This window comes from Schistocerca americana, chromosome 5, assembly GCF_021461395.2.
Source record: "Schistocerca americana isolate TAMUIC-IGC-003095 chromosome 5, iqSchAmer2.1, whole genome shotgun sequence".
In the NCBI taxonomy this organism is placed as follows: Eukaryota; Metazoa; Arthropoda; class Insecta; order Orthoptera; family Acrididae; genus Schistocerca; species Schistocerca americana.
The window spans coordinates 577,506,916-577,579,004 of NC_060123.1; the positions used below are offsets into that span (position 1 = coordinate 577,506,916).

General features: G+C 40.2%; 2 protein-coding genes across 2 annotated transcripts; one reads left to right on the plus strand and one right to left on the minus strand.

Moving 5' to 3' along the window:
• Positions 1-9,492: 9,492 nt before the first annotated feature.
• Positions 9,493-21,708, minus strand: LOC124615285 (60S ribosomal protein L12). The gene is made up of 6 exons (XM_047143051.1): positions 21,532-21,708; positions 21,378-21,451; positions 16,974-17,154; positions 13,836-13,954; positions 13,610-13,701; positions 9,493-9,525 (listed from the first exon to the last, which is right to left on the minus strand). Exons 1-5 carry the CDS (start codon positions 21,566-21,568, stop codon positions 13,615-13,617), a joined length of 498 nt encoding a protein of 165 aa, XP_046999007.1. The 5' UTR covers positions 21,569-21,708; the 3' UTR covers positions 9,493-9,525; positions 13,610-13,614.
• Positions 21,709-21,763: 55 nt separating this feature from the next.
• On the plus strand, positions 21,764-59,515 carry LOC124615284 (NADH dehydrogenase [ubiquinone] iron-sulfur protein 4, mitochondrial). Its single transcript, XM_047143050.1, has 4 exons — positions 21,764-21,912; positions 35,630-35,795; positions 53,348-53,523; positions 59,132-59,515. Exons 1-4 carry the CDS (start codon positions 21,854-21,856, stop codon positions 59,307-59,309), a joined length of 579 nt encoding a protein of 192 aa, XP_046999006.1. The 5' UTR covers positions 21,764-21,853; the 3' UTR covers positions 59,310-59,515.
• The last annotated feature ends 12,574 nt before the right edge of the window (positions 59,516-72,089 follow it).

Here is a 72,089-nt window from a genome sequence, read left to right on the forward strand (position 1 = left end):
AAGTGAACGGATTCAGTCAGAGGAGTCAAATTATAAAAGAATGAACATTAAACACACACAGTATAAGCATAAAAGGTGAGACCAAATCTAAAAACTGGAATATGAGGGGCAGTCATGGGGTCACAGACTGAAGAATGAAAAAAAGAGTCCCAATCACAACCAACCCACCCCTGCTCCAAGACGAAAGGAGAACCTTATATCTGGAAATAAAATCCACTTTCAAGGAGGAAACTGAAGACCATGTCTACCACCCGTGGATCGTCTGCTAATATTAAATTTAAGGAAGCAGGAAGACTATACTTAGCACCAAGGGTTGGAAGAAGGGGACATGCCACCAATATGTAAGATATTATTGGTCTGGTGCCACAACCACATTGTGGGGGTGGGTCGTTGCGTAGGAGGAAACAATAAGTGAGCCGGGTACGGCCAATGTGTAAACGACATAAAGCAGTTGACTCCTTCCGAGAGGGGCGGACAGAAGTGCCCCAAACTTTAGTAGACTCCTTGATTGTGTGGAGTTTACTACTATGAGCAGTAGTGCTCCAGATGGCATTCCACTGTTGGGCAAAGGGAGATTTGACAGATCCACAGCTGGAATCGTGAAGGGAAAAAAGGGGGGGGGGGGGGGGGAGTATCTGCTTCTCTAGCCAAATGGTCAGCCATTTCATTCCCTGGGATTCCCATGACTCGGAATCCAGAGAAAGACGACTGAACATGCGGCACAGTCAAGGGCAGAGAGAAGGTCATGGAGGGCAGAGACCTAGGGGTGACGACAGTAGCATCGATCAATAGCCTGAAGGCTGTTCATGTAGTCGGAACAAATTAAAACACTATGGAGAGATGCCTGAGAAACAAAAAGGAGGTCCCTGTAAATGGCTAGAAGCTCTGCTGTAAATACACTACACCAGGCTGTTCCAGCTCGTCGGCTCCGTGGTGAGCCGCGGAGCGCTCTCTGCTCCAGGGAGCCGTGTCGCTCACTGTGACCAGTCAAGTGGGCCGCCACGTGGCACGGTTGGCTGAGGCAGGTGGCAAGGCAAGCGTTTTGATGTACCAGCTGCGTCTTACAAGATCGACAATCTCATACTCTTAGCTGCTAAGATGTGGTGTCATGCTACACCAGGAAATACGATGTTCAGGAAATAAATAAGAAACAACTGTTTTACAAGAAACGATAGTTCCTTACTTTTTAACTGTTTTCATTGCTGAGAAAAGCTGCTCACAACAATATGTAGATACAAACGTGCACATGATTTGAGCGGCATTGTTGTGACACTTGGGAAATGTTTTTTTCTGGAATGAACGATACCATCGTGACAAATCCAACGTGTTGTAGTACCTCTCTTTCAACAAAGTTGAATTTTGCAAATGAATAATCTCCAATTGAAGTGACGACGACAAGTCATCGGGGGAAACTGAAAACTGAGTGCTTAATACCTTAAGTTCTGTTTCCAAACTAGTGGGGTCTCTGAATCGTGTCTCAAACGACGTGATGAGCTGCTTTAACGTTGCTTGGTAATCGCCGAAAGTAGTACCTTCAGGTAGTTTTAAAGAAGCAAGACCATTGAAGAACATTAAATGTCCATTACTCATCTGCCTCTCAAATAAATGTAACTTTTCCATGAACGCTTTGATCTGGTCGTGCATGTCAATGACCTGCAATGACAGATTTAAATTATTCGGACGCATAGTTATGTCAGCTAGGAATGCCAGGTCTGATATCCATTTTATATCTTTCAGACAAAAAAGGTATATTTCCTCACGAATGGCAAAGAAAACATCAAGAGCTTTTCCTCGACTCAGCCCACGAACAGTACTGTGGTAAGGTATATCCCCATACTCCGCTCCTATATCTTTCAGGAATCCTTTGAATTGGCGATGATTCATACCGTGACACCGCTAAAATTCACACACTTCACGACATCTTTCATTACTCCACCTAGCTCTACTGTTTCAGCACACAGTGCCTCTTGGTGAATAAAATAAGAGTCAAAATGTCTTTCCCGAATTAGTCCCTGAGTTTATTGTCAAACGAGAAGCAAAACCTTTGTGACGCCCTATCATTTGTGATGCACCGTCTGTCGCTACAGAATGGAGCTTATCCCACGGCAAATTCATATTGTCCACTGATTCACAAACAGCTTCAAAAATGTCACGTCCTGTTGGGGTGTAATCGAGTGGTACCACATCCAACAGTTCTTCAGTTACTTGCAGCACCATGCACAAAGACTGTAAGCTGAGCACAGTCCGACGTGTCGGTGCTTTCGTCAAGCGCTAGCTAAAATGCAACACAGCTCTCCGCCTTTAATCTGAGCTGTGTCTAAATCTGCTGCCATGTCCAGGATTCGACGAGACATTGTTTACTTCGACAGGCAAACCCCTTCAATTGCCTGCACCTCACTTGCAAACAAACTGCTACCATGCACGATTTTACAAGGGGTCCCACCGAAAACAGCTTGCCACTCGTCGCAATGATGTGAGCGACCCTGTAGCTTGCTCGAATTGCAGATTCCGTAGTGTTTTTTCCGCTCTCATTCACCCGAATATTATAAACACATTACAGAACACTAACTATGTTGCATGTTTTGATACCCTGCGTATTACAAAACCGTTTATCATCTTACGTCTACTGGTGTGTCGTTCTTAAGCCTGGCTACCAGTTCTCCGTGTGCAACGCCTTCTACCTGATCGTAGTACGCTGCGTGAAGACGTGTATAATATTGTTGTTTATTGTACCTCTTCGCAAAATTGAATACTTTATGACATACAAGACACTGAGGACGACCATCCCTCTCAATGAATAGAAAAATATCCTCCAATAGAGGTACAGGGCTCCCGCGGCTAGTCATAGCTGTCATGAATACGGATTATTGCGGCTGCATGCGGCCAGGGGGCAGTGAGTTCGCTTTCCCCCTCCACGCGGGCTCCGAGCTGTCGCAGTGAGCGCTCCGGCTCCCTGGAGCTCGGTTGGAACAGCCTGCACTACACGATCTTGGCAACAAATGGTACTATCAGTAGTTTTAGAACCATCCTGGAATTCTGCAAGGATAGCACATACAAGACACCAGTTAACCATAGCAGCAACAGAGACCTTAGGACCCTGGAAGAGAGTGGTCCTAAATTTTGGTCTAGGCACCATCCAAGGGGGAGGGGGGAGGGGTACGGGAGGAAAGACAACAGGCGCAGTCCAGTGACTGCAGACGGAGATACCGGCAGAGGGTAGAGAGACGCACGCCGACTGGCAATCGCACCTATTGGCAGGTGTTAGGAGGGAGACATCCCTCATTGGCAAAGAGCACAGGGTATACAGGATGGTCAGGGAATTGGCTAATGGTGACTGTGTAAGAAACAAGGAGTTGGCTCTGTCGGATGTGTAGAGGGGGAATCCCTGCTTCTGTGAGGAGACTACCAACAGGACTAGTGCGATAGGCACCAATAGCCAAACACACCCCACAATGATGGATAAGGTCAAGGAGTTTCAAAGTGGAAGGAAATGCTGAGCCATAAACCTGAGTACCATAATTGAGTCTGGACAAAACGAGAGCATGGTAAAGATGTAGAAGAGTGGAACAGTCTGCACCCCAATGTGTGTGGGCCAGGAGGCGGAGAGCATTAAGCTCCGCATGCATATAGTCTTTAGGTGACAAATGTGGGGCAGCCATGTCAGCTTGTCAAAAATAAGGCCCAAGAAATGGGACTGTGTTACAACATCAACGAGCTGGTTGCCTACATGAAGTTCTGGATCAGCGTGTACTGTGGGTCGACAACAAAAATGCGTTACCCGCATTTTGAAGGAGGAAAACTGCAAGCCATGGGCAGTGGCCCACACAGGGGCCTGTTGGATGGCGCCTTGGAGCTGGCGCTCAGCAGACGCCATCGAGTGGGAGCTGCATCAGACGCAAAAATCTGTCAACATACAACACTGGGGTAACCAGAGGCCCAGCAGAGGCAATGAGGAAGAGCGTGACACTTTAGCACGGAATGCTGTGGGATACCATTCTCCTGACTCTGAAGGGTGCTGAGTAAAGTGCAAACTCGAACCCGGAAGAGCCGGTAAGATAAAAATTTGAAGGGGACCACGGAAGCCCCAGTCGTGGAGGGTAACTAAAACGTGATGAGGCCAAGCCATGTCATACGCCTTATGTAGGTCAAAGAACACTGCAACAAGGTGCTGGCGGTGAGTAAAAGCCTGTCATATAGCTGATTCCAATTGGAGTAAATTGTCAGTTGGAGATCGCCCTGCCCGGAAACCACACTGATATGATGACAAAAGGCCCTGAGATTTGAGTAACCAATGTAATCTGGAGTTTACCATCCTTTCAAGCAGATTACAAAGCACATTTGTAAGGCAAATAAGCTGGTAGCTGTCAAAGAGACGTTAGGAGTTTCCCGAGCTTAAGGATGGGGATAACTATACTGTCTCGCCATTGTGACGGAAAAGCACCCATGAGCCAGATATGATTGAAGACCCTGAGGAGCCGTTGTCTCTGGGGAACGTCCAAGTGTTGAATCATCTTGAATGGAGTCTCGCCCTGTGGCTGTGTCTCGTGAAGAGCTAAAGGTCTGCACCAATTCCCATTCAGTGAAAGGAGCATTATAGGGCTCTACATGGTGCGGGATGAAATGGAGGGGGTCTGTTCAACTTTCTGCTGGGGAAAGGCAGGAGGACGATTCAGTCACGATGTGTGTCTCAAGGTGTTCTGCGAGGACCAATGGATCAATGCACAGAGCTCCTTGGATGTTCAGACCCTGGACAGTTGACTGTTGCTGGCACCTCAGAACACTACGGACCTTTGACCAAACCAGTGATAGAGAGGCGTATGTTCCCAGAGAGGAAACATAGCACTTCCACCATTCCTTTTTATTCCGTTTAATAATGTAACGAGCCCTAGCACGAAGACACTTAAAAGTGAAGAGGTTGGTCTGGGAGGGGTGTCGCTTAAATTGCTGTAGCACCCGTCAGCAGTCCTGGATGACTGCGACGTCCTTGGTCCTCCACAGTACTGGCCGATGACTACGGGGCCCTGTGGATAGGGGGGACTGCAGTGCCAGCAGCATGAAGAAGAGCGGCAGAGATGTCTTGCAAGACATAAATGGAATTCCAGAGGAACATATCAAAGCAGACATGTATAAAGGCCAATTGGCTCTGTGGAATGCCCACCTTGGTAGCCTGTCTGCCTGGTGGCAGCAGGGGAACGATAGTGTCACTGCGAATTGATCACTGTCACAAAGGTCATCATGGGATGACCAATGTAGGGAAGCCACAAGGGCAGGGGAGGAGATCACAAGATCGATAGCAGAGAAGGTACCATGAGCGGCACTAAAGTGGGTAGGGGAACCATCTTTGAGGAGAGTCAGTTCAAAGTCAGTGATAAGTTGGTCGATTACGATACCTTGAGCCGTGGATGTAACACTCCCCCACAGTGGATGGTGGGCATTGAAATCTCCAAGGAGAAGAAACAGGGGAGGGAGTTACTGAAGTAAGGTAGATAGTGCAATATAAGCAAGTGGCCTACCTGAAGGGAGGAAGACATTGAAAATGGTGATTGCCAGAGTCGTTTGCACTCTAACTGCTATCACTTCCATGGTGGTATGTAGGGGGATCCAGTCACTAAGGACATTGGAGCAAACCAAAGTGCTGACACCACCAGATGCTATCCCAGGGCCAGCACGGTTTCGGCAGAACGCCCGATAACCATGTAAAGTGGGAGGGTTGTCATCACGGAAATGCATTTCTTGGAGAACAAGACAGAAATGCAGAATAAGAGGAGACAAGACGTTGCGTTTCAGGTATCCATTGCAGTTCCACTGGATGATCATGTGGTGCGAGTCCAAGATACGCATGAAGGAGCCAAGGTGGTCAGATCACTTGGGCAGTACTTGTCACCGACAAGGATGGGATGACATCCATAAATAAGATGTCAGACTGAGGTTGCAAGAGGGGAGTAGGCACTTCCGAGGGCACCGGAGATGCCTTCTCTTGGGATTTATGTTTCTTCTTCTTCTCTTTCTGAGGTGGAGGAGGACAGGACTCGGGGAGTACAGGCGTCTGCAAGATCGGGAACCGAAAGAGCGGGGCCCATAGATGGTGCGCCTCATGGTGGTAACAGTCTTCTGGCCTGAGACGCTCGGGAGAAGGTTCCCAATCACCAGCAGATACCAAAGAAGGGGGCACTTCTTTGGCCAGGGTGGGGGCGACTCCCTGATGGGAGGTCGTGGGAATGGCAGGGTAGGTGGATGGCAGAGTGGGGCAGGGCTGGGGTAAGGACGAGGGGGTGGGGGGAGGAGGAGGAAAGGAAGTAACAAAGGCAAAAGTTGAAGACAGTGACACTGGATGGAGTCTCCATTCTTTTGGCAAGCATCAGTGAAAGATAGACAATCCAGGGACTTATATTCTTGGATCTTCTTTTCTCTGTTATAAGTCGGGCAATCCGGTGAGCGAGGGGAGTGGCGGTGAGCACAATTAACATACACAGGCAGCCCAACACAAGGGGTTCTCTTATGGACCGGGTGCCCACAGCCACCACACAAATGGTCCACCATACAGCGGGAAGACATATGCCCAAAAGGTAAGCACCGAAAGCACTGCATAGGTGGAGGGATATACGGCTTCACATCCCATCTGTAGCACATAATCTTGACCTCAGAGGGTAACTCCCCCTCGAAAGCCAGGATGAAGGTGCCAGTATTGGTATGGTTATCTTTGCGACCCTTCTGCACATGCCGAACAAAATGAACGCCACGCCGGTCCAGATTAGCTCAGAGTTCCTCATCAGTTTGCAGGGAATTTTGAAGTGGAGGTCAACCTAAAGTGGGGATTGAAACACCAAAAGTGTGAAAACCGGCAAAAGAAACAAAATTGCAACCAATACAGGAAACCAGGGGTATAACCAGGTTGACAAAGCAAAACACCGAGAGAGGGGAAGGTGGCCACAGTGAAGGAGTGGGGATAGGGATGGTGGGGGCGGAGAGAAGGAAAAGCAGCTAGGGAATGAAGAGCTGCAATAGTTTGCGGCCCTGTGTGCGCCACACACAAACTCTCAAAAGAACCGTGAGCCCCCTAGGAGAGACAATTAGAATAGGAAGCTTTAATTCAAATGCAACTTCTGAATGTTTGCTACCAAGCAGAATTAGACACTGACAAGGTAATCCAATAATTCTGACAATATCACATTTAATAAACAGCTAATGCACATTTCAGTTCATTAGGTCCTGCAATTGAAACCTGACAAGCCTTAGCACAGAGAGACAAGTGACTGTATGTGAACTACGCACGTATTTCTTTCTACAAGTGAAGAGTAACTTTCAAATGGTTTATAATCTGTAAGAAAGCTTTCAATGTGCCTGTCTGCTGATCAATGCCTCCTCTACATGGTTAAAATATTGATAGAATTAGGCATCATACCACAGTTTCTTATATCCTATATGGGAATGCCTCTCCTCCATAAGAGCCCAAGACCAAGTATAAACTACACCTAATATTTCATAACTACAAACACGCACTTCTGATTTCAAGAACTAGATTCCTGTATGTAAATGAGCAAGCAAATATTACTCCATACAAAGACAATGTGTGTGTTTTAGCCAAGTGGAGTTATATTCTTGCTCTACCTACTGCTTCAGATTTGGTTTTTCTGTGAAAATACGTTTACCATTAACTGCTATCAATGGCAGACACTTCCCTAAAATATGCTACTTCACAAGAGCAACATTCAAAGACATTAAATTACATATTTTAAGGAATGTAGGAAACTTTTAACATGGCCGATAGATGCGCAATTGGCACAGCAAGTGTGGGTAAAGCGATGGTGTTGGGGGTGCCAGCAGACACTAGAGGAAATGCTGAGCACTGTAAGGGAAGCACTGTTCTAAACGGAATCCTATGCTCGCAGTTTTTGTAAGCATTTAGTGCAGCCCCTCCACAACCACACCTGCACGGTATCCATTCAAAAAGATCTAGTCACATCTGCTTTGTTAGTATACAGAAAGAATTCCACTGAAAATGCAACAATTTATTTTTTCTTGACTTTTTAAATCATTTGTAACTTTCAGAGAAGCAACAGGAGTGGCAAATTTTAAGTAAAATCTACATTTTTTACTGCCATGTTAAAATTTGCTTCTCTTGCCAAAAACACAACGGAGTTTACACAATGTCGTTTCACTACAACGGGCAAACAGAATTGCAAGATACACCTGAAACAGGTTTCTTAAGTGAGGAACTGAGGAAAAGTTAAGATCAATAGATTATGAAACAGCACATGCTCAGTACAAAAATGTGTAATGTCTTCACACTAACGCTGTTGGAAATACCCACAACATATTTCATTTCACCAGATATTGAGGCCCTCAAAAAATAAATTCCTTCAAGAAAGTTTGTTATTCCATTAACATTGTAGATAATCAAGTTACGCATAATAACTGTAAGGCAAATACCGTCCTCTTTGTGTACTATCATTTGCCAAAATCTCATTTCAACATCTCAAAGCCTTTATGAAATGAGGAATGTTGTGGATATTACATTTTATCACTGATGCACATGACTGCAACATATCAACTTTCTAAACTTGTTACCAGGAGGATCTCCAACAAAGTCTATACTGCACATCAACCCCTGCATCTTGCACAGACTCTACAATGAATGCCAGTGTTTATATTTAGTGCCCCTCCCCCGAACTGAACTTTAACCTTTGTATGTATTTCCTGCTCAGTATGTATGAAATCTAATGGATTTTTATCACATTTGATTACATCTTGCTTGGTTACAATAAAATTGAACGTAACAGAAAGATACCATCACAAATTTTCATTTCACACAGCGAAAATGTCTATGCATGTTGTGGCTCCACAACTTTTACAGGCTTAAGTATTCCAGTATAAATAGAATTGCGAACACTGCAGAAAACTAAAAAAAACGATTAGGACAAAGAACATTTAATTTTGAAGTAGGAAAGTAAGAAAAGGAGGAAAGTTTAGCATCCATCAAATTTTATATAAAGAGGGAATGAATGAAAGTGCCGGGAACCTTCTAGAAAATCAACTTCAAAGCATCTTCTTTCAGCAATTTAGGAAATCCGCAAATGTAGATGACTGGTGAAGAAATTAATTTGTTATTTATAAGAATACAAGTCCACAATCTTGGTCTTTCACACAGAGGGAAGTTACTATGAGTGAATGGATATGCTGGTAATAAAAATTCTGATGTATGTCTGATGCAGTGTTTGGTACCTTTTTTGCACCATCTTTAGCAGTTTTGTACTATTTCCCCTTTGCAGAGAGGATATATTCTCTAGTACCACCTGGCAAGTTTTCTGTGTTATCTACACCACATGTTACATTAGTAATTCAGTCCAATGCACCACTTTCATTACAATTTACACAGATTAAATTCACGTTATCCTATCTGTAGGTTGGCACTTAGAATTTATCAAAGTTTGCTTGGAACAAATATGGGTACAAAATTAAAAGGACAGGCAAATGAAAAGAAAAATGCAATTATAGCAGAAAATGTAATTTTATTCCATCACTGACCTGGAAAGGAAAGAAAAATACATGAAAGATACAATGGTACTGAAGAAATAAATATCTATATGGGTGTACATGACAAGTTCACAAGTTATTAAAAGGTTAAGTTAATGTGATTTGTTATTGGGGTTGTCTCCCCAATGGCAGTTGGTACCCACATTATGTCTCTCTTAACATGCCAGAACATTTCTAAGAAAGCTCCAAATTATCAGCTTTTCCAACAAGTGTGCGCAGTACGAGAATGCACACTAAGAATAAATCTTGAAGCTGTTTTCTAATTATTCACTGCTCTACTCAAGTCTGGGTGTGAACAGTCACCAGCTGCTACAGACTGTAACAGCATGCATATTACTTTTTTCTGAAGGAAAATGTAGCTCCATTACTTTAATTTTTTCACATTGGTGTACAGCACAAAAATAAACACACACTATCAAGAGAGAAAGTGGGAGGATGGGATGCCAACCCCGACCTTGTGTTAGCTGCTGAGTACAGAGCTCTGGAAAATATATATGAACTGTAAACTTAAAATATAACAAAACAAAATATAACTATTCAAAACTAGATATACCACAGAATACTGGCAATTAGAACTTCTCCAGGCACCAGCCACAAAACAGATCCATTTTGCAATCAGATTTTCATATCCACAATTACATAAATAACACTCAACACTTATTTCATGTTTTGTAATTAACTGAAAGGTATAGCAGGAAAAACAATCAAAGTCCATCTTTGGTGAAATTTGAAATTCTTGTACCACTGGATTCTATGTAAATATTACTACATACCAACAGATAAATAGAAAAAACAATATGTAGGCCATAAGGAATCAACATAGAGAAAAGTTTCCAGGACAAAAATTCATCTGTGTGAAAAAAAAAGACCACATTTATTTTAATGAGAGTAATTTTTTACTACTTCAGGAAAATTTGTTTTAAATGTGGGTTTGCTTGGTTTTTTTTTTTTAATTTGTGGCAACCAATGCATTGTTTGGGCTTACATTTTTCACTGATAGCAAACTGCACTGTTGTTCAATGAAGTTTATTTGACTTATGTGTACTGGTGCAATTTACATTTTGGCATGGAATCAAGTGATGAAAATGTTACAGCAGCTCAACAAAGTGGAGCAAAGGAAAAACCAAAACATATGGCTTCATGATGCAAGTACATGCATAAGAACACTGTCATGTTCCTGGTGAAGACTGGAAATGCAGAAACAGTGCTTCACAAAAATTTCAAAACATGAATCCAATTTAATTTACTTGGAAATAATATTCAGAATGCACACTTGTATTCACTAATTTTAATTTTACCTGTGAAATGAAGACCACAGAAACCAGAGGCTAGTAATCTTCTTCTATAGCCTTTATGATACATCTTAACTATATTTGCCTAAAGAATTAATCATTAAAATACTGCATAAAATGTACAGCCGTTTCCAAAGTTTCCCACTTTGTATAGATTTTTTGTGAACATGTATCCAACGAAATATAATATTACTTTTGGGTAGCGCATATCAGACAACTGTGGGTGCCTCATATCAGACAATTGCTCTGCACGTGAATTCAAAGCAAAAAAGCCATCTCTTCTGGCAAGAAAACAATGATAGGTGCAGTGCAGAAGTAGGCAAAGAAATTAAGCAGCTAGAAGCTCTATTACGTAAGAAGACTGAAGTCTTTATCAACAAAAATGTGGAGACAAAATTAAAGACAAAGGAAACATGCAGAGATTTCACTGAAAATCTTGCAGTGCTTAGTATTATCCCTAATGATCTACACTAGAAGCAACAACTGTCTTTACACGTTTGATGTTCATGTTCTCACCTTCAGAGAAGTGTAATTTTTTACCTATGATGAGAACATACCCAAAATGGGAACTGATGAAGAAAGTTGCATCAATGTTGTTTCACTTGACCCAGCCAGAATATAAAAAATGTCATTATTCACATCATCCATATTATGATTCGTAGAAACAACAATGTGAATCTAAGTAAACAGTGCTAATAAAGGGCACAGTTACATGCAATTTGACAAACATTTGGGTTTAATAAATCAATAAGTCTACTTTGAAACAACCAGAAATTGGAATGGGCACATCAAAAGGTGCCACACAAAACCTAGGCCTTTTTCAAGAAAAGTTCAAATTATGGTCTTCATTTCTTGGTAAAGAATACAGAAAGACCAATTGAGACATCGCAAGTAAGAGTAACTGCAGTTATTGTGCCACATAAATTGGTCCTTGGGAGTCCTATGTTGTTAAAGTGCAGGCAGTGACTTGCCAAAACCTTCATATTAAAGTTTAATTCCACTCTCCATGAGAAAATAAGATGACCTACAATCCTTTAAGAAATTCTTTTCTAAGGAGCTCTAGTTTGAAAGATTACCCACACTGACGAGTAATTTGATGTAGAATTTATATTAACCTCATTGTCTCTCATTGGTATTACTGAATAATATCCCACAAATATTGCTTACATTTTTCTGAGGCAAGCAGTTATGTAATACATTCTAGGAAGTCGTCTATTTTTGTGAACATGTGTACTTCCACTTTCATTGTTAATAAACAAAGACTAACTCACACTACTAATTTCAAAAGAAGGATCTGTGGGTCGACAGAAGCGTCCGATCCAACGCGTCGGCTTTGACCCGTGACGTAAGGGTGTTGTCGTGTGTGTGACGTCATGACGGCGCGGAGTCTGGTTTGAGTGTGGCTGTCTCCAGTTCTGTTTTATCTTATTTTATTTACTTTTCTGATCTGTTCGTTCTATCTCGTGAGGTTTTTTTCCCCAAGACAACAAACACTAATCAGCTACTGAAGCATCTTTATCTTCTATGGGTTGCAGGGGTTACGACCCCTGGGGAGGTGGGTGGGTATTCATGCATGGCTGTCTTCACTTACACGTTGTAGCTACGCAAGGCGTCTAAATTTGTTTATATTTAGTTTGTCCCCCACCCAAAACACCCAATTTCCCGCGCTTGTCCCGTTAGTGTCATTAGGCTTCTTGTAGAAAGTGTGTGTGTGTGTGTGTGTTTTTCTTTCCGCCATATTTGTGACGTCATGGGTCAAAGCAGACGGGTGGGATCGGACACTTCCGCATTTCCGGATCTGTTAAGAAGAACCTTGAGAACCCGTTTTAGGAAAAAAGGTGTTTCGTATGTCTCACACACTTAACCTTCTGTTTTTCTTTAAACTTCAAATTAAATTACTGTAAAATATAAAGAAGTGGACTTTGGATTGTTTTCCATTGTTCTCTTCAACTTTAATACACAATCACCAAAATTACACACCAAGATTTTTAAAAAGATTCTGTTCGTGATAAATTTTTGAGGGCCGATAATGGCAGGCTACTGAAATATTACTACCAGTTACAATCAATCATTAAGACATTTATGTATGGTGTTAATGAACTTATCATTTTACACACACACACACACACACACACACACACACTTTCTTTTCAGCTTCTGGCCACATAACCTAGTGCTCCTTGCCTTTGTTACAAAAAATAGACACTACGAAGATTACACTGCTTAAATGATAAGTGTACCAAATAATTTGTACAAAAATCTAATTCGTGGACCAACGAACATGTCCAATAAGTTGCCCACTTGAATATGAAGACAAAAAGCTCTATTATCTTCACGAAAGTGTATCACAATATATATATACCCACTAATCTAATAGCCACAGAGGGAACTTCACTTTTCAGAAAATCTGTAATAACTACCTTAACTGCATCAATTACACTTGCCAATGCTACGTAATGAATGACTATAGCTGCTAAGGTGTTAACACTGCAAGTGTATCTCTCAAAATATGCTTAGAAATCATGCTGTCAGTCTATCCAATGACTGAAAAAGTATTCTTGTTTTCTTCCAAAGGATATTAATTGTTCGAAATTTTATCAAACAATACTGATGTATAACTACTGTCCTAGATTAAGTAATGTAGTAAATTTCTACAAGTGCACCTTGTATAAACACGAGAAACTTTGGTGACAGAAGATATTTTATTAACAAAAAACATATTTTCATTAGCACACATTTCTACTAGTGCTTTTCCAGAACTCTGATCTCAACAGCATACTTACTCATTTCAATCGTCTGGGACTTCCAATTCACCAGCATTTATCTGATCAATTAAATCATGTGGTGGTTTCCCTTCAACAGTACATCCCACAGACTGTAACAGAAACAAAGCAATAATAACACACTTGGCAATATTAACAGAAACAAAGCAATAATAGCACACTTGGCAATAGTAACACACTTTACTTCCAAAGCATCATAATATGAAACAGCCATTAAAAAACTTACCTGGCAAGTCCCAAGGATTTCTTTCACCGTTCCTTCAAGTTTTCTCGACATGGATCTGTCCCTCATTTGTTTGGCAATATTTACGATTTCATCAAATGACAAATTTCCACTGTGTTTTACTGTAAATGAAAGAACACAGTGATGTCACTATTTACTAGCAGATCAACCATATATAAAATACTTGCTAAATTAGAACAAGAATAGAGATTACAGGAAGTACAAGACAATATTTATTCTGTCAACTACACTATAAGACTGTTCCAGGCTGTTACAGCCAGGAACTCAAAGGCAAACAACTTATGCAAGGACAGTCAAGGTTGTAACCTACATGATCCTACTGCCTCCGTCAAGCTCCTGTCAGCAAGGGTGACAGTGGTTTGCAAATGCACAGAGAACACATTCAACATGACTGCCTGGCAATAACCTTTACTACTTGCACCTGCGTAGTACGGGCACATGAACTCCATTCAGCACCACCAGAACAGCCTGCACTGCAGAGATTATCACTGTTACTATTGTCTGTGGTTTCACAACAACATTTCAGTAGCCAACCAAATTCCAAGGGCACATCTCTTAATAAGGGCTGAGATCAACAAATAATGGACAATTTTCCTTAGCCTACAGTTGTAGCCAACACTTTCAAATTTACAATGTACCATTTAGAAAAGAAAGGGCTCAATTTCTTAAAGGTACTCACTGAAAGATCAGTTCACATGCTCAAATCAAGCAAATAATCAGGAATTACAAGCATACCCTGAAATTATATTTCATTATTAAATGAATTATCTAGATGAGGCATTCTACACTGTTATAGCACAATCAAAAAAATTCTATCTAATATGGCTACGAAGTCTTTTGCGACGTATTTCTTGAGTAAAAATCTCTCGGTGTACATGCCGCGTCAAATCAGGATAAATCTCCAAGCTTTCGACCACACCTCCATGGTCGTCGTCAGGGTTAAAACTGACTGTCATGAACTAGCGAGGTTCCCACTTTTATATGCAAAGGACGGCTTCTGATTGGCTGGAATACGTCAGCGATATGGCGCGTAGCATATAAAAGTGGGAACCTCGCTAGTTCACGACAGTCAGTTTTAGCCCTGACGACGACCATGGAGGTCGTGGTCGAAAGCTTGGAGATTTATCCTGATTTCACGCGGCATGTACACCGAGAGATTTTTACTCAATTCTATCTAATGTTCTCAGCCTTGTTGTCACACAAAATTGGAGTAAAGACCCATGCTTTTAATGATTGCCTCAAATGCCTGCCAAAGACGGCACTGAATTCTGAAAAGATGAGGCATTATTGTACCAGTTTGATCAATTCAGTAGTGTTTGAACAGTGTGTTGCCTTCCACTACACTATAGCCAATCAAGTTCTTGCTGCATTGATCTCTAGGGCCTCTTTCATGATACTCCCAGTATGCTCAGATGGACAGTACTAAGTATGCCTAGGTGAGAGGACAGGATACGTATTCCACTGAATGTGATTTTGTAAGTTTTTACTCAGTAATAACAGGTTTTTCCAAATCTCCATTGTTAACTGGCTATGCGACAAAACATTCATTCAGAACTACTACTTGCTTCTGCATTCACAAGGACAGTTTGAATTCCAGGGACCCCAAAGCCAAAACTGAACTGGGCACAGCATAGCTTTTTTTTGGGGTCTTATGCCTTGCCTGTTCAGAAAACTAACCATCTTTGTATGTACAATACTACAGAGAGGAAACAAAGTGAAAGAATCGTTCTACAATTGTTGAGCAATGTGTCTTTTTGGAAAGCACTAGCTCTGTGTCATGATTTTCGTTCTGTTTTTCTAGAACATGAGTTTGAGGTATTTAATTTCTGAATACAAGAAGTCCTTGTCAGAAATCGTTGCAGCTCTCCAATTAAACTAAGTATGTTTACACATGTCACACACACAGTCAAAGAGCTGCTAATCTTATGCCGGCCTTAACAAAACTGTACAAAACAACTTTCCTCCTACCCCTCCCACAACAATGAATGTTAGAGAGTTTGCCATTTGTATGACCAAGAAACTGCTGAACAGCTATGATAGCAAATGGTCAGTTCATCAAACGAATGTGACAACTTTGATTAGGGTAAATCTACTGTTTGAGGAGAGCGAGCCAGATAAAATTATATTACATCAAAGTGTCATCAAGGAAGGAACAAAGACAGGATGCACAACTACAGCTTTTACCTGGGCAGCAACTACCATCTCAACAGCAGGACTCTCAACAGGATAAACTAGAGAGAAATTCACCGAGATGTTTATATTCACGTGGTAGGACTGTTGAAGACCTGAGGGTGACAGTGCCCTACAACTAATCACAGGCCATTTATATACCTGATTAAAGAACATCACAAACCTGTTTTCTCCAGAAATATTAATCCATTGATGCCACCCATCTGCTATGATCCTTGATATCAAGACTGCTGACGACCAACACACAGAAACCCCATACACTAAAATATACACCATAAGAATTATGGATATTCTCATAACACAATTATTGACTCAGCCAAACTCTGGCATTTAAACATAACCTAGACCACCTTGGGACAAAGCTGGGCTGATAAAGCATGTACCATACAGAGAACACGTAAAAGAAAACTGCCAATACATATACTGCATATTTTTCTGTGATTATCTATGAATGATTAGCACATAACATTTAAATTACATACAGAGTGTACATTTGTACAACATATGTAATTTTCTTGAACTATTTTGAGTGGTAAAGTGTGCTTTACACAGACTGCCACAGTGCTAGTGCAGATCAGGAAGCTACCATCTTTCCATACACTCCAGCTACAAAATTTAACAGGATTTCTGAGCTTTGTACAAAAATCTACAGAGGTAATTAAAAAAACCACAGCAGCACTTAAATTACTACATGGTCAAATAATTGTATTACTTAATTTATACCTCTCAGTTCAACAATACAGTACTATTTGATCACAAAATATGCAGTAACCAGTGAGGGGGAACACCTTGTTCAAGGATAACCAGGAAGCAGAACAGTGCACAGCCTACTTTTTTCTCCCAGTTTCAATGACAGGAGACAGCAAACTACTGAAATTTTCCCCACTTCTAAATTTTACAGAAATTAACTTCCAAATATTTACTACTTACTATTCTTCTGCTTCTTTCTGTCTCGAGGGGGCTCCTTCAAAGCCTTTATAATGAGAGAAGCTGCAGATGGGCAGACCGAAATTGCTGCCTGCCTGTTCTGTATAGTTAACTTCACTGTTATCTTCAGGCCTTTCCAGTCAGCTGTTGCTTTGGCAATGTCATCACCAACCTTTTTAGGTGACTGTAAAAAGCATGTATTCACTTAGTAAATCTTATTTATGAATTCAAACAGTAATACATAAGAAAGCAAGTGCCTGAAATACATTTCAAAGCAAAAACCATTCAATAATATGTCACAAAGGGAAGACAATACAGCATCTATAAATTATGACTATCGCCTAACAGTAAAATGGCGGAACAGAACATTTTGACATGACTAACACATTGATAATGGTTAATATAGTAATGCAAAATCTCGAAAGGATGTGAAAAACTTCGAAATGAAGTTAGGACCTCACCAAAATAGTGCTGTTGGGTATTTCTACTGTTTAGTGGGTTGTTACCTCCATTCCCAAATTGAGCCAATACAGCAATATGCTTTAGATTCGGTTATTACGCCAATATTTCATGCAAAGTTACTTAATACAAACACCGACTAAATGTGATCCTCTTGAGTCCAAAACTTATGGTAAGTTATACGAGTGTCACAGTACACCAAGTGAGAAAACTGAGTTTGATTTAATGTGATCATGTTTTCAGAATGAACGCTGATTGGCACCGAGGTCATTCTGTTCGAGACACCATTATGTATGAGCCCAGAATATGTTCTAAGATTCTACAACAAATCAATGTCAGGGATACTGAACACTTTTGTGGATCACTTCTCTCCTCCTTGTAGATGAGTGTGACCTGTGCCTTTTTCAAGAGCAGGGCACAGTTTTTTGTTCTATGTATTTACAAACATTATAGCTTGAACACGGACTAACTCAGCTGCAACATCAGTATAGAATCTGACAGATTACATTGGGCCTTGGAGCTTTGTTCAATTTTAATGATTTCAGCTGTTGACACATACTTATTCATCTTTTCAGTGGTACGAGGACTAAAATGGGGCAATTCTCCTGCGTTTTCCTTTGTAAAGGAACATTTGAAATTTGAGTTAAGCATTTCAGCTATTGCTTTGCTACCCCCAATTTCAGTTCTTGTCTTATTCGCTAGGCAGTGGACACTAACCTTGGTACCACTAATGGCTTTTACACGTGACCCAAATTTCTTTGGGTTCTGTGAAATCACTTGACAATATCCTGCTACAACAGTCACTGAAGGTGACACAAATTGATCTTGACAGCCAAACATTTCATTCAGAACCTCTACAGCCCTATGTTTTACACCTATTACACAGTGATCTGTTTCTTTGCAGTGGCTATTAGCCACAAAGGTTCCCTCCCATTATGAACTTTACTACAGGGTACTATCTATCCAGTGCATGGTCAACTATTATTCTTAACATGAGCCATGGTTCCCCTACATGCTCCTGCCCTGTGCTGAAAGTTTGAAGTTCCTTGTTGAGGTATGACACTACTGATTTTTTTATCTAGTTTACTAATATATATCTTTCTGGTTGCCTGAGATGTCATTTGTACTTGAGTGATCACTGTTGCCACAACAACGTCATGGCCACTGCTATCTGTTTCGATGTGGACATTCTTAAAAAGGTCAGATCTATTTGGTGCCATTAAATCCAATATATTCCCACCACGAGTGGCATTCCTAGCTGTCTATTCTAGGTAGTTTTCAGATGTGGCATTTAGTAAAGTTTCAAACGATGTCTTATCAAGCCCACCACTAACAAAACTAATTTTCCATACTGATTGCCGGATGGTTAAAGTCTTCACGAACGATTACAGTATGATTGGGGAATTTATGTACAAGTGAACTGAGGTTTATTCTAAAATTTTCAGTTACATCAAGAAATCAATCGAGTGGGTGATAAAAGGATCCAATTATTTTATGAACACCCCTGTTACTGAATCTTGCCCAATCAATCTCACATGCAGCTTCAATTTCTACCTCTATGGACTAGTTTGTCTACTGTGACAAATACACCATCTCTATTTCCCATTTGCCTATCCTTTTGACATATACTTAAAATTTCCCCAGAAGTACCTTTGGGTGTGCCATGATGACCTTGCAGACAATATTAATAGTAAAATCAGTATTTTTGCAGATGCAGTTATCTGTCATGAAGTACTCTCTTAAAGAAGCTGCATAACCCTTCCAGCAAATCTTGGGTAGATTTCAAAGCAGTGCAGAGATTGAAAGATTGGCAACTTGCTTTAAATGTCCAGAAATGTAAAAATGTGCACTTTACAAAACAAAAAACTTAATTCTATAAACATAATATCAGTCACTGTTGGAACTGGCCAACTAATGCAAATACCTGGGTGTATTACTTTGTAGGAATATGAAATGGAATGATCACATAGGTTCAGTCATGGGTAAAGTAGGTGGTACTGTGGTTTATCGGTAGAACACTGGGTAAGTCCAATCTACAAAGGAGATTACTTACAAATTCCTTGCACAATTGGTTCTAGATTGTCGAAATGTGTTACACCTGTACCAAATAGAACCAACAAAATACTGAACATATACAGAGGCAAGTGGTATAAATGGTCACAGGTTTGTTTAATCTATGGGAGAATGTCCCAGATACTGAAGAAACTGAACTGGGAGAATCTTTAAGACAGACATAAGCTATCTCGATAAAGTCTATAACTGGTACATTGGCACGTACCCTCTGCCATGCACCTCAGTGTGGTTAGCAGAGTCGAGTAGAAGGGCCCTAATAATGTATGCTTTCACGTACCTAGAAATTTCTAATGCCATGATCAATTTCTACCTGCAAATGGTCACATTTTCTACTGCAACCTGTCTTCCAAGATTGCAATATTCTTTACTTGGAAGCACAGAGAAGGGTTAACAAATAACCCTACAGCCAATCAACAATATGCTTAATACAGCCAAGTTGTCAAATCTGCAGCCATTTCCAATCCACATGGGCGTCAACTTGTGAGTGCGCACCCAAGACTGACATTTAAGCAATTTTACTCAAGCTAGCAAATTTATGTCCTGACCTTGTGCAAAATTAAAGACCACAATGTATGATTTGTTTCTGCGAGTTTAGTCTACAGACTCAACAGCCAATTGTGGCACAGAAAGCATAATGATGACCCGCCCCATGCAGTGCTATTAATAAAATAATTGTAGCTGTTAGTTTGTGCACACCACAGTACCGGCATGTGGATGTTGGCTTTAAACTAAGCCATGGACAGAAGTGATTTACTTTGTGTTTTGTAAACAGAACCATGGATAACAGGGATGCATTCAACAATGCACTCAAGAAAGTAGATTCCATTTGAAGGACCTATTTGATTACCGACATGTCTTGTCAAGTTTAAGACTTCTTTAAAGATGCAATATTTTCTGTGGAAAGTGGTTAATGTTTCTATGGATTTGCCTGCCTCTTATTAGTACTGCTTCCTCCATTGTGGAAGGGCATAGGCTCAATTCATAGTACCACAGTTTTTTTTCCCCTCTAAGCTATGGAGGTCCGTTAACAGGGTCTTCTCAGTCTTGTGGATCAAAATGAGAAACTGCTTGAAACAAGGAAGCACTGGCATCAGGATTAATCTACTTGCATGACAACTGGAGGGACTGGCAACACACTGATTCCATGTCCTACAAAGATAAGATCAGTCCTCTTCCTGTCTCGTACGCAGCTGCCTGCCAACCGAAACTGCTAATCTTTCAATGGTGTTTTACCAGGCATATCAACACTTTTACTGAGTGGCAAAATACATACAAAAAGAAATCACAGCTGTTGGTTGTTTTGGGGAAGGAGACCAGACAGTGAGGTCATCGGTCTCATCGAATTAGGGAAGGACGGGGAAGGAAGTCGGCCGTGCCCTTTGAAAGGAACCATCCCGGCATTTGCCTGGAGCGATTTAGGGAAATCACGGAAAACCTAAATCAGGATGGCCGGACGCGGGATTGAACCGTCGTCCTCCCGAATGCGAGTCCAGTGTCTAACCACTGCGCCACCTCGCTCGGTATCACAGCTGTACTTATCACTATATATACAAATAAATCTTTCTATGCACTGTACCTGTTAGTATTTTCGACTGGTACTATGATAAAAATGCAAATTTTACAACTGGCCAGTGGGTGTACGATAGGATTTCATTCGCCGACAGTACGAGTCGTTTTAAATCTATTTCATTATGTACTAATAATTACACGGTGCAAAAACATAAATTGACTAAATTATTTATGTTCTACGGATTCAGATACATGCAGATCGACACATTATTTCGACAGGCTCTACGTATGGGTGGAATTAAAACAGAGAACGCAACATGGCATACATATGTGCAAATTATTTGTTTTTAAAAAGAGGAAGCTTACCAGACCGAGGGGACCAATTTTTGGTGCAAGGGATGAGGTAGCACCCACTTCTCCACCAACGCACCTCAAGAACACTGAAATAAATGGGCCAAATCAGTATAATTTCATCAACGACAGGCATGTGCAGTGCAACAATAAATTCTAATTCACTTACCAACTTTAATTTCATTTGGATCAAATTTTGGAGGCATTTTGATACAAATACGTGTAACGGTATAAAATACAACGCACTTACTACTTTGATTACAACCGATCACTAAACATACAACATGCACAGCCACACGCGCTTCACACGCTAGCGGAAGCTGAAAGACCACGTTCGTTCAAAGATGTTCCAATGTACCCGATACAGAGATGAGAGACGTTTCACTCTGCAAGTTTCACAGGAAAATCTTTGGCGTGTGTCTGCAATCTCTGAAGCTGTTCCGAATTTTATTTGTCGATTGTAAATTATCGTGAGTCGAGACTCGAAAGACATGGCTGGGTTAACAGCGCTGCGAAATGTTGCTACAAAGCGTTCAACTGTATTAAATGGGTAAATCAGTGAATATAACTTCCAAATCTGGCGCAGCTCAATTGTCTCCGATGTTTTATAATTTCTTTGAGGGCATATCGTGTTAAAGTTAAATTTTGGAACAAAAAAACAAAACATTGAAATCCGATCTAAAAAATTGGTGTTTGACTGATCATAGACGTATAAATATAGCGATAAAATAAATGTGTTAAATTATTTTAACTTCTGCTTGTGGTATACCATTAAAATGAGGTTTTTGAAACCTTCGTACAAGTCACTGTGAAGTTGTAGAAACAGCGACCCAGTAATAACAAAATATTTCATTTAGCCCAAAGTTACAGTGAACTACCAGTCATTGGATCGTAAATCACACCAATTTTGTTTTTGTGATTGGCGAATTATTGATATTTAACTTAGTCTCTCTCAACTCGTGCCTCCCCTCGTCAGTTGTAATTGACGGCAGTGAATATGATGATTTACGCCTTTGCGAATGACTGAAGATTGCTGCCCTTCATATTTGATCGTTTTGAATATTGAAGATTGCTGCCCTACATATCTAACCATTTTGAATACTCGATATAGTGAATAACACTAATGCCCTATTTTAAGTTTCCTTCCCGAAATCTATTTGTGAAAAATGTAACATCGGATCCACCGCATTTGCACTGTGTAACAGACCTGTCATGACTGAACATAAGTATAGATGAGACTTCCACATTCAACTCCTCCTGTACTAACGGTTTTTCATTTGTCCACTTTTGATGGGGCTACTAATGGTAGCTCAAGATTCATTCATTTGTAGTGTTCTGTAGATGCCATCAAGTAGAAGAACATTTAGTGACATGAAGCTACTCGTGGTATACATTAATGTGAGGCCAAGACATCATAGAAACTTAATCTGTCTACTGTAGTAACAATAAGCTGGACATGTCACTGTAAGCTTAATGCTGTAAGAAAAACCATGGGCCTGAATGTGTCCACTTTAGTCATTAAATGTCATGTGGGTATCACAGTGTACTTTGCTTGTCCCTCTAATCAATCAAGTTACTCATTTCTTAATATGTGGAGTCACCAGTGTGACTCTTTCTGTATCCCTAGCCCGTTGCATAACGAGTAATGTAACATAGTTGTGCTTGTCCCTCTGTGAAAGTTGTGTTGTAATGTTTTGCTGGATCAGTGCGTATATGAAATTCCGTCTGACATTTTAGACTAAAAATTGTCAGTTTTTAAAAAATTGAAATAAATTTTATTTAGGCTCATGTCAGTTGCTATGTAGACCGGCCATTCAATTGTGTGGAATTTTGAGAACATTCTCATATTAGTATATTTCCACATTTTTGTTAGTGATTTTGACATGACACATTAAAATTGATTCCAGTAAGCTCATTTACATATGTCCCTATACTTTGAAAGCCACTATACGGTCAGAGCATGCACAGTGTGAGTATTGTTTTCCAGTTCATTTTTCTATGTTGTGCAACTGATGATAGATTCGCAGTGGAATTTGTTTTAGATTTCATTCCTTAAGACAGTCTTATATCTTCTTGAATATGTTTCTATGTTTCATTTTGAAATATTAATTTTGTATGAGACTTCATTATTTTACCTAGTTTTAAGTAAACAAAAAAAGTATTGTACAGTATGATGATGTGTGCATCAGTGCTGTTGTCAGTGGTAATGTTGGTGACCAATCAATTCTAGCATTAAAAAATTTTGAAAGTACTCCATGTATGATTTGACAAGACTTTCAAAGTATCAACATTCACAGGGAGACTTTGGCTCACTTGTTATTAATAACCGTCATCCATTCTTGATATTGTATAGTAGGTAGTGTGTCTGCAAGAATTATGTTTTTGCAACTTAATTACCATGTGTATGTTAATGCGAAAAGAGCTAATTGGTTGACTTACAAATGAAATAATGTATTCACATTACCTATGTGCCAATAAAAAAAATTTTTTTAGACCTAATCACTAATGAAATGATAAACACTGAATGTAAAATATGAGTGTTGGAACTCGCAATATATTAAATTGAAAATTTGATTCTTATTTAAACATTTTCAGTATGGGGATAATATTTAAAAAAAATTTTAATAAACTTTATAAATTTTATGAAGATATACTAAAGCAAGCATGATAAGAATGTCAGTGAACAGTGTCCTGAAATTCAGCCACTGTCTATGCCATTGTCGAAGACATGGAATGTAATGTATATGCTCTAGCTAATAGGACACTTAGTATCATCAGCAACTGATTGTTAGGGAATAAATTAATGCTCAGCTGTGACCAAACACGCTGCAATCAGTTTCTCGCTTGTGACTGTTGTATAAATGAAATTTTACTACCCCAAAGTAATCAAAAAGTGAGTGAAATCAGCAGTTACATTCTAAGGACTGAGGGTAGATGAAAAGCTTTCTTAGAAGTATCACATTCAAGGTCTAGAGCAGAAACTGAATGCTGCTATCTTCACTACCAGAATAAACTCCATTGCCCCTGACAATGAATTTCAAAGGCTTGTGTACTGTACTTGCTTTCACTCTTTTTATGTTTCATATTTTGGGGTAACTGTGCACCATCAAAGAATATTTGGGTCAATGAAACCGTCTGATTCTACCCGTCTGCTTTGACCCGTGACATAATGGTAGTGGTGTGTGTGATGTCACTATTGCCCGGAGTTTTTGAGTTGGTTGTGTTTATAGATGTATTTGATGGTCTCCTTTGGTGGTGGATGTGGACGTTCTGTGTTTAACGCGTGGTGTTGAGTTCATTTGAGTTTTGGTTGTCGTGCTAATGTTGTTTTCAGTTTAGGTGGGTGGTACAATAACATGGGCTGTGGAATTGTTTTCAGTGAGTTGTTAAAGTTTTTTGTTAGATCTGATTAGTTTGGTGTTTGTTGTGTGGAAAGAAGCCTAATTTTTTTAAAAAAATTGCTTATTTGTTAGGGATGGATATGACACTTACGAGTGTATCATTATGTTTTGAGATGATTGATGATATGATGTCTGTCATACAGTTTCTGCAGATGTTTGGTCTTATTGCTGAATATGTTAGGTGTCACATTTGTGACAACAATAGGACATTGACAACAGCTATATAGGTCAAGGGAAATGTCCAATTCCCCATTTCTGGCTTGTAGGTGTTGGTTTTTTGATATTGGTAGCTGCAGTTGAGCTACATAGGTTAAGTGAAATGGCAGATTCCTGTGGTTTTGTTCACGTAGTAGAATGCTATAATTTAATTTTTTTTGTATTATTTGTTTTGGGATGGTGCATTGTTTTTTTATTGTTGTGTATTCAGCTTGTCCCAGCCCTAAACCCCAATTTTCTGTGGCTGTCACACAACTCTCATTTAATTTTTGGAGTGAGACATTATTGTGTCATTTTTATCTTAATTTGTATGTCTATTTCCGTTATTTTGATGACGACATGGGCCAAAGCAGACAGGTGGAATCGGACACGTCTGTACTGCCGAAATGGTAATCAGGCAGATCTGCAATGCCAGTTTTCAAACTTCTTGTAGGCCATTGTTAAAGTTTTTTGGAGCTCTGACTTTACCATCCCCGTGTGTATATTCCATCATGGAGATTGTCGAAAATACTGACTCATTCAGAAGAAACTGCAACATTTATTCAGTGATCACTAGACTGAAAAACTATTTTAACTTGCATAAATTTTCTTAAGCATTGTACTGAAATGCGTGCACTATTCAGCAGGTTTCATTTTTATAGGGAATCCAGGGAAAGTAAACTACAATTGAATGATAAACCCAAGTCTAAAAAATCTAAGATGAAAAGTTTTTGTGGTGCCCTCTGATATTGCACAAGAGTTCCTCACTGTAGTTGAAAACTGTTCTCTGTAATGTGTTAATTTGTCATATACACTCTCATGTTTTATTAATTCTTTATATCTACATCTGCATCTACATATACACTCTACTAACCACCAAGCGGTGTGTGGCAGAGGGCACTATTCGCGCCAAAGTCATATTCCCCCACCCCACTGCTCCACTTGCGGATTGTACAAGGGAAAAACACCTCAGTAGGAGCTCTAATTTCCCATATCTTTGGATGGTGATCACTGCAAGATTTGAAAGTTGGTGGTAATAATATATGCACTACACCCTCGGCGAAGATCGGATTTTGGAATTTAGCGAGCAGCCCTTTCCATTTAGCGTGTCGTCTGTCTGCAAGTGTGTCCCACTTGAAACTTTCTATGAGATTTGTAATGCTCTTGCGATGGCTAAACGTACCAGTCACACATCTTGCCGCTCTTCTTTGCACCTTCTCAATCTCTTGAATAGACCCAACTGGTAAGGGTCACATACAGATGAACAATATTCTAAGACTGGATGAACTAAAGTATTGTAAGCAATTTTCTTTGTAGAAGGACTCCATTCTACCAATAAACTGCAATCTAGAGTTCGCTTTACTCGTTACTTGTGTAATTTGATCGTTCCATTTGAGATCATTTCGAATAGTCACACCCAGATACTTGATGGATGTTACAGCTTACAAAGTCTGAGCATTTATTTTGTACTCGTACATTAATGGAGATTTTCGCTTTGTTATATGCAGATTACACTTACTAATATTGAGAGGTAACTGCCAGTCCTTACACCACACATTTATTTTCTGCAAATCCTCATTGATTTGTTCACAACTTTAGTGTGGTGCTACTTTCCTGTAGACTACAGCATCATCGGGAAACAGTCTAATGCTGCTGTCAATACCATTAACAAGATTGTTTATGTAAATCATAAAAAGCAGTGGACCTATCACACTGCCCTTGGGCACACCTGATGTTACGCTTGTTTCTGTTGAAGTCTCCCCATTCAGAATGACATACTGCTCTCTGTCTGTTACAAAACTTTTAATCCAACAGCATATGTCATTGGATAGACTGTAAGTGCACACATTTTGGAGCAAGTGACAGTGTGGAACTGAGTCGAACGCCTTTCGAAAGTCAAAGAATATGGCAACAACCTGGGAGTCGGTATGTAGAGCCTGTTGTGTATCATGCACAAAGAGGGCCAGCTGTGTCTCGCATGACCACTGTTTCCTAAAACTGTGCTGGTTTCTGCAGATGAGCTTCTCAGAGTCTAGAAAGATCATTATGTCTGAACACAAAATATGTTCCATGATTCTCCAACAAATCGATGTCAGTGAAATTGGCTGGTAGTTCTGTGCATCCAATTTTCCACCCTTTTTATAGATTGCTATGACCTGGGCCTTCTTTCAGTAGCGTGGAACTTTCCACTGTTCTACTGATCTTTGATATATTATGGATAAGAATGGCACTATATTTGTAGCATTGTTGTTGTGGTCTTCAGTCCAGAGACTGGTTTGATGCAGCTCTCCAAGCTGCTCTATCCTGTGCAAGCTTCATCATCTCCCAGTAGCTACTGCAACCTACATCCTTCTGAATCTGTTTAGTGTGTTCATCTCTTGGTCTCTATCTACGATTTTTACCCTCCGAGCTGCCCTCCAATACTAAATTGGTGATCCCTTGATGTCTCAAAATATGTCCTAACAACCGATCCCTTCTTCTAGTCAAGTTGTGCCACAAATTTCTCTTCTCCCCAACTCTATTCAATACCTCCTCATTAGTTATGTGATCTACCCATCTAATCTTCGGCATTCTTCTGTAGCACCACATTTCGAAAGCTTCTATTCTCTTCTTGTCCAAACTATTTATCGTCCATGTTTCACTTCCATACGTGGCTATACTCCATACAAATACTTTCAGAAATGACTTCCTGACAATTAAATCTATACTCGATATTAACAAATTCTCTTCTTCAGAAACGCTTTCCTTGCCATTGCCGGTCTACATTTTATATCCTCTCTACTTCGACCATCATCAGTTATTTTGCTCCCCAAATAGCAAAACTCATTTACTACTTTAAGCGTCTCATTTCCTAATCTAATTCCCTTAGCATCAACCGACATAATTCGACTACATTCCATTATCCTCGTTTTGCTTTTGTTGATGTTCATCTTGTATCCTACTTTCAAGACACTGTCCATTCTGTTCAACTACTCTTCCAAGTCCTTTGCTATCTCTGACAGAATTACAATGTCATCAGCGAACCTCAAAGTTTTTATTTCTTCTCCACGGATTTTAATACCTACGCCGAATTTTCTTTTGTTTCCTTTACTGCTTGCTCAATATACAGATTGAATAACATTGGGGATAGGCTACAACCCTGTCTCACTCCCTTCCCAACCACTGCTTCCCTTTCATGCCCCTCGACTCTTATAACTGCCATCTGGTTTCTGTAAAAATTGTAAATAGCCTTTCGCCCCCTCGTGTTTTACTCCTGCCACCTTCAGAATTTGAAAGAGAGTATTCCAGTCTACATTGTCAAAAGCTTTCTCTAAGTTTACAAATGCTAGAAACGTAGGTTTGCCTTCCTTAATCTATTTTCTAAGATAAGTCATAGGGACAGTATTGCCTTACATGTTCCTACATTTCTACGGAATCCAAACTGATCTTCCCCAAGGTCGGCTTCTACCGGTTTTTCCATTCGTCTGTAAAGAATTTGTGTTAGTATTTGGCAGCCATGGCTTATTAAACTGATAGTTCGGTAATTTTCACATCTGTCAACACCTGCTTTATTTGGGATTGGAATTATTATATTCTTCTTGAAGTCTGAGAGTATTTCGCCTGTCTCATACATATTGCACACCAGATGGTAGAGTTTAGTCAGGGCTGGCTCTCCCGAGGCTACCAGTAGTTCTAATGGAATGTTGCCTTCTCTCAGGGCCTTGTTTTGACTTAGGTCTTCCAGTGCTCTGTCAAACTCTTCACTCAATATCATGTCTCCCATTTCATCTTCATCTACATCCTCTTCTATTTTCATAATATTGTTCTCATATACTCCTTCCACCTTTCTGCTTTCCCTTCTTTGCTTAGAACTGGGTTTCCATCTGAGCTCTTGATATTCGTGCAAGTGGTTCTCTTTTCTCCAAAGGTCTTCTTAATTTTCCTGTAGGCAGTAACTATCTTACCCCAAGTGATATACGCCTGTACATCCTTACATTTATCCTCTAGCCATCCCTGCTTAGCCATTTTGCACTTCCTTTGGATCTCATTTTTGAAACGTTTGTATTCCTTTTCGACTGCTTCATTTACTGCATTTTTGTATTTTCTCCTTTCATCAATTATATTCAGTGTCTGCTCTGTTACCCAAGGATTTCTATTAGCCCTTGTCTTTTTACCTACTTGATTCTCTGCTGCCTTCACTATTTCATCTCTCAAATCTACCCATTCTTCTTCTACTTTATTTCTTTCTCCCATTCGTGTCAATCGTTCCCTAATGCGCTCCCTGAAACTCTCTACAATCTCTGGTTCTGTCACTTTGTACAGGTCCCATTTCCTTAAATTCTCACCTTTTTGCAGTTTCTTCAGTTTTAATCTACAGTTTATAACCAGTAGATTGTGGTCAGAGTCCACATCTGCCCCTGGAAATTTCTTACAATTTAAAACCAATCTCTGTCTCACCATTATAATGTATATCTGAAACCTTTCAGTATCTTCGTGTATACAAATTTTCGTCTCCATTCACAATCTGAATAATTTCTTTTATCTCATCGTACATGTCATCAATCTCTTCGTCATCTGCGGAGCTTGTTAGCATATAAACTTGTACTACTGTGGCAGGAGTGGGCTTTGTATCTATCTTGGCCACAATAATGCATTCACTATGTTGTTTGTAGTAGCTTAACCGCATTCCTATTCATTATGAAACGGACCCCTGCATTACCCCTATTTGATATTGTATTTATAACCCTGTATTCACCTGACCAGAAGTTTAGTTCCTCGTGCGACCAAACTTCACTAATTCCCACTAACCTATCCATTTCCCTTTTTAAATTTTCTAACTTACCTGTCCGGTTAAGGGATCTGACATTCCACACTCCGACCCGTAGAACGCCAGTTTTCTTTCTCCTGATAATGACGTCCTCTTGTAGTCCCCGCCCGGAGATCCGAATGGTGGACTATTTTACCTCCGGAATATTTTACCCAAGAGGATGCCATCATCATTTTACCATACAGTAAAGCTGCATGCCCTCTGAAAAAATTACGGTTGTAGTTTCCCCTTGCTTTCAGTTGTTTGCGGTACCAGCATAGCAAGGCCGTTTTGGTTAGTGTTACAAGGCCAGATCAGTCAGTGATCCAGACTGTTGCACCTGCTACTACTGAAAGAGCTGCTGTGCCCCTCTTCAGGTACCACACGCTTGTCTGGCCTCTCAACAGGTAACCCTCTGTTGTGGTTGCACCTATGGTATGGCTATCTGTATCGCTGAGGCATAGTCAACATAAAATCCTACAGGGATACCGTTTGGGCCAGATGCCTTCCTGGCGTCTAAGGATCTTAACTGTTTTACAGTTCCAGATAACACTAAACACTATGTCAGCCATCCTTGTGTTTGTTCGATAATTGAAAGGGGGAGTGGTGCTGCAGTCCTCTACCGTAAATGAGTTTTTGAAAGCTAGGTTTAGAATTTCGGTCTTCTGTTTATCATCTTCCGTTACATTGCCTGTACTGTCTGCAAGAGAAGGTATTGAATCATTTGTTGCATTTGTAGATTTACGTACCACCAAATATTTTTGGGGGTTATTTTTAGAATCTGCAGATAAAATATTGCTTTCAAATTTGTTAAAAGGATCTCTCATTGAAATTTAGACAGCTGCTTTCATTTCGCGTAATTTCTGTTTGTCAGCAGGGCAGCGACTATGTTTAAAACAACTGTGCAAAATTATCTGTTTTCTCAGCAACTTTGTAATGTTTGTTGAGCCGAAGTTGATCCTTTCCCTCTCCTAAATTTTTGCTAGGTCCACATGTCTCTAGCACATGGTGGACAATATCTTTAAATTCTGACCAAAGGTGCTCAATATCTGTGTGTCCTGGGGTGAATTCTTGGAGCTGACTATGAAGATATTCATTAATGACACTTTTGTTTTCCCAAACAAGAAAACTCTACACTGTTTATATATAAATTTCCATCATTTAAACCTTACGATATTAAAGGAATTAAATAAGACATCAAAATCAGGTTCCAGCAAAGCTGACATGCACAGAATAGAAAGACATTAAGTGAACAGCCATGTTACTTATCTTAGTAGAGCTGAGATAACTAGTCATACTATGGGGTTTAAGATTTTTCAGAAGCTAGTACACTAAATAAAGGATTGCAGTATGGCAAAGCTGCTAAACCTGTGTGCAAAGCAAGAGTGCTTTTGTATGTGGATGCCACTTCAGGAGATGACCAGCTATCCTTAGGTTTCTTAGAATTTTCATGATTGTGTCAGACAAGCAAATGTCAAGATGGTTTCTTAATGGAAAAATCCTGTGTTATCCCAGAGAGAGAGAGAGAGAGAGAGAGAGAGAGAGAGAGAGAGAGAGAGAGAGGGGGGGGGGGGGGGGGAGATGGTTTAGGAAGAGGCTGATGACATCTACTGATTTGATTTTTTTAATTGATCCCAGAAATCATTGTGTATAATACTGACAAGAAGTGAAGATTAAGATTTTGCTTGTTTTGTTGGTACAAATACTTTCAATATCTCGAGTAATGTTATGCAATGCCAAACTTAACAGGTCTTTTAATACAAGTGAGGAAATTGACAATGTTAAAGTTTTATTTGTAGAAGTGTTGGTCATCGTAAAAGTTGCAGATGATTGTATACAGGAAACAACTCATGTAGAGAAAGATATGCTCATGTAAAAAAGTATAGGATAATCTTTAAACACAGTGAAACTTAGGTCATAGGATATGGAATGTTGTTAATATGGAGCAGTCAGTAACAGTAATGGAAGAGTGTCTTAAGAAATGATTGTGATGATGGAAGCAACTCAGGAAATTGTAGTAGGTAGCTGATAATACAAGTAGTCAAGAAGTGTCAGTTGAAAGAGAGAGAGGTCAGGAATAAACGAACCATGTAATTCATTTGAGCTATAGGAATTAGTTCACAGTGAAATAACATGCTGATTGACTGTTGATATTATTGAAATGACAGAGATTCAAGCCTGAAGAAACAATGAATGATAGAAATCACTAACAACATGAAAATGTTAGAAAAATTAAATCTGGGAAACTAATTAGACCTCCTTGGCAATAATGGGCTTTTTGCTGGGAATATCAGATCATAGTGAAAAAATAGAATGTGTTTTTTTTAATCAGGGATGTCAATGTAACTATGGAGTGTACGATGTAGGTTGAAGAAAGGTTGTTATTCACTAGCTTTGCCCACTCTCAACAAAACTATCATCTTCCAATGTAACCTGCATGTTAGGCAACATGATAGTGCTGTCATTAATTCCTCATTAAAACACAGTCCAAAATACCATTCCCCTCAGCTGATCCAAATCTCTACTAGACCTATATAGGTCTAAGCCACCACCTACAAATTACATATTATAAACAAAACAAGACTGACATCTGAAATGGAAACATCCCAGACCCCACTAACATGTCATATGACATCAAAATTCAAAGTAAATAATGGAAAGTCCAATATGGGATAACAACAGTATTGCCAAAGGGTAATTGCTATTCACCACAGAGGAGGCGTTAAATTGCAAACAGGCACAAGGCACAGTGAAAAGACTTGTGAACATTTAACTTTTCGGGCATGATAGCTTTTCTTTGGAAGTAGGAAACACATTCACACAAGTGCAACTCTCACTCACATGGCCACTGTCTCTGGCTACTGTGGCATTCAGGCAACAGCTAGATCTGAAAAAAAGTAAAGTAAATCCATTGAAATAACACTGTTGTAACATTAAAAAATGATAACCAAAAGGAAATGTATGCAAAAAGCACAAAAAAGAAAGTATAATGTGAAGCATATTGTATACTGTTGTACAGTTACAGAGTGTTAGTGAGTTGGAGTCCATTTCCAACACTAACAAAAATTTCTTTAGTTTGGGAATCTCCAGAGTATACTGTTGTGAAAGTAACAAACAAACAAACATCATGATATTGGAAATGGTTTAAGTCTAAAGCTGTATGAATTTGGAGATGGGAAAGGGGGGGGGGGGTGTGATTGCAGTGCTGCAGGTGCAACCGCAGTACTCCACTCTCCCAGCTGCTGTCAGGTTTTGTGACTGGTGCCACTATTTCTCAAACGAGTAGCTCCTCATTTGGCCTCAGAAGCTGCCAATAGCACTTGGCAGATCCATGTGGTGACCCATCCAAGTTGTAGCCGAGCCCGGCAGTGCTCAACTTCAGTGATCTGACAGAAACCAGTGTTACCACTGCGGCAAGGCCGTTGACCGAAAGGGAATACAGACGTCTAAAATTTGTAATTAACAGAGAGAACAAAATGGTTAAGCAAGAATGGCTAGAGGAGAAGTGAATGGCTGTAGAAGTATGCGTAACTAGGGAAAAAAAAGAGCTTGCCCATGGTAAAATTAGAAAGACCTTTGGAGAAAAGAGAAGCAGCTGTATGAATATCAAGAGCTTCGGTGGCAAGCCATTATTAAGCAAGGGAAGGGAAAGAATGTAGAGAGGAATTTTATTAGGGAAATGAACTTGAGGACGATATTACAGAAAGAGAAGAGAAAGTAAGTGGAGATGAGTTGGGAGATATGATATTGTGGTTCTGGAGAAATATAGGAACATGCAACACTGCACTGATCTGATGACCTACCCTACAAATGAATTAAAGAAAGGCAAACCTATGTTATAGCTTTTGTAGATTTGGAGACAGCTGTTGATTGGAATACACATTTTAAAATTTTGAAGTTGTCGGGGAGCAAAAGTTTACTTACAACTCATATAGAAACCAGAATGCAGTTGTAATTTTAGTCTATTCTAGATGTTATTTAATCTGTATATTGAGCAGACTATGAAGGAAACCAAGGAGAAATTTGAAAAGAGGTTTAAAGTTCAAGGAGAAGAAATAAAAGCTCTCATTTCTGCCAGTGACACTGTAATTCTGTTAGAGTTGCAAAGGACTTGGAAGAGCAGTTGAACAGAATTGAAAGTGTCCTGAACGGTGGTGGTTATAAGGTGAATACCATCAACAGTAAGAGAATGGAATATAGTTGCATTAAATCAGGCAATGCTTAGGAAATGAGACATTAGAAGAAGTGGATGAATTTTGTTATTTGGTCAGCAAAATAACTGATGGCTGAAGTGAAGTGTAGAGCATATAAAATGCAGACGGACAATAGCAAGAAAAACATTTCCAAAAAAGAGCAATCTGATATAAATTTAAGTGTTCGGAAGTCTTTTCTCCAGGTATTGCGTGAAACATGGATGATAAAAAGGATTTCAGACAGGAAGAAAATAGAAACTTAAAATAGAAACTTTTGAAATGTTGTGCTATAGAAGGTTGTTGAAGATGAGATGGGTAGATCAAATAACAAATGAGGAGGTACTGAATCAAATTAGAGGAAAAAAGAAGCTTATCACACAAGTTTATTAAAAGAAGGGATAGGTATCCGTGTACTGTCCCATGAAGGTGGTGTCAGTTTGGTAACGTGTGGCGGGTAAAAATTGTAGTGAGACCAAGGCTTGAATAAAGCAAGCAGGTTCAAATGGATGTTGTGGAGATGAGATCTGCACAGTATAGACTAGCATGGAAAACTGCAAAAAGATCAGTCTATGGACTTAAGAACCCCTATGACAACAATGAGGAAAAGCTGCTTTCCAAATAGATACCTTTATTGTCTTCTTCTGTGAGCATAACCAGTTTAGCACATGTAGTCCTATTGTTAAAGCATCCTTCAGTTTAATGTACTCAGTGGAGGTTTGCATATTTTATAATACAGATTTTCTGAATTTACCTTGAAGATCTAGTTACATATAATAAAATGTGTATGATATATGGCCCAAACGTAGACCTCAGGATACAGATAAATTTCAGATGACATAAATTTTTATTATTCATATTTTAATAACTCACAACAGATTTTCACTTTCCAGTGTAAACTAGACCTTGGGCTACATTATTGACAAGACTGTTACCACAATGAAGATTTTGAGTGGGGACGCCATCACAATAAAAACTTCACACCGTGATTTTCACTATGTGAACAGTACCATCAAAATCTAGTTTGTTCAGCCAGGTGACATGTATTTCTACATAGAATTATATGTTCTGAAACAGGTTATGCTCTAACAGGTGAGACAGTAAGGATACCCGATTAGAAAATAGTTTTTTTCCATATACCCTCACAGAGAGAATAGTGTAAATTGTAGTTGGAACAGTGTAACTTATTGTCTCAAGCACGTGCTGCTAATTATATGTTGTGGCAGTGTTTCAGACAAAACACATTTATATTCATATATGTGCCATCAGATTTGTCCTATAGAAGTTTATAGGTGTTATGGAACTCATGTTATTGCAAATGAGACAGTGCAATTGGAATGCTGTAATTGGATTTCTGACTAAGCAAATTAAAATTATTGATTTAACAAAATTGATTTATTTTTCCCTGCAAGCTCTGTCATATTTACAACAATTTCAAATTACTTGTGGTTAAACTGTAAAATTGCTACTGCATGACCTAGACACACTGTGTGTCAGAGTAAGAGGTGAGATGTGTGTTTAAGTTTCTTGTCCAAACAGTGCAAAGACTAACATTCATCAGTTATGAAATAATGAAGAAATCCATATATCAGTGTTCTTGTAATAGAATGAAGTAAAGAAAGAAATGCATTTTTTTGGTGACTGGATTTCTTTTATCTGAAGATACATTTTTCTTAAACTTTTTTCCTATTACAGATGTAAATATGCCTTCTCAACATGTTCTGTGCGATATGGTGAGGACATTGATACTGCTTTGAAGATAAAAGAAGCTCCCCAAGTTGACAGTAAACGTGCCTTAATGAAACCAGAAGAAGTAGTGGCCCGAAAACACCTTGAAGGTTACATCACTGTTGACCAACCGGTAAGAGCTGGTGAGAGTTACTGATATTTAAGTGTTCTCAGTAGCCAATTTCTAATATTTTCAGTACCATCAAATGGGGTGTAGTTGACTGAAAAGGTTAGAAAAAAACATTTTATGTTAAATAACTACATATTAAACATAATTTTTAGTTATTATATTTACAGTTTGAAGTTTCATAATTTGTGACAGTAACTAAATACATGTCATTCTGAATCCCTGTCTGGGTACTGATTGTTTTCAGGAGGACTGGATTTTATTTTTAAAAATGAGCTAAAACTTTTATTCATGTGACTGGCATAAAACAACTCGTGTGTGTGGGTCTTATGTATGTTGTGCATTGACCCTTCACAGCGATAAGTTAATTTTATACTTAACTATTTATAGACACATGAATAAAACTTTCCAAATTCTGGGTGGAATTGGGGTAAAACTGACTGTCTTTTCTCAAGCAGTTGTTCAGAATTTCAGAAAGCAAATTTATGATCACATATTTTAAAACTTTCTTTGTATGTTTCTCTCAAATAAGTTCTAAAATTTAATTATCGTGCCATATATATTTTTCAACTATTGATGAAGTTTCAGTAAAGTTAAAGTAACCCAAGAGTCATGAACAAGCCACAATTACCACATAACAGATAATCAGTCAACGTCGTCGTGTTAGATCGTTGTGAGGGGAGCTGGATAAAAGAAAAATCATGTAAAAAATTTATAAAGACATGCAAAAACACACACTCTTTCTGAATTGTCTCCACTCTAGGTTCAGCCTTGCCTGTTCTAGGAAGATCAAAGTTGCTCCCTGTTTCCCTAAACTTCGCATACAGTGTCCTGATGCTTTTAAAATTTGGCAATTGTCTATGGTATGCTATCTGGAATTTTCACTTGGCTGTTTTTTGTGACTGTGGGTCGTTATACCAGATGACACTTTTGGCTTTCTTGTGTTTCTAGTACAAGTTTTTTTGCAAATGGTGCCTGAGCTCTCTGTCGTTAATGTCACTTGGCCCTGAAACAAACAAAGTAATAGTAAGTACATATGTACGCAAAAACTTAATATATCACATGCAATTCAAGATAAGAAGTATTTGTCTGTGTGTCGTATTTTATGCCTTATGAATGTTTGTGATCAGGGAAAAACTTCTGGGAACCCATTATGAACAACATAGTAGATAACATCAGAAGTTCTATGAGGCTTTATGTGGATGTGCTGTTGTATGCAGAGAAGTTGCGACATTGAAAAATTGTAGCAAAATGCAGGAAGACATGCAGAGCATCGATGCTTGATCCTGGGAACAGCAATTGGTCTGCAACATAAACAAATATAAAATATTGTGAATAAATTGATAGAAAGACCCTTTATTGTATGATTACACAATTGCAGAACAATTACAGGAAGCAGTTACTCCCATAAAAGATCTAGCAGTATGGAATGATTAGAAGTGGAACGGCCACATAAAATTAATCAAGATTAAGGTTTAAGCCACACTGAGAGTCACTGGAAGAATCTTCAGGAAATATAGTCCATGAACAAAGGAAGTAACTTACATTACACACATTCGACCAGTACGTGAATATTGCTCGTCAATATGGGGTCTGTACCAGATGGGACAAATAGAACACATAGAGAAGATTGAAAAAAGATGAGCATGTTTCATTACAGGTTTATTTAGCAGGTGTGAAAGTGTCACATAGATGCTCAGCTAACTCCAGTGGCAGATGCTGCAAGTCAGGCATTCTGTATCACAATATTGTTTAATGTTAAAGTTCAGAACACATCCTTTCCTAGAAGAGTTAACCAGTATATTAATTCCTCCTATACATATCTTGTGAAATGACCATAAAGATAAAATTAGAGAGAGGAGTTTACCTGCTATCATTCTTTCCATGAACTATACACAACTGGAACAGGTGAAGGGGAAATGACGCTGGTACGCAAAGTATCCTCTTCCAAAACTTTAATGATGTTTGTGGAGTATGTGTGTAAATGTAAAATATTGTCTTTTCTTGTCAGTAGAGAAGCAGCAACACCTGAATGGATCAGTCAGGAGAGCTCAGTGGCTTAAAATGTGGGCAGGTCATTGGATGTCACCTGAGTAATAAATCTATCAGGGACATTTCAATCCTCATGAAGCTGCCCAAATTGACTGTTGGTGATGTAATTCTGATGCAGAAGCGTGATGGAATAACCACAGTTAAACCAAGACCAGGCAGAGCTCATGTACTGGCGGACAGGAACATTGAGCTTTGCGATGGGTCTATGTAAAAAAAGGCATAAAATCAGCAGAAGATATTACTCATGAGTTCCAAAACGCTACCAGCAGATCCGTTAGCACAGTGACTGTGCGTAGGAAGCTAAAAGGAATGAGGTGTAATGCTCAAACAGTTCCTTATAATTCACACATTTCTGTAATCTGTCGTCAAGCTAAGTGACACTGGTGGTGGTGTAGAAGTGATGCCACTGGGCAGTGGACGAAAGGAAGGGCTTTTATTTGATAAATTCCTGGAGAATATTTGATGTCATCATGAATGCTGCCAACAGTGAAGTACAGAGGTCTTATGGGATGATGGTGTTTTTTGTGGTTAAGGTTCCCTTATTGAACTTAAGAAAACACTGAATGCAGAAAGGTAGGAACACATTTTACAGCCATTGTATGCTGCGTACAGTAGAGAAAGAGTTCGGAGATAGTGCAACCTGTCATCAAGCAGCATCCGTGAGGTAGTGGTTTGTAGGCAGTAACATTCCTGAATTGGAATGGCCTGGTCAGCAGCCTCAACCTGAACTGAACAAAACAGTTTAGATGAGTTAAAATGTTGACTTACTCCAGAACCCAGCATCCAGCATAATTTCTTTTACTACTTTCAACTCTGAGGAAAATTCGGCTTTCTTTCTTCCACAGACATCCAGAACCCTCACTGAAAGTGTCCTTATCAGAGTTCAAGCTGTCATAAAGCTGAACAATGGATACACCCCACATTAATCTCTACTAATAGTTGTCCATACACTTTTGATCAGATAGTGTGTGTCTCAACAACCTTAACCTTTGGGAGTAACTGTGATATACAGTATGCTGAATGTTACATCCAATTAATGTGGCTTGGATGGTGTACATCCTTCTTAGTATTTCAGTTTTAATACTTAGCACTATACCTAGCAGAACATCTTTCAGCACACCAAATGACGTACAGGAAATGAATCTTCGTTTTCCAAGGTTACAACAATGCAAATATGTAAACTGGAGAAATGATTACTAAAGCAAGTATGAACAGAAGTTCATAGCAAGTAAATAGTGTTGATGACTTTATAATTTATCATTTATGGATAATTTGTTATGTTTTACATGATACTATACTCATTTTGCCTGGTTTCACGTATTTGGAGGGAGGTAACATTGTCGTTTGTGTCATAGTGGAAATACTTTTATGTGAACCAACTTTTCGTCTTCTAATGCTTATTTGTTAATGAGTAATGATCGCCTCAGAAAGAGTGACATCTGGTCATAGAGCAGCTTTTGTGTGTGTGTGTGTGTGTGTGTGTGTGTGTGTGTGTCAAGCACTTCATTTATGTTGAACTTGTCCAGATGAGTGTGGCTCCGTCTTGTGCACCTGTAATTTTCATAACATCATGTTGGAGTGAGACTGAACTCACAAATAGAAATAACTCATCTCCCAGTTGTTTTAGTTGACTGGCAGGAGCATCAATACCCAAAAATCTAAGTGTGTCAGGGCATCTAGTGCTCCTGATTGTATTGTATCTGGTTTAAAAGAAAATAGTAGTAACAGAACCTGTCCTTTTAAATATAAAGTGCGTATCATCGTAAATAAAATGGAGGGAACATTTGAAAAGCTATTGCCAATTTATATTTATAAAGCAATAGATTGGTTAGCTGGAACATTGAAATCTGTGAAAGGGCTGTGAAATGGCATTTTACTAGTTGAAGCAGTGACAGCTAATCAAGCAGTGCAGTTTCTGTGTGCCAGTACTCTACATTAATATGTGTGAATTCTGAAATATGTAACAAATCGAATTACTGTGGTGGTGTCATCAGCTGCTGTTATGTGTCTGGCAACATTAACGAATTAAAAAAGTAATTACAGAATAACCGAATGATGGAAGTAAGACATAATGAGATGCTGGAATGGAGAAGTGAGAAAGATTGCCTTTTTTATGTTCGCATTCAGTTCTCCAGTACCGCAAAGTTTTTGCAGTTGAGAGTGTGATCATCTTGCTGCCATGAAAAACACCAATGTTTGAATGATTACCAGCCCAGCTCAAGTATTGTATCCACGAATCAGTGTCCTCTGTTTCGCAAAAATACAAAACTAGTTTTGCTTCTTTGAACTTTTTAAATATCCTATGTCAATTCCATTTGGTAAGGACCCCATACCGAGCAGCAATACCCTAGCAGAGGACAGACAAGTATGATGTAGGCACTCTCTTTAGTAGATTTGTTGCACATTTGGAGTATTCCTCCAGTAAAAAGGTCTTTGGTTCACCTTACTTGCAACATTTTGCTCATGATGGTTCCAATTCAATTTGTTCATAATTGTAATCCCTTGGCATTTAGTTAAATTGACAATCTTTAAATTTGTATTTGTTGTGACTCGCTGATCTTTCAAAGTGCCGCCGCACAGTTACGCGCATCCTCTACATACGGCGCTGTCTGCCAGCCATGCAGCAGCAGCGCTACCTAAGCGGCCGGCCAGCCAGCCAGCGGCCGCTAGACTTGGACTCAGTTATGAGTTGACTGTTAAAGTGCACACATGTCTTACTCTGTTTACTTGATCTGTCACTTTCATGTATTGCGTCTTCCTTGAAATATATTTGTTCAACTTGAAGTTATTACAATTGGCGATGAGGATGGGATTTTTCTTTTCCATCGTTGACCCACATGTTTCCATGGCTACTTTAGAGCAACTATTGCAAGGTCTCATCGAACAGCAAACGCTTCTCACAAATGCGATTCGTGATTTCGTCGCGGCATCAAATGCGGGGGATCTCTCGTCGTTCTCTCTACCTACTTTTCCTCCTTACGACGAGACGGCGGAAGACTGGTCTGATTACAAAAAACGTCTTCGACAGCTCTTCTTGGCATTTCATGCCGCGGATGAACAAACATGTGTCTCTCTGTTCCTTTCATGAATTTCACCTCAAATGTATCGGTTGTTGTCACAATTGGCTCCTTTGAAAGACCCTGTGTCTTTGTCCTTTGCTGAAATGTGCTCACTTCTGTCCGTGTATTTTCAAAAGCAAACGCATGTGGTAGCCTCTCGTGTTGCCTTTTATCGTTGTCAGAAACAACCAAATCAATCCTATCGCACTTGGGTTGCCGAACTTCAGGGCCTCAGTAGAAAGTGTCGATTAGTTACTGAAGTTCACAAAGAATCCTACCCCGATTCAGTGGTACGGGATGCTATTATCCAATCGGCGCCCGACAAAGAAGTTAGGCAACGTGCCCTTCAGTTGGCAAATCCGACTCTAGATGAAGTCCTATCCATCGCTCAGGCTTTTGAAATTTCTCGCGCCGCTGGAGTGCAAATAGAGGCATGGGCCGATGTCGGGGAAATACAACCTCTGTGCGATGTTGACAAAGTGTGTGGCGTGTCCCCGAAGGCCGACGTGGCCGCAGTATGCTCCCAAGCGCAGCCTCGGCCTAACCGTAAACGAACCTCTAAGAAACTGCAGCAAAACCCACAGCAACTTCCTTCATGTCCGCGGTGTTTTACGAAACATTCACGAGATGATTGTCCACAATGTTGGGCCGTGTGTCACAAATGCAAAAAAAAGGGTCATGTGTCGTCCATTCACAAATCCGACTGCATACATGATGTTCATGACCATGACGCTGATTCTGATTCTGTGTTGTCTGTCAGTTGTACTTCTTCCCTTTCAGGGAAGTTATTCCTCACTGTCCAAATACTTGGTTGAGATGTTCGCATGCTGGTGGATACTGGTTCGGCTGCCACTATCATCAATTCTCAGACGTATCTTCAGTTGGGGTCTTCAGTCCTGTCACCTGTCACTAGGCAATTACGGACTTACAATAAACAGATTATTTCTCTCTTGGGACAATTTGATGCTGAGGTATCTTACAAATCTGTTGTTCCCATATTTGTGGTCGACCATAGTAACGCGGAGAATCTTTTTGGTTTCGATGCCTTTCGCGTTTTTGGGCTCTCCATAGATGGCTCTGTCAATATCGTCTCTGATGCTATTCCTTATGCTCAATTGGATTCCTTGTTGACGACATTTTCGTCCCTTTTTTCTCCCGGGTTAGGCCGTGCAAACAACTTTGAAGCTCATATCACACTCAAACCCACTGCTCGGCCTAAGTTTTTTCGGGCTCGGCCCATTCCTGTGGCCCTTCGTGACCAAGTCAAACGGGAGCTGGATTGTCTCACTGCTTCAGAGGTCTTGCTTCCTGTCACTTCCAGTGAGTAGTCCTCTCCTGTCACTGTCATTGCTAAGCCAAATGGTGATATTTTGTCTCTGTGGCAATTTCAAAGCCACTGTAAATGCTCAAAGCCTTATCGACACTTATCCTATGCCTCAATATGAAGAATTGTTCACTCAACTTGCTGGAGGCCAGTATTTTTCAAAACTTGACCTGTCAGAAGCTTATCATCAACTTCCTTTCGACACTGCTTCCTGGCAGTTTCTGGTCCTTAACATGCCTTTTGGCCTCTGTCAATACCAACGATTGCCATTCGGCGTTGCCAGCGCCCCTGCTCTCTTTCAGCAATTCTTGGAGCAATTATTGCTCACTGTCCCTGGGTGTGTAAATTACCAGGACGACATTGTTGTCACTGGCTCCACCACTGACTAACATCTTCAAAATCTCCGCACACTTTTTCATGTCCTACAGACTGCCGGTCTTAAGTGTAATCTTCAGAAATCAAAATTTTTTCAGGCATCTATCACGTACTTGGGGTTTCAACTCTCTCGGGATGATATTTGTCCGCTTCAGCAAACTGTCGCTGCGATCGATGCCCTTCCTCGCCCTACATCTGGAACTGCAGGCCTTCCTGGGGAAAATAGCATACTATCACAAGGTTTTACTGTCTGTTGCTTTGGTGACTCAGCCGTTGCATCGCCTGTTGCATAAAAACATGCCTTTTCAATGGTCCGCATCATGCAATGCGGCTTTCCAGAAATTGAAGACTATGCGGAAACAGGCCCCGTGCCTGGCTACTTATCGACCTGGCCAACATCTTGTTCTTGCCACAGATGCCTCTCAATACGGGGTCAGTGCAGTCCTTGCACACCATTTTTCTGACGGTTCTGAACAACCCATTGCTAATGCCTCCAAAACACTCACGGATGCCCAACAAAAGTATTCTCAAATTGAAAAAGAAGCTTTGGCCATTATTTATGCTCTTCATAAGTTTGATGTTTTTCTCTATGGATCCAAATTTCATCTTGTTATGGATCACAAACCACTTGTTTCCTTGTTTCAACCATCAACGTCGCTTCCCGACAAGGCTGCACACCACCTCCAGTGTTGGGCTCTTTACTTGTCTCATTTCAATTATGAGATTCATTTCCGGCCAACGGCTCAACATGCGAATGCTGATGCACTGTCTCGCCTTCCCATGGGTCCTGATCTGGCATTCGATAGGGACGAACTTTTGTGTTTCCACCTGGATGTTGCCGAGCAGTGGGTTGTGGAAGGGTTCCGGCTGGCGGCTGCTACGGGTTCTGACCCTACCCTCTCCCAGGTTTTACACTGTATTCAGAAGGGTTGGCCAGATCGTCCGTCCACTAAGACTTCTGATCTGTTGCGGAACTACTACGCTTTGCTTTACCGCCTCACGGGTAGAGATGGTGTTATCCTCCTTTCCACCGAGAATGCTTCGCCTCTGTTTACTTGATCTGTGACTTTCATGTATTGCGTCTTCCTTGAAATATATTTGTTCAACTTGAAGTTATTACTGTATTATTTATCATTTAACCAAAATTTAAGACATTCTTTTTAGTACTCATGAGGAGGATCTAGTACTTCTTAATGTCCAGGGTCAATTGCTGCTTTTGCACCATATGTATGTATTGGTCCCCTGATGACTTTCTAGATTATAAACAACAGCATCATGTGTAAACAATCTGAAAAGATGTTCACATTGTCTCCCAAGTAGTTTATATTATTCAAAACAGGAGGCGGCCTATGACACTTCCTTGAGGATTGCCAGATATTACTTCTGTTTCACTCTGTGACTTCCTGTCAATCAGTATGAACTTTCTTATGGAATCATGAATCCAGTCACACAACTGAGACAATACTCCATAGGCATGCAATTTGATTAGAAGCTGCTTGTGACTAATGGTGTCAAAAGCCTTCTGGAAATCCAGAAATATTCAATCAACTTAAGATTCACCATTGATAGCATTTGTTACATTCTTCAATAAAGGACCAGTTGTGTTTCACAAGAAGAATATTTTCTGAATCCATGTTGACTGCGTGTCAATGGATTGTTTTCTTTGAGATATGTCATAATGTTTGAAAGCAGTTAATGTTCCAGAATCTTACTGCAAATTAATGTCAGTGATATGGATCTATAATTCAGTGGATTACTTCTACTTATTTCTTGTGTATTTGTGTGACATGTGCAACTTTCCAGTCCTTAGATATGATTCTTTTGTCAAGTGAATGGCTGTAGATGTTTGTAAAATGTGGAGCTATTTCATCAGCATACTCTGAAAGGAAGATTATCGATTTACGATCTAGACCGTAAGACTCTCCTGTGTTAGTGATGTAAGTTACTTATGCTGGCTGCTGTTTTTTATTAAAGTTCTGCAATAAACACTGCATCTTCTTCAGTGAAGGGATTTTTGGAAACCATGTTCAGCAACTATGTCTTAGTGGCACTGTCATAGGTAACATTACCATTGCTATCATACAGTGAAGGCAGTGATTGTGTCTTGCTTCTGGTGTAGTTTACAGTTGACTGGAATATTTCATAATTACCTGCCTGATTTTCAGAACAGGACTTAATAGCATTTCGCTTTGAAGTCAACGTTAAATTTTGACGTCGTGTAGAACCTTCCCAATCTTGGAGATTTTACTTCTTTTAAGTCTGGTGTGTGTTGTTGTTGTTTTTTTTTTTTTTTTTTTTTATTGCGTCTCTTTTTAATTTTACTTGGTATGAATCTCTCAGTTGCCATCAAAACTATTTCTTCATATTTAAGCCACATCTGTTCTATGGTTACATAGTGTGGAAGGAATGGAGAGAGTCTCATAGGAAGCTGCCAACCAAATATATTATTTATTTTGGTGTACACGCACGTTGCGCTGTTCAGTCTCACTACAACCACATTAAGATCACTCATCCCTATATCTGCCATGGTGCTTTCTATTTGCTCAGGATTGTTTGTTGCCAAGAGGTCTAGTATGTTATCACAGACATTTACACTTCATGTGCTTTCATGAGCTAATTGCTCAAAATAATTTTTGGAAAATGCATTTAGTATAATCTCAGACAATGTTTTGTGCATACCACTGACATTAAAAATGTATTTTCATCAACATATCGAGGGTAGAGCGAGATCACCTCTAACTGTAATTGTATGAATCAGATACCTATTCGAAATGACTCAAATTTTCCTTGAATCCTTCAGCAATGCATCATCTGAGTTACAGTGTCAGTAAAAGGAAACAATTATTAAACAATGGAAAAACTACAGTATTATGAAAATTTAGCGGAGATGTTGAGTCGCAGATAGGTACAACAAAAAGACTGTTAACAAGTCTGGCCTCAGGAGCCAGACAGTAGTCGCGTGTAGCCGAGATGCATTTGTATGAATGCATGTTTGTGTGGTCTAATTCGGAAGAAGGCCTTTTGGCCGAAAGCATACTTGTTAACAGTCTTCTTGTTGTGCCTGTCTGCGACTCAACATCTGTTAAATGGTGAGTAGCTGTCTAGCCTTTTTATAATATTGTCATTTTCTCTTGTTCTTTCCCATTGCAGCTATGGCAGTTTACAGCTCTAACACCAATATTTCATAGACCTACCCTTGTCCTCTATGTTCAACCTGCAGCCTTTGATACAGGACTCTGGATCTTACACTATGGCAATCTTCTAATCTAAGTATAACTGTTGCACTATCATCATAGTAATTTCATTTTATCATTATTAATTGATTTACAAAATGCACAGTTGGCATAATTTATAGGTTTTCATGTTGTTGCAAGCTACAATGTTAAAATACAAAGGTCAGTCTGTTGAATATTATTGACAATCTTTGTTGATTCATCTGATCTTGAAAAGTATGTTCATATCACAGTGTGTTGCTTTATGGGTGGTTCAAGAATACTTTCCTTCTCAATGATTTGTTTGCAATCCAATTGGGATGTGCAAATATATTCCCATATATGTGGAAACATCATATATGATATAATAAATGGTCATTGGCCGTCTATTTGTCTTTTGTTTATGGGTATAAATACTTGTTAGATGATTGTGATAACAGCACATTTACTTTTGTTAGAATAAAATTTTAACTTTTTTTTAAAATTGATACAGTTGACCACATTGGCATAATACCTGAAGTAAAATGATGTACTATGAACTTCTCTGTTTGTTGTTTCTTCTGGAAGTTGTTGTTCTGGAAGTTCTTGTTCCAAATATCATCAGTATCCTTTTTAGCAGCTACTGTCCTGAATTTTAAGAAGTATAAAAGTTGTTACAAGTTACATTCTGACTGCTTGGTTTCCTTATCTCTCAAGCTTTTTGTAGACTTGCCTTGTGATTGTTATATGTCAGCATGAAACAAAAAGCAGAGATATGCTCAAAACAAAAAGAACATTGCCAGTATTTATCCGTAGCTGGTCAGAAACTCACCACTGATGTTTGTCATCTCAATAATTCTGTTTTTATTTATTGCCTAAAATGTAACTTCACATTAATTTTTTATTTTGGTGGCTGCATTCCATTTAATTCTAGATGTGCTCTTCATGGTGTTGGAAGCATAAAACCAGGTGTGTTGCAGAAGGTGCCAATTTAGAGCATGATTTCTTGAACTCTACTTGCTCAGGGGGTTGAGTTGTCAAGAACTACATATGCTATGCTGTGTCAGCACACTTCAGTAGTGTCATGGGTTGATACTCTGCCATTACTCTCTATGAGCACCTGCTCTCACTAACAGTGCTCAGTGAGAAGAAATTGATGATTTGCACTCAACTGAACACTTTTCAGTCTGGGTACACCAAACAGATAAAACAGTGCCACCTAAATAGATGCATAGCAAGGCTAGCTGGGCAGTGTGCTGCCGACTGACTGTGTTACAACATTTGAACAGTGTCTAGGAATGGGTGTGTCACATTACATTGGCAACTCGCTAAGCCGTTGGTAATGCATTATTAAAGTGGGGTGTGCTGCTCTGTAGTCAGGAGTAGGTGTACCGCTAAGTACAGGCTCAAATGCCGACCAAGTGCAGAGTACCATGGAAAGTTTTGTGCAGGGGGTGTTAAATACTGTCAAATTGTGAAAGAGAGCGGGAAGAGGTGGAGACAAGAGTTCTTTAACATGACAAACAATCCTGCAAAATCCATAGTGATGTAGGAGACTATCAGGAGGATGGGAGATGCACAGTTACTGATTTAATGTGGAACAGTGATCTCCAGACAATCGTGAGAGGCACTTCACAGAAAATAATGAAAAATTTTCCCCTAATTTTTGCCAATGTCAGCCAAGTTACAGCCGTCAGTGCAAACAGTTCCTGGGAAAGGGGCCCAAGCTGAGGACTAAAGCAGCCCGTTTTCCATATGGTTACTAGTTTTGGCATTGTCTGTGGCTCCTGGTGCACCATCTGATCATGATAAGGTGTAACACATTGCTGCAACTAACTTGGGTTTCAAAGGAAATCATCCTCTTCCTGTTCAGCCAAATTTGGGAGACACTTCTCTGACTTGTGGGAGGGATACCATCTTAGTCTCTCTTTTTAAACCCAACATAAACCATAAGGGCCCAAGTGGTTATTGTACGATTGTATTCATAAGGTGCCTAGGAAAGACTTTGAACCATATAAGACAACTGACATCTTGTCTGTGTTCTCAAAGGCTTGTGGATCATGGACTCAGGAGTTATCATTCCATGTTGATGCCTAAATATGCTTAAGGCAGCTGTGTAGAAGGGGTGTTGCTCACAAGTATTTTTTTCTGTCATTTGAGGGCCTACAGTGGTACTCCGATAGCTCCATCAGTGGTTTCTCTGAAGATATCTTTCCATCTTTGTGTGGTTCCTTCTTCCTAGACACTATTTGCACTAATGGAGTTAAGGAAGTCTTATCTGATTTCATTTGAGCGATTGATAGATCAGTATAGCTCAAGGAAGTGTGGTGAGCAGTACCTTGTTTTCTGCTACTATTAACAACATAATTTTCAGTATAAAGACGAACATTCAGACCTCACAGTTTGTGGGCAATGATGTGACATTTTACTCCACCTCTAACTCTGGAAAAGCAGCATGCCAGCTGCAGCATTAAGATCTGCTTACCAAACAAATTCAGCATTTTTGATCCAGAGATAAACATGCTTTTGAGGGCACTGGAGCAAGTAAGGAATGTTCCAGGTATGAAATTTCTTGTCTGCTTTGATTCCCTGAGTATCCAGCGTAAGAATTGTACCAGGTCAGCCTTCTTTAATTAGACAAGGAAATATTGCATGTTCTGTTAGGTACAGACAAAATAAATTAAGATAAAGGTGCTGCTCACAACGTAGAGGAAGCTTTGAGGAAGCAAGAGGCTAGCCTCCTACCCGAAATAGTAGTGTGGTGCTTGACATCTATTAAGCTCACTCTTGCTTGTGCCCATATGACAATCAGAAGAGAAATTGGTGCAAGTGGGGGACAACAGACTATGATTAGTGAAACAGCATCCAGCTATGCCGTACTTCCTTCTAGACCCTGAAGCAGCGTGACATCTTATTAACACACCTCGAAATTGGACAGTATCTCTGATATATCTTTCACTTTCTAGCAGTGTGTGGTGCTTGTGAAGTACGAACTTCTGTATTTTCCATTTTTAATGAGTGCAACTAATTCACACATTAGAAAGTACTTCATTGTTTGGCTAAATACCTGACCTCAAAGCTAATGAGAACAAACAATCGTTGAGCATATATTAAATTTTTCAACCTTTTAGGTTTTTGATGGTTTTGGGAAGGAACACTTTGTTTGGTTGTCAACTTAATTTAACCAAGCAGCCTGATGATATTAAACATCTTGTGGATTATGAGGTGTGATCAGAAAGTAACGGGAATTTTTGATTTTCTGAAAAATCTTTATTTATTCATCAACATCCACTTTATCCCGTTCAAAGTAGTTCCCTTCATCATTCCCTTGTGCCAGAACTTTTTCTGATGTTGGAAGCACTTCTGGAACTCATTTTTCGTTATGGTGTTCAACTCCTTCAGTGAATATATTTTTATATTATGAATGGTAGCACAGTGGCATCCTGCAGTTGTTCTCTTCATCCTCGGGAATAGAAAGAAGTTGTAGGGGGCAACATGTGGTGCATACTGTGGCTGAGGCAACAACAGTTTTCTTCAGATTGCTGCACAAAAACGACATATAACTTCCAGAAAGAATCCCTTATTGACTGTATGACCGTAAGGCAGGAACTCATGATACACCATGCTATTGTGATCAAAGAAAAAGAGAGAAGAACTTTCACATGTGATTGAACTTGTCAAAATTTTTCCAGTCTTGGCTCTTCAAGCAGTATTCATTGGGACAATTGGGCCTTGGTTTCAATGTCATACCCGTATACCCATGTTTTGTCACATTTTACAACCCTCCTTAGAAGTTCTGGATCATTGTTGACTTCATTCACCAATTTCTGAGTGATGTGCACACTACATCACTTTCGGTTGAAATTCAACGATTTCAGAACAAACTTCTCTGCTCCGAGTTTCATACCCAAAACTCTGAAAAAAATTGCTTGGCATGAGCCAAAGGATATGTTGACATCATCAGCAATGTTGCTGATAGTGATTTGGTGATTTTTCAGAACCATTTTCATTACCATTTATCATTGTCATCAGTAATTGATGTGCTAGGGTGTCCAGGGCAGTTGTCATCTTCAACGTCTTCTTGACCATCTTTGAAATATTTATACCACTCTTAAACTCTTGTCTTACTAATAGTAGATTCACCAAAAACCAAAGTCAACATTTCAAATGTGTTGTTGCACTTTACTCCAGTTTTCAAGCAAAATGTGATGCAAATTCTTTGATCCAACTTTTTTGTAGGTGAAAATTTGCTGACCACTCAAAAGCACATATAACATTTTTGACTCTCAATAATAAACTAAATATTCAAAAACCAAAATTAAAAGATTCCCATTATTTTTTGATCATACCTTATATATAGATAATTTTTGTGCATTTCCCTTCTGTGATGTTTTTATTAATTTATTGCTTTTTTAGATTAATTGTCAAACATTGGCCATGTATTGACTCAGATGAGACATTAATAACAATGATGTGCATTTTTTACCCAAACAGTAATAATAGCAGCAACAAAAACAATGTTTTGAATGAAGGCCACCACACTCTGTGTAGAGGAAGAATTGTGTTGTAAGCACGTACATACACAGTCAAACTTTCGTTCTTTATCAGCATGTGTTGTAGCTCAGTGTTGATTGTTAGTGACTTTTCTCCAGACAGATAAACTCTACTTTACTGGAAAGCCAATGGATTTTTTTGCTGTCATGTTATTGGATTGGTGCGTAAGTTTGTGGAATTTTTATATGAGTTTAATAAACACAACAGACACACATAACGGAGACTTTAGTCATCCATAATGTATTATCCTTCACTATTTGCAACCGTCAGTCAATGTGACTGTAGATTCTGTGACTGTAGAAATCACATGGTTTTGAAGGAAGAACTCGTCGAGCCATGTTTGGGGCACATTGAAGGTTGTTCAATAGGGAGTGGAAAAGGTGAAAATCTGAGGGTGCAAGATCAGGTGAATAAGGTGGGTGCGTAATGACTTCCCAACCCAACTCCTGTTGGTGTCTCAACAAAATGCCGGCAGGTGTCATCGTGGAGCAGTGTCGCTTCAAAGCAGTCTTCCTGGCCATTGTTCTTGTATTGCCTCTGCAAGATGTCTCAGTTGTTGACAGTAAATGTCAGCAGTGATGGTTACTCCTCGGGGAAGCAATTCGTAGCACACCACGCTGAAGCTGTTCCACCAGATGCGTAAATTATCTATTTTGGCTGTGTGTAGGTCATTGTACAGGGAGTTGCTGCTTTGTTTGGGCTCAGCCACTCCTTTGTTTTCCTCATGTTAGGATAAAGACACCATTTCTCACCACCAGTAATGATACAGGGTAGGAATGGTTGGTGTTGTTCATGAGCTAGTTGAAAGTGAGCAAGCAGAGATGGACTTATGGCAGTGTGCTAATTTTTGTGATTTTGGCATAGAGAATGCAGTACCCATACACCTGATTTTTGAACGCTTCTCATTGCATACAAATATCACATGATGGTGGAATGAGTACAGCTCATCACATTTGCCAGTTCTTAAGTAGACTGGCTTTGAATAATCATTCATTAATGTGTTTAAATGATCTTCCTCAAATCCTGAAGGTCTGCCTGGACTTTTTGAGAGTCACTAATGTCAAAATGGTCCTCCTTAAAACATGAAAACCATTTTCTTTCTGTGCTGTGTCCTCTGGCATTATCCCCGTACACGGCACAAATGTTTCTACATCTACATCTACATTTATACTCCGCAAGCCACCCAACGGTGTGTGGCGGAGGGCACTTTACGTGCCACTGTCATTACCTCCCTTTCCTGTTCCAGTCGCGTATGGTTCGCGGGAAGAACGACTGTCTGAAAGCCTCCGTGCGCGCTCTAATCTCTCTAATTTTACATTCGTGATCTCCTCGGGAGGTATAAGTAGGGGGAAGCAATATATTCGATACCTCATCCAGAAACGCACCCTCTCGAAACCTGGCGAGCAAGCTACACCGCGATGCAGAGCGCCTTTCTTGCAGAGTCTGCCACTTGAGTTTGTTAAACATCTCCGTAATGCTATCACGGTTACCAAATAACCCTGTGACGAAACGCACCGCTCTTCTTTGGATCTTCTCCATCTCCTCCATCAACCCGATCTGGTACGGATCCCACACTGATGAGCAATACTCAAGTATAGGTCGAACGAGTGTTTTGTAAGCCACCTCCTTTGTTGATGGACTACATTTTCTAAGGACTCTCCCAATGAATCTCAACCTGGTACCTGCTTTACCAACAATTAATTTTATATGATCATTCCACTTCAAATCGTTCCGCACGCATACTACTAGATATTTTACAGAAGTAACTGCTACCAGTGTTTGTTCCGCTATCATATAATCATACAATAAAGGATCCTTCTTTCTATGTATTCGCAATACATTACATTTGTCTATGTTAAGGGTCAGTTGCCACTCCCTGCACCAAGTGCCTATCCGCTGCAGATCTTCCTGCATTTCGCTACAATTTTCTAATGCTGCAACTTCTCTGTATACTACAGCTTCATCCGCAAAAAGCCACATGGGACTTCCGACACTATCTACTAGGTCATTTATATATATTGTGAAAAGCAATGGTCCCATAACACTCCCCTGTGGCACGCCAGAGGTTACTTTAACGTCTGTAGACGTCTCTCCATTGATAACAACATGCCTCCGCTTCTGTCACCCAACTATTGAACTTAAACAGAAGAATGTCGGAAATGCTCTGATTTCTTCACTTTGCACTTAATTTTCTGTTGTCTGTAGGTGTACTTGCTGTCTCCAAATGACGATATGTAAACTTAAATAGCAATGGTGAATTACAAGTAAAAAATGACAATCAATAAAAAAGCCCGTAACAACTGTAACACCAACATGCAAAACAAACACACTATGAACTTGTGCAACTACTTAATATATGGTGGAACTGTTTGCCATCGCATGTTACGACCGTTACGCAAAAAACATGAGGCTGTGTATGCTGCCAGTCTAATGGGTATGCACACTTACGTAAGTCCACTTTTCATCAGTTTTTAGACTATTTGATGCACACATTGCAGATGGTTTACAAAAGAATAAACGTTCATTAATTAATTGTGTGCATACTACCAACACTGGCATGTACTTCCTCTGCTCTATCATATATATTGTTTTCATTACCATATATTGATAATGATTTTTTCCATGTAAAGTACAGTATTGACTTCCTATATGGTTCCATTTTCTCTCAAACTATCACCCTGTAAAAAAATGTTTGTTATTCATGCCTGTGACAAAATTATCCAATATTCATGAAGTTTATTTTCTGTGTTTTGCAGCTGCAGGAAACTGCGCATTGTCCTTTTTATTTACAATGACACAGATGTAGGATGCATATTGAGGGAGTGGAAAGTAACTCATGACAGATGTAGAACTGACAGTTTTATTTTACTACATTGGCACCAGAATTTTTTGTCTGAAAGTCTTGACCAGCTCTATCTGAAAGTTTTACTTGCCTTTATATGTGACTTGAAACTACTACATGTTTTTCCATTCATAATTACAGAACACTGATAATATGTTTAGGCTGACATTTCTGTCATCACTGGGGTCCCTGAAGAGCACATCAAGACCCGATTAGTGAGGATTTACATGCCTGCAAAAAATGCAATGCAATCTGGCACAGATAATACCCACCGTTGGGAGATGGAGTTTGAAACACGGGAGAGATGGGAAAACCCTCTTATGGGTTGGGCATCTACGTAAGTATTGTTAAATGTAGTTCTTTGCATTAGATCTTTCCTAATTTCCTTTTCCAAAATGTGCAGTTATCAGGCCCTCTCCCATGTGGAAACTGTGCATGGAAGCTGCATTTGTCAAAATGTAAATCAACCCTTAGACATTATTTTGTCAGTGCTAAGAGATCTTGAGATTTATATTCAAAATGTGGTTATTGTGTTTCTATACTAAGAGGAAATGAGAGATTTTGTTTCACATGTATCTGTTTACATATACTTTACCTTAACTAATTGGAAAAATAGGAAGTGGAAAAACATTCTTTGTATGCAGCAACTATTAATTTTGTGGCAAACAGGACTGACAAAAAAGATACAGCAATGTATATTCTGTAGAAGTATAACAGGAAAGGAAAAGAACTGTGAAGAAGATTAATAGATGTCACATAATCAATAAAAGTAGCAGTGGAGATACAGTGGAATCACAAATATGAAGAGTCATTACTGTTGGGTAATTTCTTCTTCTTTATTTCACAGCAGCCATAACTGTGCACACTAAACTTCACAGAAAATCTACTGCATACCTTGTGTGATTAGCACTCCCGGAAGAAAGGCTAATGCGGAGACATGGGTTAGCCTCAACCTAGGAGACTGGTTCCAGGGTGAAGTTTCATTCTGCAGTGTCATGTGCAAACAATCCCCTAGGTTATAGCTAAGCCATTTCTTAACAATGTCCCTTATATTGAGTCTTATTCATACAAAGTGTGCAGAAGAACTTGAGTGAACTTAGGAAGATGGGACATGAGGCACTGGAAGAAGTAAAGCTATGAGAGCTGGTCGTTAGTTGTCCTTAGATCAGTCAGTAGGGCACTTTCCCACAGAAGGGGATCCCAGGTTAGAAATCCACACAGTTATAATCTGGCAGGGAGTTTCAAAATTTTACACACCCTGCTACAGAGTGAAATTTGAGTCTGGACCATTGTCCGTTCTTCCAAGTTCTTTGCTATCTCCGATGAAATTACAGTGTCATCAGGAAACCTGAAAGTTTTTTCTACTTCTCTCTGAACTTTAATTCCCTTTTCATATTTCTGTTTGATTTCATTCACAACTTGTTCAACATACAGATTGAATAACATTGGGGAAATGTTTGAACGCTGTCGTACTCTCAACTACTGCTTCCCTTTCATGTCTTCTGAGTTTTATAACTGCCGTCTGGTTCCTGAGGAAACTGTATATAACATAAATACTCTGCAAACCAGTATGAAGTGTTTGTAAGAGATTACTTCCATTTGTACCATGTATTAGGATATCTACCTGCTCTATTCTTGGATGGAGTGCAGGAAGAAAGATTGCATAAATAAATATTTCAGTGCTCACTGTACTTAGTCTAATCTTGCCTTTGTGATCCCTATAACAATGATACATAGCAATTTGTAGAGTATTCCTAGATTCCTCACATAATACTGGTTCCTGGAACTTTGTAAGTATGCTTTTTCAGGATTCTTGCTGTCTGTTAACAAGCATCTGCCACTTTAGATCTGAGTATCTCAGTTCAGTTCCAGTCTTACCCTCTTTTTGAAATCTTACCAGTATTTGACTGATTAATGTACAGTTTTTTGCAGCTGCAAAAAGTCTGAAGCTATTTTAATATTGTATAACAAGTTGTTAAATGTAATATGAACAGCAAGAGTTTTGACATACTTCCCTGGGGTGAATTTTCACTCTGCAGTGGATTGTACGCTCGTATGAAACTTCCTGGCAGATTAAAACTGTGTGCCAGACCAAGACTCAAACTTGGGGCATTTTCTAGGTATGCTAGTCTTGCAAGCTTTTCACAAGAGCTTTGATGTAGTTTGGAAGGTAGGAGATGAGGTACTAGTGGAAGTAAACTGCTGAGGATGGGTCATCAGTCGTGTTTGGGTAGCTCAGCTGGTAGAGCAATTTCCCTCACAAGAACCTTGAGTTCAAGTCTCCATCTGGCACACAGTTTAAGTTTGCCATGAAATTTCTACCTGAAATTACTTCTACATCTGTTGACAACTCTTCATCCAAGATAACATGCTGCTTCCTCCCTACCAAAAAATCCTTCACTCAGTCACATATATCATTTGATACCTCATATAATTTTAGTTTTGTTAATAAGCATTTGCGTGGTAATGAAACAAATGCTTTTTGAAAGTCAAGAATTGCTACGTGTAGCTGACTACCTAGCACTTTGATGATGTCATATGTAAAAGCCCAAATGTGGCTACACATGAGCAGTGTTTGTGGAATCCATGACTTTTGGTGTCGCTGTTTTTCCATATTGTCTTGCAGCACACTGCTCGGTATTTACAGCCAAGCTCTTCGCTCTGTATCAGGCCACAGAGTATATCTGGCAACACAAGCATTTCAGTTGTGTCCTTTGTTCTGACTCTCTCAGCGCCCTTCAAAGTCTCTTTGCGTTGTCATCTGCCCATCCCTTAGTGCAATGGGTCCAGGGAAACTGCCACTTTCTCACTGTTGATGGAGCCACTGTGAGTTCATGTGAGTTTCTGGTCATGTTGGTATGCCAGGAAACGAGGCTGCTGATGCTGCTGCCAAGGCTGCAGTCCTCATACCTTAGCTCACTAGTTCCTATATTCTCTCCAATGATATCTGTGTCACTGTCTGTCAACAGGTGGTGTCACTTTGGCATCACCATTGGTCCTCCATTTATGGGAATAAACTCCACATTATTAAGCCTCTCCCAGTGGCTTGGATGACCCCCTCTTGGCCCTCTCATTGGGAGGAGGTTTTTTTAAACTAGGTTGTGTATTGGCCATCGTCATTGGTTAAGTGGTGCTCCCCCAACACTATGTGCACATTGCACCAAGTTTTAACTGTCCACCATTTCCTGACAGAATGGCCATTTTTTTTGACAGTTTACGTTCCTGCTTGGGTTTGCCGTCTGAGTTATCGGCCGTTTTAGCAAACGGCGCACTGGCTGTTGACTGCATTGTACTTTTCATCCGGCGTAGCAATACAGTGAAGGCCATTTAATTTTTAGTTCTGGATCTCCGTTTCTGTACGGTGTCTTTTATAGCCCTTTCTACATGTCCCTGTTTTTAGTTGTCTTATCTTACATCACTTGGGATTGATGTATAGTCATTTTTTAACTCCTCTCTGTCTTCGTGTTCTATAGTTTTGACTTGGGCGTGTATGACCCCATTTGTTTTTTGCACCCTAAAACCAAACAAAACAGTCCTCATGGAATCACCTTGTATATACATACATATACAGGTGCCAGCACCAATACTTCAATGCACTGTAGCATCATTGGATGGCTTTTCTGGATTTGGGTTCCTATCTTCATTTTCTCTCTAATACACATTCTACATCATCCTCGAAGTTTGTCGCTGTAGTTATGGCTAATTCTAGAGACAGTTGTAGGGAATCGAGGAAAGAAGACTGACTACATACAGACTGCCGTCAGGGGTACAGAGAGGACAGGCCTCACCCTTACTTACGCAATGTTTATCATTGTGTTCTCCTTTTTCTGCTGAGCATCAACAAAACCACAATTGTTATTTGGAAATAAACGATGATTAAGGGCTTTATTCATATAATGTAGGCTCTCATGGCTACCACTCACATCATTGGCAATTTTTGTTTTTTGGGTATTGGAGCATGGCCTAATGCCCATAAAATAAAAATCGCTGAGGATGTAAATTTAACAGTTTCATCTCCAGTTTTACCGTAAAGAAATGAACACAGTGAAATGATGCAAGAAGTCCAACAAAGGCATCAACAGTGTTCCTGTACATAGTGATATTTGATTTGTCTGCCTGATATTTATTGAACATGTAATACGGGTGGTCCAGAGTCTTCAGGCATTTCTATATTCAGAACTAGAGGTCATAGAAGCCAAGAAAAAAGTACCCATATGTACAATTGTCCATGCATAATTACTCCTTCATTTCCTCAAACAAAATATTTAAATATTTGTTAGTAATGGCAACCTCCTTCACTAACACAATACACCGAGTGTCCCCTCCCTCCCTCCCCCCTCTCAAAGATGACAACATTGCATTTTTCCACGTGCAGTTCCTTTCAGACCGAAATGAGGTGCAACCGTCTGTTCAGCTCTTGCTTACACGATAGTGTGTTAATCATATACAGGGTGACGCAGGAAGAATGGTCAATCTTCAGGTATAGGACAGGAATGGTCATTCAAAGCAGAGATGTCTAGTAAACATGGGCCCTAAAATGCATACCTTAAGAGCTGTGAGCACTTCATCTTCACTACTGTGAAAGTGAGAAAGACATTTCTTCTATTGAACAAGTGCTCGTAGCTTGTAAGGTTAGCATTTCAGAGCCCATGCTTAACTAGACTTTTTTCTTGTTTTGGCCCATACTGCTTTTTGTAAATCCTTGTTGCCAGTTTTGTAAACCCTTGTTGCCAGTTTTGTAAACCCTTGTTTCAGTAGTGTTCCCTGTCTAAGTCAACTGTGAACAATGATTGTTGCTCTTCTATCTTCCAAGTAGGTTTCTGTCTGTTGTCGTCAGGTCATTGGCAGATTGTATTTTGCTGGCAATTGGCCGAGGTGAAGTTGATATCTTCATTCTCAGTGCTGCTCATGGTGCTGGTGGAATTTGCACAAGTGGCGAGTCTTTGTGGGACCGGCACCAGCTCACATCTTTGTGCCTTTGGTGCTTTTGCCCTGGCTGTGTCTTGTTTGGATGACACAGCACTACCTCCTCCCAGTATATGAAAAGCAAAGAGCTCGCAGTAGAAGAGATTGTTTTTTGCTGTATTGAAGATGTGGTGCTCATAGATCTTAAAGGAATGCAGTTGAGAGCCCTTGTTTACAAGACTTTTTTGCTTCAAATGATCATTCCTGTCATATCCCTGAATCTTCACCACGTTCTTGGGACACCTTTTACATTGGAGGGCATTTTTTTTTCCTGTTGTGCATATAGTATCCACACTGAAGTTTTTTGTGGGCTATCCAGTATCAGTAATGTCCGCAGTGAACTGTGCCCAAAGAAGAAGTCATAAATCATAACCATTTTAGTTATCATAAATATTCATCCCAGTTGTCATTTCACATAATATAGTTTATTGGGATATTTTTCTGAGTTATAGATAGCATTAACTGTTAGGCATTTCGCGACAAAGAGAGTGAGGTGATGCGATGGTTCAGACACTAGGCTCACATTTGGGAAGAATGAGGTTGGAATCTCTGTCAGACCAGGTAGATTTAGGATGTCTGTGGTTTCCCTATACAAATTAATATAAATGTTGGGATGGTTCTGTTTTAAAGGGCACAGTTAATTTTCCTTCTCTATCCCAAGTTTTTGCTCTGTTTCTTATGGTGGCATCATCAACAGGAAGTTAAATCTTAATACTTTCTCATGCTAATGGGACTCAATTCCTTGTCCAGCCTACCAGTTTTTGATTGATGCTGTCCCTAAATTAAGTTAATGATTATTTTTTCAGAGGACAAGGCCTCTTCCTATTCCTTTCAAATCCGAACTTGTGTCCTGTCTCTAATGACATCATCATTGATGGAGACTATATACATGTATTGTTTTGCTCATGGATGGTAACTAATTTAGATTTCATTCTGTATTTTCTCAGATGCTCTATTAATAGATTTTTTTTCATCTCTAGTGGTGACCCATTATCAAACATGAAGATTGACTTCCAAACCAAAGATGATGCAATAAGTTTTTGTGAAAAGAATGGTTGGCGTTGGTTTGTTGAGGAACCAAAGCCAAAACAAGCGAAGGTCAAAAATTATGGTTTCAATTTCTCATGGAACAAGCGGACAAGGGTTTCAACAAAGTAAATTATTAAAACTGTTAACTGATGCACAGATGCATGTAGCTGAAAAATTATATGGTATTAAATTAAGTAGATGATAATGTACTTCGTGTGATTTCTGTAAAATATAGAAACTGTTGCATATATCATCAGTTCAGACCATGTATTCCAGTGTGAAAAACCAGATGTCAGTGTATTCAGTGTGTAAAATAAAAATTTTTTTGAACTTTATTGCTGTATTGCCTTATTTTATGTCAGTTTATGCAGTATCCAGTGTGCCAAAGCAAATGTGATGGAACAGACATGTCATTGGAGAGAATCAAGCAGCAGACTTCAAATAATAAAAATGGTAGAGTCTCTCAAAGAGAAATTCGGTTGGGAATACTAATAAATTGAGGCTGAGTTGCTGGCCATTACTTACTTTCTGAAGATGAAATGTATAGTATCACGATAAACACACAGAAGTGACACACTATCTTAACTTGTGGAACTAATGCAGTGGAACCTTACCATTGCAGACTAATTGTGTAGAGTTCAGGTCATCAGATAACTGCAAAATATGACATGTTGCCAATTTCAGAACAGTTTCTCCACTGTCTTTTTTTCCGCTCCTATTCTGCCTTCACTTTGGTGTTTGAGGTTCTTCTTCCTCTTCCTCTTCCTCCCGGTGTGCTCCTGAAGGTCAGCCCATGCATCTGACATATAAAAGGTGACTGTATAATGCGTAATTCCCAGCACCGGGTTGACAAGTAGGGTTCACATGCACCCCCTGGTAAAGGCCAGGACCAGGGAGAGATGATTGCCTGAGCTGCTACCTTCCTAAATTGCCAATTGGCCCCTCTGTCACATGTTTGGGAGATGTGACCTGAGGTGTGAACAATCACGTAAGGTGCACCCCCAGTTGGAAGAAGCGCACTACTGGAGATGCTGGCAATCATGGAGGGATTTTCTCGCAATGAGCCAATCATCTTTTTCACTGTCAATGTCTACCAAACGTAAATGGAATGAGGCTAATGATTCGAAGACTCTCCCAGCTGCACCACGGTTCCTTGTGGTTTCACATACTGAAGACAATCAGTCCTTCCCTACTGTCAATCCATTTATTATTCAGAAAGATGTTAATGCTATTGCTGGCCCTGTGAAATTCTGCTGTTTTTACACAATGGCACTTTGCTTTTGGAGACTACTTCTGACTCTCAAACACAACAACTGCTTGCATCTTCGCTCCCCCATGGCTATCCTGTTCGTGTCGTGGCCCATTGAATGCCGAATTCTTCCCATGGTATAATCTACACTAGGCTGCGTGATGTTCTGCTGGAGGCTGAAATCCAAATGTACCTCTCTGATCAGGGTGTAATTGCAGTTCCTGGGTGATGAAAAAAAGTAGGTGCTTCCTTAGTGCCTATATACACTCTTTTTCTCACTTATGATAGAATGCTACTTCCATCAAAGATCAAAGCAGGCTATGAAGTTATCACAGTACGACCATATGCTCCAAACCTGATGCGCTGCTACCACACTCCGGGGTCCTTTTGACACACGGCCAAATGTGTATTCTATGGTAGGGATGCTTATGAAGGCAATTGTCTGCCTCCTTCTCCCCACTGTATCAACTGCAATAGGGACCATTCTGCCTCCTCTCAAGACTGTCCCATGTATCTCAATGAGTGGGCTGTCCAGAAGATCCAAGTGAAGGAAAAAGTGCCTTATCCTGACTCACAAGTATTGGCTAGTTGGAAACCCAGCGTTCTACCATCTGGAACATACAGTACTGTTCTTGCTACATCTCGCTCCACGAAGGACATGGCCACGTAGACATGTGACCTCAAATTTTGCACCACGGTTGTAAAACCACCTAGTATCATGGTAGTGTCCACATCTCCTCCTTCAGCTGTGTAACAAGTCACCAAACTTCCGCCTCACGAGGCAAAGTCACCTGCTACGCAACCAGCATGCTGGAAGGAACAGAAGGAATACTCCCCCGAAAACTTCCTATGTCTCTCCAGGCAGCAAACATCTGAGTCTTCCTCTGCCAATCAGAATGGCTCCAAGAAATCAAACAAAGGGAAACGGTCTTCTCCTTTGCCATCTCAGAGATCCTCTTCAACAGTGTTGCCACATGATACCCTTGACCAGCCAACCTTCATGTCGCCGGTGCGCACCACCAACCACTTTTCTGCCCTGGATTCTGCAGACTGACAGAAGGTGAATGCCGATGCCTCTGTAGACCTCCAATCTCTTTACCCTGTAGCAGTGAGCCTTCGAAGGCTGGCACTAGGCAGCCGCCGACGCAACACTCCTTCATTTTTTTCCCTCCTCATGACTCTCCTCCAATAGAATGTTAGCGGCCTTCGATCCAATAAAGAGGATTTATGGTTGCTCTTAGAATCACAGCATCCCCTTGTTCTCTGCCTCCTGGAAACAAAATTTCGTTCTCACGATTGCTATGAGCTCTTTCGTTTCTTCCCGGTCTGCATTGACCTTTGCCTGATGACAGCGTTCCAAGTCATGGGGGAGTCATGCTGCTCATCTGAGATTATGTTCATAGTCAACGCATCTCCCTGACTACCTGTCTTCAAGCTGTTGCAGTTCGCCTTTTCCTTCCTCACGTGACCTTTTCCCTTTGTACCATTTACATCCCTCTCTCATTTGATGTCACCAGGGCAGACTTCCTCCAGCTTATTGGGCAGTTGCCTTACCCCTTTCTGCTGCTCGGTGGCTTTAATGCGCACCGTTCCTTTTGGGGTTCTCTCAGAACTTGTCAGAGAGTGCCATCTAGACTGACCTCAATCAAGTTAATTTCATCCGCCTTAACACTGGAGCACCCACATTCCTTTCAGACTCCATGCACACCTGTTCCCATTTGAACTATCCTGCTGCACTGCCTAGCTTGCCCATCGTCTTGAGTGATGGATTCTCTCTGACACATACTCGAGTGACCATTTCCCATGTGCTATCCGTTTTCTGACTCTTACCCTATCTCCGTGCACACACAAATGGCAGCTTTCGAAGGCTGACTGGAGGCTTTACTTCTCTCTGGTGACCTTCGCTGAACAACATCTCCCCAGTTGTGATGAACAGGTAGAATATCTTACAAACATTATCCTTACCTCTGCAGAACATTCCATTCCTAGCACTTCCTCTGTAGCATGCTGTGTCCTGGTCCCCTGGTGGACTGAGGCATGCCGCGACGCAATTTGTGTGTGGAGACATGTTCTCCATGTTTCAACCATCATCCTACAATTGCAAACTGCATTCATTATCGACAGTTGTGTGCACAGTCACTTTCTTTGGGATAGCTAAAAAGCTAGCTGGATTTCATTTACTAGTTCTTTTAACATTTCCACTCCCTCTTCTGTTGTGTGGACCAACCACCGACAGCTCTTGGGACCGAGGTCCATTCCCCAATTTCCGGCCTGACAGTAGCAGATGTGTCTTAGTGGACCCTATTGCTATCTCCAACACCTTGGACCCCCATTTTGCGGAGATTTTGAGCTCCTTCCACTATTGGCGTCCCTTCCTCCATCGGATACCTTTTACTTCTCAGAAAAGTGAGTGCTACAATGCCGCCTTTACCATGAGACAGCTAAATCATGCTCTTGCTTCATCCTGATCCTCCGCCTCATGGCCAGATGATGTTCACATTCAGATGTTGCAGCAAGCACACTCTCCTTCATACATACAACTGCGTCTGGGGAGAGGGTATGTTTCCCAGATGCTGGCGTGAAGCCACTGTCATACCCATCCTTAAGCCTGGTAAGGAAAAACACCTTCCTTCTAGCTACTGCCCCATTTTTCTCACCAGCTGTGTTTGCATGGTGATGGAGCATATGATTTATGCATGGCTGGTATGGTGGCTCGCATCTCGCAATTTACTAACCACTGCACAGTGTGGATTTAGAGTGCGCTCTTCTGCGATTGACCATCTCGTCACTTTGTCCACCCAAGTCATGAATGGTTTTCTGTGGAAATCCCAGACTGGCCATGTTTTTCGATTTGGAGAAAGCCTAAGAAATCTGGTGTTGGACTGGTATCCTCCGTACTCTCTGTGGGGCTTCCATGGTTGCATGCCCCATTTCCTTCAGGAATTTTTAAAAGACCAAGTATTCAAGGTAGGTGTGGGTTCTGCCTTGTTGGGCACCTTTATGCAGGAAAACAGTGTGCTTTAGGGTCCCGTCCTCACCGTTGTCCTCTTTGATATTGCCATTAACCCTATAGTGGCCTGTCTCCCACTGGGTATCTCCGGCTCCCTTTTCGTTGATGATTTCGCTGTCTATTGTAGTTCTCCACGACTTACCTCATCAAGCAGCATCTTCAGCGATGTCTTGATCATTTTTACTCATGGAGCATTGACAATAGCTTTCGTTTTTCCATTGACAAAACTGTTTGTATGAATTTCTATTGGCACAATTGGTTTCTTCCACCATCTTTACATCTTGATCCTGTTGCTCTTCCATTCATTGAAACTACAAAATTTCCTGAGGCTCATGCTTGATAGGAAACTTTCTTGGTCCTCCCACATGTCTTACCTGGCAGCCCACTGTGTGTGGTCCCTCACTGTCCTACATGTCCTCAGTGGTACTTCCAGGGAGCAAATCGAGTCACCCTCCTCCCTTTGTACCAGTCCCTTGTCTGTTTGAAACTAGACTATGGGTGTTTCGTTTATGCATCTGCATGTCCATCCCTCTTACGCCGTCTCAATACTATCCACCATTGTGTCATCTGTTTGGCCACTGGTGCCTTTTACAATAGCTCAGTTTAGAGTCTACATGTAGAAGCTGCTGTACTACCGCTGTCCTACACCCGAGACTTTCTCCTTTGCAGATATGTTGCCGTTTGTCTTCAATGCATGGTGTAACACTCCGGTTTGATCTTACTGACTTATCCCGGTCGATCGGGATCTGATAGCAGCCCAGATAGATATTAATTAATGTGACCGTGTGCCTAATGGGGCTGGCAATCGGATTGGACTGCTACGGAGTTGTTACATTCCATTTTGTCCTTCTCAAATGCTGTAATAATGTACTGTTTGGTGGCAAGAAGAACAACAAACACAGCTTCACTAAACAAAACCTATATTCTTATCAAAAACCACAAAGATAAGGAGACAGCCACTGCCTTCGTCAATACACTGTTAATAACGGCTAATCTCAGCACAGGCTTCCTCGTTATTTATTAATCGTCACACGCAACATACAATCACTGTAATCCAAATAATGCCGGCGCGGTAGACGCGGAATCTCAATAACGGCACATAAATATCACTGAATCACTCTGTTAATTATACTTTCTCACTTTCCCGTATAATACTAACAAAAAGGGGTTGAACCGCGGCGATGGCCACTCCCTTTGTCGGTAATTTCTATCAATTGCTGGCTTCTGCTCAGCTCTGCCCGCCTCGCGGGAACCTACAACACGCACTGACTTGACTCAACTCTCGCTCTTGCGACCCGACACACTAATCGATAGTTGCCCTGTCGACCTGTGTGAGTGCAAACCTAGTAGTAAGGGCCTGCGGACCCCTTACAATGGTCACACATCCAATGCCTCCTTCTTCAATGGATCCTTTAATCACCAGTTGGGGTGTGTCCCTCTTCTCTGTTACTTCCTGTAGTTTGCTTTTGGCTCTTGCTCCAGCAGCTTAACTTCACGCTACCTGCAACTTTCCCAGTGGATGTGAACCCTTTACCACCTTGGCTTCGTGTGCTAGTCTGTGTTCATCTCGGCCTTCATTCTCTTCATAAGGACACTACTCCAGCCTCACTCTATCGCATTCAGTTTCACAAACTTCACATGGAACTTCATAACTGTGCCTTTGTGTACACTGATGGCTCTCAAACTGACCGTGGTGGTGGGCATCGGCACCAACATTTTTTGGTATCAGCTTCGGGAACACTGCTCTGTATACAGCAGAGCTCTTCACCCTGTACCAGCCCGCACAGTATATCCGGCAACACAGATTCTTCAATTGAGTCATCTTTCCTTACTCTCTCAGTGCCCTGCAAAGCCGCTGTGTGCTGTACACTGTCCATCACTTAGTGCAATGTGTCCACAAAAGCTGTCACTTGCTCAATATTGATAGAGCCACTGTAATGGTTATGTGGGTTCCTGGTCACATCGGCCTGACAGGAAACGAGGCTGCTTATGCTGCTGCCAAAGCTGCAGTTCTTCTTCCTCAGCCCACTAGTTCTTGCATTCTCCCCGATGATGTCTGTGTTGCCATCTGTCAGCAGGTGGTGTCACTTGGGCATCACCACTGGTCCTTGCTTCATGGGAACAAGCTCCGGGTTATTAAGCCTCTTCCAGCAGCTTGGATGACCTTCTCTCGGCCCTCTTGCCCTGAGATCATGTTAGCTATGTTGCGTACCAGGCACTGTTGTTTTAGCCATCATCATTTGTTAAGTGGTGGTTCCCATCACGTTGTGCACATTGCACCCAACAAATGACAGTCCCCCATTTCCTGATGGAATGCCCGTTTTTTAACTGCTTACATTCTCGTGTGTGTTTGCTATCTGAGTTGTCGGCCGTTTTTGTGAATGACATGCGGGATGTCAACTGCGTTTTACTTTTTATCTGTTGTAGCAATATGGCAAAGGACATTTAACTTTTAGTTTAGAACCTCTGTTCAGCTATGGCATATTTTATAGATCTGTCTCCACATTGCTGTTTGCAGCTGTCTTCTCTTCTGTCAACTGGGATTAACATGTAGTCATTTTCAATGCCTCTCTTTGTCTTCTACAGTTCTGACATGGGTGTGTATGAACCTAGTTGTTTTTGCGTCCTAAAACAAAACAAAACAAAACCAACAGAGGATATTGTTAGAAATATCAAAACCTAGATCAAGGGTAAAAAAACCTGTGGTTGCAACTGGTTGGCTTTTTTTTTCTCCCCCTCCCCCTCCAGATTCATACAGTTGCTGATTTGCAGCCATGTTTAAGATTTTCATAGTATTGCCATTTTTTATGCCTCTCTCACACTTGGCCCACCACCACCCTGTTTGGTCCTTAAACTGTGTTTTTTTTAAATCAAAGTTGTTTCCTATTGTTTCCCTCCCACCCTTCTCCCCCCATGTATATCACATACCTGCCTTCCCCCTCCCCCCCCCCCCTTTTCCTTCCTCCTCCTCTTATTTTCCGTTCCCTCTCCCTTGATCATCTCCCCAACTTTTACCCTTCTCCATCCATATTTTACAATTTTCGTTTCCTTTCGTTTTTTCCACTCCTTTCTATTCCTTTGTTTGCACTTTTTATTAACATTTTCCTAATTGTTATTTTATTGTTATTCATAAATTCCCTATCATTGTTCTCACTGTTATTCACATTTATCCCTCATATTACTCTCAATTTCTTACTTACGTAATGGGAACAGTTTTTGCAGCTCTCTGCTTATCTTCTCGATATTATCATTTCCTGTTGGGTATTTCATTATTTGAATTTTATCGGCTTACATAAATTGTTTAATTCATCTTACCCTCACTGCTAGCAGCACAACTCAACACTTCCTATCTACTTCTGCTTTTACTGAACTCGACTCCGCATCCTCCATACCTCGGCACACATTTCATTCGCGACAGTATTTGTTTAGTAGTGAGACACATGCCAGAGAATGCCAGCCTATGCTGATTGGTGAGTCCATTTCTTCCTTTATTCTGAATACTTGGCTATTTTTATCTTCCATTTGACGATTGCATTTTTCAGTTCAGCCAACTTTTCTTTGGTTTTACTGTTGACTAAGGTGATAGCTGCTATGACTTTTAATTCTGACTATAGGTGGCATCCACTGCCCTTTTAAGGTATGTTTGCATTCTTGCACCATTGGTTTATTCTGCTACTTAATGATTTGGATAGGTTAGCAAATCAAAACTTTCCTATAATAATTACTTAATCATGGATTGCAATTAATCTGATAATGCGCTAAGAGTGTGAAACATGTTATTTATTGATAGATATTCCAACAGGGATTTGTCTTTTATTAGGAATATGGAATCCCTGTTATTGCACCAGGCCAGAATAGAATGGAGCAATTTGTATTATACATGTTTTATAAAATAGTTATTTGAAACTGTAATTAGGAATATGGAATACAGAATATGTAGTGATTAAATAAACTCTGATATTATGTGAAATACTGTACAATATATACAGTTTAAAGGCAACTAGTGTACGATATCAGAGTGATGAACAATATAATTATACAAATTGAAGTATTAGTATGTATTCAAAGGTTATATTGTACAAGCTGTATATAATGGGTGTATCAAAAAGAACTTTACAGATTTGGAAACCCATAATGATTGGTTTGTTGAACTTAGAGACCTGGTTCTGGTGTTGCTTCATATATAAATACATCAAGTTTCTTACGTTTTATCTAAACAGGTTCAGTGTGACTTCCATTTGTTATGGAGAACACATTCCATCTGAAGTCGATTTCTTGCCACACTTCCTGCAGCATGTTGGGCATGTTGTGTTTGATTGTGATGTAGATTCAAGGTTTGTGTGCTGGTGGAGAAGCCAGTAAGATTGTAACAAATGTGGTATCCTTTATGAACCCCCAAAAGAAAAAAGAAATCGAGAGGTGTCAAGTTCAGTGACTGTGGGGGTCGTGCAAACGGTGCATTTCAGCCCATCTGCTTACCTGGGAAGTGGAAATTTAGGAAATCCTTAATACCTACCAAACAGTCGTACACAGGATGCCAAGCTCTTAAGAAAGACACTGGCTCAGTTTTGTAGGAATGTTCGCAAAGCTTTGTCTCACTTGCTCTACAACGTCATCAGTTGCACGGGGCGATCTGAGGATTTGTTATGTCTCACTGGACATTGTTTCAGTAAAACACTTATACAACACATAAATAGCAGGCCTACTGGGATGATCTTTACCATACTCTGTACGAAAATTCCATTGGGTAAACTCAGCTATCTTTGCTGCAACTGCTGCTAGCATTTGCGGTCATGCGATTCTGTACTAGTTTAGCATGTGAGTGAAAACTTAATGTAAGATGACACCAAGACGAAGTCTTGTAAGTTGTAAGGATAAATTTGTATGCATTCTCAGAGTTGCAAAAATCCTTTTGAGATGCCCTGTATAAATTGCTGCACATAAAAATTACTGTATATATTAAAAAATAAAAGTTTGCACTGTAATTGAAATTTACATATATGCTACATTTACTGCAGAAAAGTATATACTTTACCAGTAATTTTCTGCTTTTATCTGGATTTACAATGATAAGACCCACAGCAACCAAATAGTTACTACTACCCGATGTTGTTGTCATAGTAATATTTCCATCTCCAGTATGTGTTGATAATAGCTTAAAGAGGGAACTTATTTTTGACTAAGACTCTTTCATGCATTGTTCTTTTATAGCTTATTGTTGCATATCTTTTAGTGCAAAGTAATACTTTCGATAATATTGATTAATGTCAATAAAATTCATACTTGCCTCTACATTTTCCCTTGTATTAGACAGTCTGTGTTGATATAGTACCTGTACATTCACTTATGTCAACTTCCTTTTCTTTGTTGGAAACTCCTTGTGTATGATCCATTATCTCATCCTCTGTCAGGGTTTGGTTGCCAAAATTGTCATATTTATCCAGCCCGTCATGAACATCCTCCATGATTGTAGCCCCAAATGAACTCTGGATATCTGGATCTTCTATTCCTTCAAGACTAGACTCACTTTCTTTGTTGCCCAAAAGATTATTCCACGGGGTTTCAAGATCTGTAGTTCTAACTTCACTCCAGCTGCTGACCCAGTTGAAATTGCACTCTTCATATTATAAGCTTTCACTTTCATTTGAGTCACTTATATTGCATCATCATTGTCTACAGCAGGGCTTAACAACTGGCCGGTTTTGAGCGCGAGTACTCGCGTCTGCTCAGGCCCGTGCTCGCGAGCAGGTGCAAGGTCGTGGAGTAGGGAGGGGAAACGCGCGCGCACGTTTGAATAGGGCCGCAGCATGCCTATTGAATTCGCACCGACTATAATGTTTAAAGTACTACGATCAGCTCTAATAGTCACTTCGCTGGTTAAGAATCATGTCAAGTCGCCGTTGTGTAACCCCAACCATGCTTTCGCCGTTGAATCCCCACTGGGAGGAATTGTATCTGTTTGCAGAAAAAGATGGTGTTGCAAAATGTTTAGTATGTCACATAACGCTGAATTATTTTAGGAAATTTAATTTGCAGCGACATTATATGTCGTACCACGCGAAAGACTACGTAAGAGGAAAATTTGATGGACCAGATCATGCACAGGAAGTTATTAAACTTAAAAGGAAGATATCCGAAGAAGATCTGGACGACGAAGAAAAATCAACTGAGGCAGCTCTCAGAGTGAGCTACAAAATTACTTTGCTTTTAGCAAAATCCCTACGCCCCTTCACTGATGGCAATTTAATAAAAGAATGTTTGGTAGTTTCAGCGGAACATTTGTGTCCATCTCTAGTTGAACAGTTTCGGATTGTGCCATTATTTAACATGACCATTATGCGTCGCATACAAGACATGGCAGACAACATCCAGAGCCAGCTTGCAAATATCTGTAAAGATTTTATGGCGTATTCTCTAGCTCTGGATGAAAGTGTTGATATCACTGGAACAGCGCAGCTTGCCATATTTATTAGAGGTGTTAACAGAGATCTTCAGGTGAGGGAGGAGCTTCTCGATGTAGTAGCCATGAAGAACACTACAACCGAAGGTGATACTTTAAGTAGTGTTGAAGAAAGTGTTGAAAATATAGGATTGTCGTGGAACTCTTTAGTTTCAGTGTCTACAGACGGTGCACCAGCGATGACAGGGAACAAATCAGGTTTCGTTGCGCTGTTGAAGGAGAAAATGCAAAAACTGACCGTGCCGAATAAAATAAGGGGCGTTCAGTGTGTGATCCACCAGGAAAACTTATGTGCAAAGAGAATCACTCTAAAAATTGTGATGAGTGTTGTTCGTACAACCAATTATATAAAGAAGCATGGGCTACAACACAGGCAATTTAAAAGCTTTCTTGAGGATGTAGAAAGCCAGTATGGTAGCCTGCCTTATTACAGCGAGGTCCGCTGAGTTAGTCGTGGCGAGTTATTAAATCGATTTTTTTCCCTAATAGATGAGATAAATATGTTCATGGAAATAAATAACATGTGTGTTCCTGAATTGAAAGAGCCTTCATGGAACTGTGATCTCGCGTCCTTAGCAGATTTAACTAGCCATATGAATGCTTTGAACATTTCACTACAAGGTAAAGATCTGCTAATTACTCATTTCATAGATCAAATACGAGCTTTTAAAATGAAATTAACATTTTGGGTGAGTCAGCTGGAAACAGGAAATCTAGCTCATTTTCCTAAATTATCATCCATGCAAGATGTTCACAAAAATTGTGAACGTTATTCACATAGTTTAGTTGCCTATAAGGAAGAATTTGATCAACGCTTTCAAGATCTGACAGCACTAGACAGTGATTTTGATCTGTTCTCCTCTCCATATTCAGCGAATATTGAAGAGATTCGTCCTGAGCTGCAACTAGAAATTATTGACCTGCAGTGTAACAGAGAATACAGAGACAAATTTCAGAACAAGAAAAACATTTTGGAATTCTACAGACGCTTCCCTCAGGATAGATTTCCTCGTTTGCACAAACTGGCGGCTACAATAATATCAATGTTTGGTTCCACGTATGTTTGTGAACAACTGTTCTCTGCAATGAAATGTAACAAGACGTGCCTGAGAAACGCATTGTCTGATCGAAATTTAAAGTGCACGCTGCGCCTACAATGCGCAAGAACATTACTTCGAACATAGACGCAATTTTAAAGGGCAAAAAATACAAGATAACCGAGAATCCCACACTTCAGTGACACCTTTTATTGTGTAACAGTTCACAAATTAATACGAATGCAGATGCATACACTAAGCTAATAAAATTATGTGGCACGTGTACATTCTCCTTTATTTGTTTCATTTGTCGCAGTAATAATTCGTGAGTGATATCCCTGCGGGTGGCCGCGGATTTACATTGACTGGCGGCAGCCGTTGTGTGCCCCACGTGACTCTCCCCACTCTCCGCTCTAGTCCGGTAGTGGGGTTAGCGTGCTCGCGCTGCTCTGTGCTCGCGCCTTGCTGCTCACAGCTTGCTCCGCGAGCACGTATGTTGTGAAGCCCTGGTCTACAGCACTGAAGAACAGCTTACAATCATTAAATTGTCCTTGTCGATAAAGGCATTACAGATAAGGGTCAGTTCCTGATCCAAAGGCTGGATCAGCGAAGAAGTGTTTGGAGGTAGAAATATATACTTAACTAATCCATCATCATATGACAGATCAAAGGGATGAGCAAGAGCATAGTCTAAAACCAATAGCACATTCACATCTTCAGGTTTCAATTTTAACTTTTCAATTTGGAATTTTCTAATTTCAGGGATGTATCCATTCTTCAACCAAAGAATAAATCTATGGTAACACAAGTGTTTTTCTAGCTTTCTAGATGACTGGGAGATGCTACATAATACACTGATGGGAAAAAATCACAATACCAAAAAAAATTAACGTACAGTTATGAAATTTTGGAAATACGTTTGTCTAGGTAACATATTTAAGTATATTTAAAAACAAAGATGATGTGACTTACCATACGAAAGCGCTGGCGGGTTGATAGAAACACAAACAGACACATACATACACACAAAATTCTAGCTTTCGCAACCGATGGTTGCTTCGTCAGGAAAGAGGGAAGGAGAAGGAAAGACGAAAGGACGTGGGTTTTAAGGGAGAGGGTAAGGAGTCATTCCAATCCTGGGAGTGGAAAGACT

What these genes read in the sequence shown, in the direction of transcription:
- LOC124615284 (XM_047143050.1), top strand. Translation starts at nt 21,854, where the DNA reads ATGGCTGGGTTAACAGCGCTGCGAAATGTTGCTACAAAGCGTTCAACT. An exon ending in CGTTCAACTGTATTAAATGG is followed by an intron (nt 21,913 to 35,629) that starts GTAAATCAGTGA and finishes TTCCTATTACAG; the next exon opens with ATGTAAATATGCCTTCTCAA. An exon ending in ACATCACTGTTGACCAACCG is followed by an intron (nt 35,796 to 53,347) that starts GTAAGAGCTGGT and finishes TAATATGTTTAG; the next exon opens with GCTGACATTTCTGTCATCAC.
- LOC124615285 (XM_047143051.1), bottom strand. Translation starts at nt 21,568, where the DNA reads ATGCCTCCAAAATTTGATCCAAATGAAATTAAAGTTG. An exon ending in TCCAAATGAAATTAAAGTTG is followed by an intron (nt 21,452 to 21,531) that starts GTAAGTGAATTA and finishes CATTTATTTCAG; the next exon opens with TGTTCTTGAGGTGCGTTGGT. An exon ending in AAATTGGTCCCCTCGGTCTG is followed by an intron (nt 17,155 to 21,377) that starts GTAAGCTTCCTC and finishes TGCTTTTTACAG; the next exon opens with TCACCTAAAAAGGTTGGTGA.